At 38.2% G+C, this 72,089-nt stretch overlaps 3 protein-coding genes across 3 annotated transcripts; 2 read left to right on the top strand and 1 right to left on the bottom strand.

The window, feature by feature from the left end:
* The first annotated feature begins 18,101 nt into the window (after positions 1–18,101).
* Positions 18,102–27,944, top strand: LOC114313362 (uncharacterized). The gene is made up of 5 exons (XM_082921501.1): positions 18,102–20,111; positions 25,140–25,260; positions 25,474–25,580; positions 26,312–26,379; positions 27,391–27,944. The coding sequence occupies exon 1, from the start codon at positions 18,253–18,255 to the stop codon at positions 19,351–19,353; it is 1,101 nt and encodes a 366-aa protein (XP_082777627.1). The 5' UTR covers positions 18,102–18,252; the 3' UTR covers positions 19,354–20,111; positions 25,140–25,260; positions 25,474–25,580; positions 26,312–26,379; positions 27,391–27,944.
* A 3,846-nt stretch (positions 27,945–31,790) lies between these two features.
* Positions 31,791–33,537, top strand: LOC145822932 (uncharacterized). Its single transcript, XM_082921500.1, has 3 exons — positions 31,791–31,917; positions 32,001–32,659; positions 32,736–33,537. The coding sequence occupies exons 1-3, from the start codon at positions 31,905–31,907 to the stop codon at positions 33,459–33,461; spliced, it is 1,398 nt and encodes a 465-aa protein (XP_082777626.1). The 5' UTR covers positions 31,791–31,904; the 3' UTR covers positions 33,462–33,537.
* A 13,048-nt stretch (positions 33,538–46,585) lies between these two features.
* On the bottom strand, positions 46,586–47,696 carry LOC145822048 (uncharacterized). Its single transcript, XM_082918626.1, has 3 exons — positions 47,333–47,696; positions 46,855–47,060; positions 46,586–46,738 (listed from the first exon to the last, which is right to left on the bottom strand). Exons 1-3 carry the CDS (start codon positions 47,694–47,696, stop codon positions 46,586–46,588), a joined length of 723 nt encoding a protein of 240 aa, XP_082774752.1.
* Between the last annotated feature and the right edge of the window lie 24,393 nt (positions 47,697–72,089).

Genomic DNA, 72,089 nt, shown 5'->3' with positions numbered 1-72,089 from the left:
ATGCGAAGGTGGGAACCGAATTTCAAACCATCGGAAGCCTTTGAAACCATAACCGAAGTTTGGGTTCGGTTTTCGGAGCTTCCGATTGAGTATTACCAGGAGAAAGTCCTTTTTGCCATTACCAAATCATTAGGGAAACCTCTTAAGATTGATTGGACCACGACTATGGCGATGAGGGGGAAATTTGCAAGGATTATATTGAAATGGATCTCAGTTCCCTTCTAAAGCCCAAATTTATCTTGGAAGAGAGGTACTACAACATTGAATACGAATCTCTACTCTTCTTTTGCTTTCTTTGTGGCAGAGTTGATCATAGAAAAGAAGTCTGCAGGTTCAAATCTCCCACTATCCAACCGGCGGAGAATAATCTAGCCGTTACTGGTAAAGACGTCCCTGACAGTCCCATGCTAGAAGCTAACGGCAACTTGCAGATAGAGAAAGGGGAGGAAGATACATTTGGCCCATGGATGTTGGTCACTAAAAGGGGTAGAAGACCAATTCAGCCCAGAAGGGCCCAAACTTCATCTGGCCCAACAATTACAGATAAAAAATTTAAAGCTGTGGACGAGGGCCAAGCTGGTACTGATAGCAACAATAGAGGCAGGAAAACCAATAGATTAGGCCTTCAAAAAAGCCAAGGAGAGCCCACTATGGAAGTGAATCCAGTCCAATCAAAAGCCCTTAAGGGCAAAAGGGTAATCGGGTCAAACCCCTTCAACCCACAAACCTCTGATACACCTACTCAACATCAACCACTAGGGCCGAAAATGGCGGAGAGTACATCTTATCCACCCAACGGTTCTAGGGCGGATACATGAGTTTGTAACCAAGCTTTAGTCCCCTCCCACTTTGATAGCATACAGTCGACCTAGACCTCTTCTGACATGATTCCTCTGTCAGACACCCCACAAAGATCTTTTGACCTAACCATGGTTGAAGCTCCTACAATCTAAACTCCATCTGATACCTTATCTGCAGTCAACAATTCAGTCCATCAACATTCAGAGCCCCAATCGAAAGATAGCGACCCACCAGATCCAGGCGAAACCAACAATGGACCAGCAAACCACATAGAATCCAGCCGATCAGATGATAGAAGTAGAAGAACACCGAAATTAAAACAATACAGTGGCCCTGTTGTTAGGACCAAAGACAGAAGTATCTCACCTAGTCGTTTTCATCTGGTGGATAGAACAAATCCGCATGACAATTGAGCTAAAGTGGGAGGACAATAGTCGACATCTAACTCATTCCATTCAGATGGCCTCCATGAGATCAGAGGCGGATGATCGAAGGAGGATTCAGAACATTGTTAAGGACCTAGTAACTGACTTACTCCTTATCTACACCTCTATGGATTTATTAAAAATATTGTTTTGGACTTGCCGGGGAGCCGGCAATAAAACTTCAAACACCATATAACAGAACTTCTTAGAACCCATAAGCCTGATATTTTAATCCTTATGGAAACCAAAGTGCCTTTTAGCAAAATGGGTAATTTCTTCACTAGATTGGGCTTCACAGCCTCAACTATTGTTGACCTTGTTGGACGTATGTGAGGGATATGGATTGTTTGGGACACAAGCCAAGTTAATGTACAAGTGTAGACACCCCATTTTTGACCAGCCTTAAGACTCAGATTTCATCGATTGAGCGCTCGGTGATAGTGCCTGTTGTGCTTGTTTTGAGTTTCCGGAGTTAATGTACAAGTGTAGACACCCCATTTGTGCTTTTGCTCTCTATAAGAGGGAGGCTCCCCATCCCTTCTCCAGGTTCAGTTTTTTGGGTTAGAGAGTGATAGATACACCTTTATCTCTATATCTCTCTCTTTGCTTCAGTTTTGTGCCTCAGTCACTCCTCAGGCTATCCATGCTACAATGCATAAAGAAGACTATGAGAAGTGGGTCTTAGCTGTAGTTTATGCTAGCTCTAACCCTGTTATGAGAGAGTATCTGTGGGACAATCTGGAAAATGTAGCTGAGAATATGTCTAAGCTTTGGTTAGTGGCTGGGGATTTTAATGACTATGCTAGCCCGGGGGAAAGAAGAAGCTTCAATTCAAACCTCAATACTGTTCGCAATCAGAAGTTCTTGGATAGAATCAATAACTGCAACTTAATCGATTTGGGAAGCTCTGGACCTAAAATGACATGGACAAACAACAGACAAGGGCTTGCCAACACAATGGAAAGACTAGACAGGGCTTTGTGCAACACAGAATAGAGAACCATGTTCCCGGAAGCCACTGTCAGAGTCTTTCCCAGAACATATTCTGACCACTCCCCTCTTCTTGTCTACACTCAAGGTATGCATAATCTTAACCCCCTTAATAGGCCTTTTAGATTTGAAGTTGCTTGGATGACTCACCCTGACCTCATTAACATTATTAAGTCTTCTTGGTCTGTTATGAACCAGAACCTCATTGATTCTACTGTTGATTTCACTTGTAAAGTTAAGGAGTGTAACAGAGAGGTTTTTAGTAATATTTTTAAGAGAAAAAAGACGCCTTCTTGCTCGTATTGAAGGCATCCAAAGAACCTTAGCTACTAATTTCTCCTATAGCCTTCAGGTCCTTGAGAAGGACCTTTTTGCTCAATATAATGCTATTTTGTTTTAGGAAGAAATCTTGTGGTTCCAAAAATCTCGATCTAAACACATTCTTCTTGGTGATAGAAATACTAAGTATTTCCATGTTTCCACCCTTGCCAAGAGAAGGAAAATTAAAATTAATGTCCTTAAGGATAATTCTAGTAATTGGATCTTTGACTCTGTTGGTATTAAAGCCACTATTCTTGACTATTTTCAGACCCTCTTTAGTGGTAATTCTATAGCTCAATTAGACCATTGGAGACCTCTCTCTAACCCATTTCACTCTTGAAGATAATGATGGCCTAGCTAAGCCTATATCTAATTCTGAGATTTTGAGAGCTGTAAAAGATATTGGTGCCTTTAAGGCACCTGGTAGAGATGGCATTTAGGCCATATTATATCACAAATATTGGCATATTGTTGGCCACTCAAAGTGTGAATTTGTGAAAATTTGTTTTCAAACTAAAATGATTCTTGACAGTATCAATGAGACTCTTATTGTGGTGATTCCTAAGGTTGAGAACTCTGAAACCATTAGACAATTCAGGCCCATTAGCTTGTGTAATGTCTCTTATAAGATCATTACCAAGCTTATAGTGGGTAGAATCAGACCCCTCTTTGACAATCTAGTGAGCCCCAACCAAAGTAGCTTTATACCTGGTAAGTGCACTATTGACAATATTATCATCACTCAAGAAATTTTGCACTCCTTGAGAAACAAGAAAGGAAAACATAGTGGAATGATTTTCAAAATTGATTTAGAAAAAGCTTATGATAGATTGACTTGGGATTTCATTAAAGCTACTTTAATTGAATTCAAACTTAATGATCTCTGGATTAACTTAATCATGAGTTGTGTTTCTAACAAACACTCTTCTATCTTGTGGAATGGTGAAATTATTGAGGGTATTCATAATGAGAGAGGACTTAGACAAGGAGATCCTCTCTCACCCTACCTTTTTGTGCTTTATATGGAGAGACTTTCCAATATGATCAATTATAAAGTTAAAGAGGGTTATTGGAGGGGTATAAAGGCCTCTAGAAATAGCCCACCTTTATCCCACTTATTTTTTGCAGATGATCTCATCCTCTTTGCCCAAGCTGACCAACTGAATTGTGAAACCATCATAGAGGTCCTTAATGACTTTTGTGAGGTGTCTGGCCAGAAAATTAATCATGCCAAGTCTGAACTTTTTGTTTCCCCTAATATTCATAGAAACTTTGCTAAATCCCTTAGTTCCTTTAGTGGTATTCCCCTCACCTAGGATCTTGGCAAATATCTTGGCTCCCCTTTACTTCACCACAGAGTTACTAAGGGCACCTTCAATGAGATTCTTGAGAAGATGAAAACCAAACTTTTAGGATGGAAAGCCAAAACTCTCAATATGGTAGGTAGTGCAACCCTTATTCAATCTGTAACTTATGCTATCCCTGCCTATAACATGCAAATTATGGAGCTCCCTAGACACACCTGTGATGAGATTGATAGACTTAATAGGAATTTCCTTTGGGGTGACTCTAAAACCCATAAGAGAAGTTCATTTAGTCAACTGGGACAGTGTGTGTAAAAGCAAAGCTGAAGGAGGATTAGGAATTAGAAAGGTTAGGGACCATAATGCTGCCCTTCTTACTAAGCCTAGGTGGAAGTTTCTGAGTGAAAGAAATAAGCTTTAGTGTCAAATTCTCCATTCTAAGTATTTGAAACACAACAGCTTCTATTCTTGGTCTCAGCAAACACAGGCCTCCCACATATAGAGAAGCATTCGCAAAACTAGGGATATCCTCAAAAGAGAGGTTAAATGGATTGTTGGTAATGGTGAGGATGTCTCCCTTTGGAATGATTGGTGGTGTGGTACCCAGCCTTTAGCTCAAACCAACAACACTTACCAAGCCAATGACTTTGACAAGATTAGCTCAATAATTGATAAGGAGGGCAAGTGGGATATTGACAGACTTGCAACCCTTGTCACCCCACAGGACCTTACTGAAATTCTTAAAGTCTACAGACCCAGATATGTGACCTTCCCTGATACACCTGCTTGGATTGGATCCACCTATGGTAAATTCTCTACTGCTGCTACTTTTAATCTTATTGCTAACTTGGTTGTGGATGACAGGGATTGGCAGTGGATTTGGAAAATCAAAATCCCTCACAAATTAAAATATTTTCTCTGGCTTGTTTTGAAAGGCCAACTGCTAACCAACCGTTTGCGCCTTGTAAGAAGTATAACCTCATCAGATTTATGTCCTAGATATGGCCAATCTAGTGAAGACATGCTACACCTAATTAGGGATTGTGTCCATTCTAAGGAAATTTGGGTTCATATAAAAAACAACTCCTAGTGGGAGGAAGGAGTTATCCTATCTCTGTATGATTGGATGTCTTCTAACATGAAAATAAAAAGCATGCTGTCTGGTTTCAAATGGTCTTTGGTTTTTATCGTCACTCTTTGGCAGATCTGGAAGGATCGCAACAAAATGGTGTTTGAAAACACCATGAATCCAATCCAAACCAGCCTTAAGGCAATTAGAGACTATGTCCATGAGATAGATGAGACTTTCCAATCCCCTATCCACCCCCATTTCTCTGTTCCCAAACTAATTAAATGGAGTTTTCCCATTGCAGGCAAGCTTAAACTTAATACAAATGGTTGTTCAAAGGGAGATCCAGGCCAGACAGGTTATGGAGGCCTCTTGAGGGACAAGACTGGCACTTGGTTATGGGGATACTATGGCAAACTGGGCCATTGCACAAGTCTGGAAGCAAAAATTTGGGCAATATATCAGGGACTCACCATATTGTTTCAAAAAGGGGTTATCAATGTGGAAGTGGAAACTGATTCAAAACAAGCCCAGCATCAAGTTCTTCATGGTCTAACTCCAAACTCTCCCCTCAAGGCTCTCATAGAAGATGCTAAGTTTCTCCTCCAGAGGTGCCACCGCTCATTGATCCATACAATGAGAGAAGGCAACAAAGTAGCTGATAGGCTAGCTAACATGGGAGTAGCCCAGGAAGAACATGTTATGATCCTTGAGGATCCCCCTGCTGAAGTTGCAGCTCTGCTCATAGATGACATGGTTGGAGTTTCTGTAGTGAGGGACTAACCCTCTGGATGTTGTATTGAACTCTTATTCTCTTTATTTGCTTTAATTTCCTTTGAATAAAAAAAAAAAAAAACAAGTACAGTAAATTCTTCAACATGCCAAGTTGCGGGACTAACTGCCCAGATAAAGCCGCATTGGCAAGATCACTGGAAAAAGATAGACACAAAGGAGACATCATACAAAGTACTGTCATATTTTAGAAAGTTAAACTTAAGCATGTACTGAATATGGCAGGCTGCTTACACTCTTATAACACTATTATCATTGTTACATGTAACATGAAACCACATGCATGGGTTAACAAGTGTTGGATCCCAACTCTGTAGCACATTGTTAGGATCTATTAAGTTGGTTCTCAAGCTATGCAAAGCATCATCTGTTTATAGATATAAGCAAAAGCAATCAAATTCCACTTATAACAATAGTAAAGACATGTTACAACAAAAATTCCGACTAGGAAGATCAGAGTATTGCCTTCTCCAATTGACACTGACATACTCAAACGGAATAAAGATATGATATAGCATAATACTGGAATCAGTTTTATCTAGTACTTTTCAGAAAGAAGGCATATCCCAAGTTTATTTTTGGAGAAACAAAAGGGTGCAAAAATATATAGCATTTCTCATTCAACATTCAAGAATCTATTGCACTAAACAAAAATCAACAACCACAAAATCATTGACTTTACCATTTTCTAATAGTTCAACAATAGACATTAATCAATGGCAAAGAAAACAAACTTAATTACATATATCATTCTCTTACATTCCTCTGTATTCCAAACTAAAAATGCCCATTTTTTGCAAACAAGATAATCAAGATTACCATTTGCATAAATAATTTATTTATTTATTTTTTAAAAGTGTAAACTCATCTGCACACCTTCTATATTTGCACAAATGAAGCTCAGAGGATGAACCACTATGATCAACCACAGAAAACTTGATTTCAACACCATCTCTCTCTCCATCACTATCTTATATACCTAAATACAAATAACTAGTTACACACAGATACATATATATATATATATATATATATTTTTTTTCCAGTCAAACCCCAAAATGCCCAGAAAACCCTAGCTCAATTGCCCAAATATTCACTATTATTGCCTAACAAATACGACAGAACCAAAATCAATAGCCGATCTCATCACAGACCACCAAATAAGGTAATTTAAAAAAATAAAAATAAAAAAAAAAGAAAAAAGAAAATGCCTTAGTATTTATATTCTAACTCTCTCTCTCTCTCTCCCCTTTGCTTCACCTTTAATCACTCTGCAAGAAACCTGTTCAACTCTGTTCACTTTTTTTTTTCTCTATCTACAACTCTGTGTATGTCTCTCTCTCTACTCAGCTGTGTGTTAAGTAAGTTAAGTGTAGTATATCTATATCTATCTATCTTTTCTGGTGTGAGCAATGCTTGACAACTGCCCGAATGGGGGAGGGTGCTGGCCCAAATCCGGATCCTCTGCCGCGTTCTCTTGAGGCTGTTCCTGCGGTGCCCCAAAACGACGTCGTTTTGGGGCAAGTTTTCAAAAAAAAAAAAAAAAAATGAAGGTAAGAACTAGAACCAGAACCAAAGAAGAGAGAGGGGAAGAAGAAAGAAGAGAAGGCAGAGGAAGAAAGAAGGCAAGAAGTGATAACCTAGTTTTTACTTGAGATTCACACTCTGGAGGAAATTGGGAAGCTTTCGGCTGTGGTGGATCTGAACGCCACCGCCACAGCCGCCGTTGAATTGACCATCGCCTCCTCTGTCCATAGCGGCGTCTGTCATCTCTACCCTACTCTGATTTGACCTAGATTTGTATATATATAGAAGATGAGAGAGAGAGAGAGAGTGAGTGAGTTAAAAATTGAGTTTTTAATTTATTTGATTTGAAGAAATCGTTGAGAGTGAGGAATCAAAGCAGAGATGATCTAATCTAATTGTAGACACCCCATTTTTGATCGACCTTAAGACTAGACGTCATCGATTGAGCGCTCGGGGATGACGCATGTTGTGCTTGTTCTGAGGTTATAGAGTCTCGGCTGAGAGCCTTGCCTCCGGACCTCGGGACTCTTTTGTACTTTGCCTCGGTTTGCGAACCAGGTTCTGTTTTCTCTTTCCGAAGGGAGGGAAAGGTCTCGTAGACCATCTCTCAGTGGCCGTAGGCTACTTTTCGTGGTCGTAGACCACTGTTCCCATTTGGAGACCAGTTTCTAATTTTCGGAGCCGTCGGCCGTGCGCCTCGGTTCGGGACCGCTTAACTTTCTCCGTTTGACACGGTTTTTGGAGAGCTTGAATATTTTGAACCTTCGTTTTAGCTTCTTGAGGAAGCTTGAACCTTTTGAACCCTTGTTTTAGCTTCTTGAGAAAGCTTGAACCTTTTGAACCCTTGTTTTAGCTTCTTGAGGAAAAGCTTGAATCTTTTGAACCTTTGTTTTAGCTTCTTGAGGAAGCCTGAACCTTTTAAACCTTTTTTTAGTTTCTTAAGGAAGCTTGAACCTTTTGAACCCTTGTTTTAACTTCTTGAGGAAGTTTAAACCTCTTGAACCTTTGCTCTAGCTTCTCCAAGAAGCTTGAACCTTTTGCTCTAGCTTCTCCAAGAAGCTTGAACCCTCTTGTTTCTCTATAAGAGGGGGCCTCCCTCTCCTTTAGAGAGGTTGAAAAAAAAATTGTCTAAGGAAAAGCACATATATCTCTCTATATCTCTACATTTTAGGCTTAGAAAGGGTGTTTGTTCTTGGCCTTTAACACCACACCTCATAGCCACACACCTCCACCATTGATCTAAGATTCTTGGAGGGTCTTGAGAGGTCTCAAAGAGCTAGTTTTTGGTCCAAGAAGCTGCTGGTTTTGCTGAAGCTATAAGGGTAACACACTACTCCCTCTTTTAAGCTTTATTTTACTCCATCTTTTAGCCATACTTGCAAGCATATTTAAGCTTTGGTGTAAACTGAAAAAAGTCTTGTTTTGAGGTCCTTTTCATGTTCGTTTAAGGTGACTTTGTTGTTGGGGGTCATCTACCCCCTTGCATGCTTCATTTTGCCTTGTTTTGAGCCATGCATGAAGGCCTTTGTATTGATCTTTGTTTGGCCTTTTGACCACTAAAATCCAGCGGATTTTTAGTGGTTAATATGCTGTTTTGAGAGCCAAAATCAGAGAGGGGTGACCCACTCTCTCCTTGTCTTGTTTTCTAGCATATTTGGCCTAACAAAGGAGCCTATACTTGCATGCCTCCAAGTCTTGTTTCAGGCCTTTTTTGGTATTTTTTAGGACCTGCATAAGCTCTGTCCAGAGCTGATTTTGTCATATTGGATGTCCACCTTGCATGTGTAGAATAATCCTCTTCATAGCTTATCAAAGGAGCATGTCATTCTTGCATGCATTGACCATGTTTCAGTGGGTTTTTGGGCTTTATTTGGCATGTCATACCTCTGTCTTATGCTGGTTTAGTGGCCTCTTGAATGCTTCACGTGCTTGTAGTGTAAATCGTCTTCACTAGTTTGTAATGCATGTTGTTTTGGCCTTTGATTCTAGCATATTTTGGCCATGTTCTAAACTGATTTTGTGCATGTTTTGGACTGCCTCAGCTATGTTTTTAGGCCTTATGGTCGAATGATGTTTTCTATGCATGGTTGTAGTTCAATACCCTTGCCTAACTTTGAGTTTTGAAGCCTATTGCATGCTTATATTGAGGTGTTTGCATGTTTTGGGGTCATTGTGCATGGTATTTCAGAGCATGTAAGGTTGCCATGTTTCCATGTTTTCCACTCCTTATATGCATTTGAGGGTTGTGCTTGTATGCCTCATTTATGGACCATTGCATGAGCTTCATTTTCGTGCCTTTTGAGCCACCATTTTAGTCCATTTTCCTACTGTTTTGGGCCTACATAGGGACTATTTGGGGCTGGTTTGGTCATTTGTGCATTGCTTTGCATACCTCTAGTGTAATGCACTTCACTAATTTCGGTACTTGAGTCATCCAACATGCATCGGGTGAGTTGTTTACATGATTCGGGACCGCCTTGTATGCCATTTCAGTGCTGGAACTTGTGTCATTGTATGCCATATTTCATGCTTGCCATGCTTTGATAGAGTTGCACTTTGTGCCTTAGGTTTGGTCCCTTGCATTTGTGCATGTTTGCACGTATTTTTGTTGTCTCATTTTCGTCCTATTGGCCACTGATTTGGATGTGGCTGAGGCCCATCCATCTTGGTTTAAGTCTATCTTGCATTGCATATGCCATATAGTCCATGTTGTTACATGATTGACCATTGCATTGTGTATACCTTGATCATCTCATTGATAGTCTTCATATGTGCATTGAGAATGCCATGTAGCATCATGTGCATTGAGTATGCCATTCTTAGTTCATAGCATTGCGTATGCTAGTCGCACCCTTGCATGTCATCCCTTGCATGTTTGCATCATTTAGTCGTATTGCATTTAGGTTGCATGCTAGAGTTGCATTGGTGCGTGCATTGTGTGTTGCATCGTGTTTGGAATAGGAGTTAGTCTAAACACGGGAAACGAGGGACATTTCGTATTCAAAGTGACGTAACGTGCTTCAATTCCCAGTCGCCGACACTCTTGACTGCTCATGATGGAGTTTAGGCCTTATTGTGTTCATATGTGCATTCATTTCATATCGAGTCGTGCAATTCGACTCCTCGGCCATCATGCATCGAGATGCATGATTGGTGGCATGAGGATCAAGGACTACCCTCCCTAAAGCTTATGTAATGATGGGGAGAGTGGTCGTGCACACATATGTTGAAAATACTTTGCCATGTCCCTTTCTTGCTCTCTGTTGCAGCAAACCAGAAACCAGCAGCAAAAACTGGTCGGCAGTATCCCTACAGGTTCCCATGGTGGAGTTTCAGCCTTCTGGAGCTTTGTACAGTATTCTGGGACTAGTTGCAAACAGAAGCAAATCGGGGCATCGCGATGGATTTCCCGACGAGGCGACTCAAGCATGCATGCATCCCTTATCATTCAAAGCAGAGCTGAGGCGGTCCATCATATGTAGTTTGCATGCTAGTTCATTTGCTTATTTAGTTAATTTGTTAATTAGCTAATGTTGTGAAATAATTAGCTTGATTGGCTTAGATTAGCTAATTGGTTGTGTATTATTCATTTGAACCCTCTGAGGAGGGCAATGTTGTAATAAGTGTGCGTGTGTATGATGTATGTTTTCCAACCCTACGTCTTTCTCCCTTTTACTTACTTACTTTCGATGGTTAGTTTTAAGGCACGTTTCAATTAGCATCCTTATGCTCGCATGTTTGCATCCATTCATCTGTCTTGCATGCACCGGGCTCGGCGTATCATACTAACTGCATTGTATTTCAATTCCAAGTTGAATACATGTTATCTGTTGCATTTCATATGTCATGTTTAGAATAGCCGAGCCTATCTTAGTTGCATTTTGCATGTGTTGCATTAGCCATCTTAACATGAACTAGGATCATGCATTGATTACTAACTAGTTTCTGTTTTGCCTTGAAGTACTCGGTGAGTGTTTATGCTTTAGCATCCTTGCATGAGTGTGAGTGACTGCCATGATAGCATGCTTACCATGAGGCTATTTGCTTATGTGATATAACTGCCTGAATGCATGTGGGTGGAGGTTGGGTTATTTGAATTGGAACAATGCATTGAATGAGAGTTTTTAGCCCACTTGAGAGTGGTAAAATCATGTTTTCTAAGCCCACCTGAGGGTGGCAAAATCCACGTCTTAGCCTACTTACGAGTAGCACCTTCAAACCGTTTTTCAAAACGAACATGAGATGTTTTGTTCCAATTCAGGCGACCCAGTCTATGCTTGTATGCTGTGCGCATCACATAGTAATTCTAGGCTAATAACCGGAATAAGAGCACATATGTTTTCAAAACTCGATATCATGTTTAGTAGTGGCCGATCTTTGATCGGGCGAGCGGGGGTGCTCATAGCTGACCATTCCCAATCGTACCCAAGTTCCCGAGCCGAGGCAACTTTGGTGATGACGGACACGTGGCCTTAGGCAACGAGTCAGGGTTTCCTAAATTCCCCCAAAAATAAATATTTAGGTGGCGACTCTGTATCTGGCAAAGCAGTCCATGTTTGGTACTTCTTTCTAAAAATCAGTTTTTCAAAAACGATTTGCCGGATTTGGACTCTTTGATGATTCATCGGTCTTGCATTGCACTCTGTGAGATTAGATACAGGACCGTGACATTGAGTCCTGAACTGTAGTAAGCCCAAATGAACAAAACGGGATTTTTCCCGGGACGTTCGAGGACGTCTACACTAATAAATGACTGTTTCAATCATTTTCTTTTTCTTTTTTTTTTTTTTGGTTTGTAAAGTCTATAGTATAATAAGTGGTTGTGATTCTGACGAAAAGTAAGGAAAGTGCCATCAAACTATTGTAGTGTGAAATGTCAAGTTGTTTGTATTGAACAGACATGCCGGCGACAAAGAAAAGAGGAGAAAATATCGCGATAGTTGCTGGCCATGGAGATTGAGAGAGAGAGAGAGAGAGAGAGAGAGAGAGAGAGAGAAGGGGGCTCGTGGCGATGGTGGGTTACGGCGGCGATGGAAGGGAGATGGTGGCGCCATGGGTGAAAGGATGGAAAGCCTTCTTTCTTTCTCTGCCTTATTTTCTTTCTTCTTCCCCTCTCTCTTCTCTAGTTCTGGTTCTGGTTCTTGTCTTCAAAATTTTTTTTTTCTTGTTTTTTGAAAACTTGCCCCAAAACGATGTCGTTTTGGGGCACCGTAGGAACAGCCGCAGGAGAACGTAGCAGAGGATCTGGATTCGTGCTGGCCCGCCTGCCCCAACTCCCCAAACGGCTTCGCCCTGTACATACATATACATACATATAGGTGTAGAATACATTGAGCTCGTTGTAGAGGTTCGTTATTTTAGGGCTTGTTTGGGAATAATTTATTTTTAGTAATTTTTTGATTTTTTTTTTTTAAATATGTTGAAAAATAGAGAGAATGATGTGATGACTTATGGTGGCCTTTTAACTAAAATATGTAATCGTCAGACAAGGCTTTAGTTATCTTTTGATTATTTTAGTCTGATTAAAACATATATATTTAAAAAAATAATTGATTTTTTTTTTAAAGTTTATTTGAAGATTGTGAAAAAAATAAAATAATTATAATTTAAATGTAATATTTTATTTTATTAATTATTTTAATTATTTGCAATTTTTGACTATTTTAATCCAAAATCTTCTTCTCAAATTATGTGTTTTTGTATATATTATGAGACTGACTACACCGTCTAGACTCTTTTTTTATCAATTTTTAAAAATAATTATAAATATTAATAAGTTTTAAAAATTACCATTAAGTGGTTTTTTTTTTCATTTTTCATGCACAAAACACATATTATTAATTTTAAATCTATACTATAAAATTTAATTCGGAGTAAAATTTAGTGCACTTTTTTGTGGTTCAGCATTTCTATTTTATGAATCTATAGATTAATATTTAGGTTGAGTTTCTCAAAAAAAAAAAAAAAAAAAAAAAAAATTAGCCACTTTTTTTTATAATTATTTTATGTTCAATAAATTTTTTTTTTTGAAATTCACTATTAACCAAATCCTTTAATATTTAATGTGTAATTTTTTTTGTTTATATAATTTTAATGTGATTTGAAAATTATTTACAAGTAAAAGTACACGCTAGTTAAATTAAATAAGCCTCTGTTTGGGAAGTGGGTTGGCTTTTTGACTTTTTGACTTTTTTGGCTATTTTAGTCTGGGCTAAAAAGCTTAGTTTGGAAAGGGCTTTTTGACTTTTTGGCTTTTTTGTGAGAGAAGAGTGTAATGATTATGAGTCGGGTGTGATGTTTTGTTTGTTATGACTAAAATAGCCTATTTTATTTTTTGTGACTAAAATAGCCAAAAAAATCCAACCAACTTCTTCCCAAACGGTGCCTAAATATCTATACTATTATAAAGTAAACACATACTATTATAAAGTGAACACATAATATGGTGTCCTGAAGCTTGCTTTACTCTCCTCATGCCATGTGGCAGTCTTCTTTTTTATTTTTTTAAAAAAAAGTTAAACACCATGGGTTTAAGTATGAAGACTCATACCACTTAAGCTAAATACACATTATAATATTAATTTCATTATTATTTTCTTTTATTCCTCTTTATTTAATTTACACACACATCGTGTATGCCCAACCGCTAGTATATATAAAGTCATCACAAACTTATACTTATAGATAGGAAAGTGACAGTATTTAACCTTGTTTGGATCCAGTATACGAGCATTCTCACCAAACTCCGTAAAGTCATTCTCTAACTAAATTAGTGATATAAACTTAAAAAAATCAGGTTTATAAATCTTGCTGGAAGCGTATAAAAATTTGAAAGTATTATAGTATCTCACTATAACAAGTGAGATATTGTTCATTGCTACAACAAAAAGATTACGTGTTGTTGGAAGTCTAATTTTTTTTTTGTAGGTATTTTTTAAGAATTGTTTGGTTGATATGTCATCAATTTAATAATAATAAAAAAGAATGATAAATATAATAAGAAAATAATATTTTAATAAGATTGAGTTAGAATACAAAATTTAATGCAACGAGTACTAAAAAAATGATTAATTAGAATAGCAAAATAACTTTTTAAACTCTAATTTGTCTCAGAATTTGAAGAGATTTGTATTATGCCCTAATTTCCCAAAAAAATAAATATTGGACCCCACTATTTAGGTCAAATTTGGCATCTTCAATATAATCCATCTTTTTATTTTTTTATCTTTTTTTCATCACATCACCTCTCTATTTTTCTGCACATTTTTTCGTAAAAAGATAAAAAATACACTTAGGTTCCGTTTGGGAAGAAAAAAGCCAGGCTTTTTTGGCTAAAATAGTCACAAAAAACAAAATAAGCTATTTTAGCCACAAAAACAAAACATCAAATCCAACCTATAATCATTACAATCCTCTCTCACAAAAAAAATCAAAAAACCAAAAAGTCCTTTCCAAACCAGGCTAAAATAGTCAAAAAATCAAAAAACCAACCCACTTTTTAAACAGAGACTTATTTAGATCATCCCAAATATCCCTCAGTATAATAGGCCCCAAATCTTATACAATGTTCTCTTTCGAGTGAAGTATGGAACGGACCGGTCCATTCTAATGCACGCACGCACACAGTGTGTAAGAGAAGAGAGAGGGAGACAACTAATTAAAAACCACTTTTTGAGATTTTTTATTTATTTATTTTTTATTTTTAATAATAACGTTAGGAATCTTAAATGTTTTATTTTTTTCGTCTTAAACTAATAGTCTTTTTTGAAAAATTTAATTTTTTTTATAGTACAATTATTATATTTTAAAAATATTAATTTTTTAAAATTATCTTTTGATAGTATATTTTTTTTTGAAAATATCAATTGTTATAATTGTATTTTTTGTATTATTAAAAAATTTAAAAGAAGAGTAAAATTGTAAATTCATATTATTTTATTCCTTAATTTTTGAAAATGAATTAATATTTTGGAATAATAAAAAATAGAATAAAGAAATAATATTTTGAGACAGAGGGAGTATTAAAATTTTAATATTTGATATAGATGTAGGACCCACATGAAACCCACGTAGCATTGGTGTACCCCTATAAAAAAATTAATAGAAATTTTAATAAAATATTTGAAATACTTAATATATATATATATATATATATATTTTTCAAATTGGGTTTGTTTGGTTCCTCTTTAGTTGTTGTCTTTAATTTTTGATGACTTAAAACTCCACAACCCAATCCAACATCATTTTCAATTATGTTTGTTCAGGTTTTCCTTTATACTTTCTATTTTCATTCTTCTTTTGGCTCTCCTTTTATTCTCTTTCAATTTTTGATGGGGATAGCAAATCAATGGAACAGCAAAAAAATAATTACATTATACATATAAAAAAAATTGTGGGGTAATTCTAACACACATGAGACTTATACATGCACAGAAAAAATTTATGCTATGCACACAGAAAACTTACACCATCATAAAAATAAAAATATATTTTCACTGCATCATTGAAATGCAATTTTCTCATTTTTTTAATTCTCTTTTCAATTTTCTTTCTTATTTTGGAACTCTTTCTTTTGGATCATTGATTGGGAGTGGTAAGTTCTCATGGGCCAAGGTATAATCATTTTAAACTGGTTGTATTCCATTAATATATAGGCCTTAGACTTGGCCCAATTAAAATATGAAATCCATTTTTTGGTTGAATAAATCTGAAATCCTAATTTCAAGCCCACATTCTTTTCTCTTTTTTTATTTTTACCTATTATGGTTGTGTTTGGATTTAAGATTTGAAGAGGGATTGTGGAGGAAAAGAAGTTCCTTAGCTTTTATATGCAGTATAAAAAATTAAATTATTTAAGCTTAGTTCGATAGGTAAACAAATCAAATTTAAACACATTTTAAAATTTATTAAGCTTTCAAACCAAACTTAAATAACATATAATATTGTACTCGACTCAACTCAACAGCTTGTGAGCTTTGTGGTTTCCTTTATATCAGTGAAAATTGTAGAATTGACGGCCAATGGAGAAGCATCCATTCTGCTGGGCTGAGAAAATAGCCCCTTCTTTGGGCTTAGCCCAATAAGCAATATAAAAATATTGGAGTCTTGATATAAAAATTTAGAACAGACCATAATAAATAAAATTGTGAGGCTGATCCGGTACACTATTAAAGTTTGGAGATTGTAGAATAGAGGAAATTTTGTGAAAGGTCTATCTTATGTTGGGCCAATAAGACCATTAAATATTGGGCATGGTTGAGATTTGAATCACCCACTTTCTCAAAATGGAGTATAAAGGGAATAATTTCTCACCAATACATCATCGAACTGAAGAGATGGAGTTCAGTTTATTGCGGGCCCATAAAAGTTAGACCTCTGTAATTCGATTATGAATTGAAGATGGACTACTCATTTTTCAATTATATAATTATGATTATCCCATTAATTTAATTTTATATGAATACTATTAAAAAAATAAAAGCTAAATATGAATAATTTGAATTATTGAGATGGAGCTTTTGGAAATACCATGAAAATCTTACAACATTTTGTGAATGAGATTGGCCAACAACCTATCCAAATAGGGCCGAGTGTCCATTTAATGTAACGCGCATATATATATATATGATTAATATAAAAAATCACAAAATGTGGGAGAAAAACTTTCAATAAATACACTAGAAATAATATACATATAAGCAGGAGCGACTCTAGGTGTTATATTAGGTGTTCAATTAAACACCTTGCATGTGTTTTATTTATTATATATATATATATATATATGGGCTGTGATTGGGGCCTCGAATTTGAGGCTCGAAATTGCCTCAAATGCTATATATATATTTTTTTTTTTTTTTTGGGGCTTATACATTAAAAAAAAATAAATAAAAATAATAATAATAATAACAAGCAAAACATCAACCCAGCAAAAAAAAAAAAAAAAAAAAAAAAAAAAAAAAAAAAAAATAAAAATTCGAGCCAAATTTGAGCCAAAAATTTGAGGCCTCAATCTTTTTCCTATCGGAAGTGATTGAGGGCCCTAAATTTCGGGGCTCGAATGCCCCGAAATTCCACTTTAAGTAAAAAAAAAAAAAAAAAAAAGGAAAAAAGAAAGAAAAAAAGAAACAGTTTCCAAAAATAGAAATTAGGGGCATTAGGGGCAAATTTTTTAGGGCCACCAATCATTTTCCTTTTCCTATATATATATATATAACTTAACAATGTCTGATACCCTCTCCCAAGAAGCTCTCTCTCTCAACAACGGTAACAATGACCGATCCATCGAGGAGGAGGATCATCTGATGCACAGCACCAAAAAAGTAAAGAGCTCTACCATTGCGGAAGGAGATCAGTAGATGGAGGAGGTACTGACGCCACCTGAAGCAAAGCAAGTAAACCAAGAGATAGAAGTGAGTCTGACGACCTCTGAGCCGATTCAAAGGAAATCCTTTAAGCAAGCACTCAAAGCAACCAAGAACAATGAAAAAGCCTTTGACAATGATTTGGACCGGCTCTCCACTGATGACGAATTCCTCTTCGATGACGAGGAGATTGCGGCAATATTAGAGGATGAATACGAGCACGCTCTAGATTCCGGGATACCCAAGATCAAACTCCCCCCACGTCTAGTGAAATCGATCCGTAGGCCATGGAAGGACTGTCTCATAATCTGGCTACTAGGGAAAACGGTGGGATTCAAATTTCTGGTCAATAAATTGAAGAAAATTTGGGGATTACAAGGAGACTTTGAGGCCACAGATTTGGGTCTTGGATTTTTCTTAGTAAAGTTTGAAATGCTTGCTGACTGCAATAGAGTTTACACGGAAGGCCCTTGGATAATCATGGACCATACCTAACTGTTAGAAGATGAGAACATGACTTCAAGGCATCGGAAGCTAAAGAGGTTGCAACAGCCTTGTGGGTTAGATTCCCACAACTCCCAATTGAATACTACATTGAAAAGGTGCTATTCCATATCGCCAAAGTAATAGGTAGACCACTAAAAGTGGATCTCAACACAGCAATGTCTACAAGAGGTAGATATACTAGGGTGTGCGTTGAAGTTAATCTCACGAAGCTGTTTGTCTCTAGATTTGCCATAGGAAAATATACATATATAATAGAATATGAGCATCTACACTATTTTTGTTTTGCTTGTGGAAAGGTTGGCCACCGGAAAGAATATTGTAGTATCAAGCCAGTACAGCTATTGTCACCGACACCGGCACCGGCGTATCCAGGTGGAGAAAGGATCAGTACAACAGAGAGAGTTGAGCAGTCCATAACGGCTACTTCCTCTAGCCCAAAAATAGATCTTGCAATTGGAGATGAGTCTCAATTTGACCCATGGATGCTTGTTAATAGAAGAAATCGGAAGCCCATGATTGCTAACCGTCAGTCAGGGCCTACAATGCACAAAAAACCCAATAACAGATTTGGCCCCCTTACTAATAAGCACACCACAGATGGTACCACTGATGATACTATAGGCAAAGGGGTCCAAGTGTCTCAGCCCACGAATCCCTCAAAAGCAACATCCAGTGCCACACATCTACATAGCAACCTGGTGCTTGCAGTCCATACGTCAAAGGCTAATCCTATTGTTATTAGTCATCCCTCTTCCAGCTCCGATATGATAACTCAGGTGCAGGACCGTCAGGTGCAGTGTTCCACTACTTCAAAGATTAGACCCGAGATGATCTCGGCGATGGAGTCAGAGAATCTGAGGAATGAGCTGGCCCCCATTAACCCACCATTTTCTTACACTTCCCCCTTCTCATCACCACACTCGTCTGTACATCCAGTAGTTAACACTCTAGTCAAGCATCCTCCTGCTAACCCCAAGCTTCAAAAAAAGCCCCCTAACCTTAAACATGAGCGACAATATCACCAAAGCAGACATAGAGAGACTGGAAGTGCAGTTGTCCACGATGACACACAGTGCGGTGGGATCATACCTCAAACCTGCGAGCGAAGCAATTCACCAAGTAAGCATCGTCTGGTGGATAGACGAATTCAGGCTGAGTCTAGAGCCCAGATGGGGAAGCGCAACAGGAAAACCACTACAGGCAACGCAAATGGCAGCTCTGAGGTCAACTGTATTAAGCCAAAAACTAGTGCGTGACATGATTGGTTTGAGTCCCTTAGATCCACTACCAGACTTTCCTAACCGTCCATCAATGAATATCATGCTATGGAACTGCCGGGGAGCCGGCAACAAAATCTTTAGAAGAACTTTCAGACACATTACTATAACTCATAGGCCTGATGTAATGGCCCTCTTTGAAACCAAGGTCCTGTTCAGCTCTATGGGTCTGTTTTTTAATAACCTAGGCTATACTGCCTTTACTATTGTGGACACTGTGGGAAGGGTTGGTGGGATTTGGCTTCTTTGGAACCCTACACAAGTCTCAGTCAGGGCCTATGTTGCTAACCATCAGGTGATTCAAGCCACAGTTAAAAGGAGAGATCATAAGGACTAGGTTCTGGCCGCAGTCTATGCCAGCCCCAACATCAGGCTTCATCACGATCTATGGTATGATCTGGAGGACACAACCAACTCTATGACCAAGCCATGGCTCATTACTGGGGACTTTAACGATATAAGTGGGCACAATGAAAGACGGAGTTTCTCTCAGAGCTACCATCCGGGCCAGAGCCGCAGAGTCTTGGGCCAAATCAATCGCTGTGGACTCATGGATCTTGAATGCACGGGACCTAGATTCACTTGGACTAACAATAGGAAGGGACTAGCAAACACTATGGAGAGACTCGACCGTGCGCTGTGCAATACTAAATGGCGCACTCTCTTTCCTGAAAGCACTGTGCGCAATCTCCCTCGGACTTACTCTGGCCACTCTTCTCTCATTGTCAACACAGAAGGTATATCTAAACTCTCCTCCTATAATCGTCCTTTTCATTTTGAGGCTGCTTGGCTCTCCCATCCCCAGTACAAAGATGTTGTCTATTCCTCTTGGAATCATGAGCCATCTTTGAATAAGAACTTTCAACAGGTTGCTGATAAGTCCCTTACCTGGAATAAGGAAATCTTTGAAAATATTTTTGAAAGGAAAAGGTGTCTCCTTTCACGTATTGAGGGAATTCAAAGATCTCTTGCGAATCATTTCTCTCATAATCTGTTTTTACTTGAAAAGATCTGATTTGTCAATATAATAAAACTCTTTTGCAAGAGGAAATCCTTTGGTTTCAAAAATCTCGTGTCAATTGGGTCACTCAAGGTGAAAGAAACACTAGATATTTCCATGTGTCTACTATTTCCAAAAGAAAGCATTTGAAAATTGATTGTTTGCGTTCTGAAACTGGGGATTGGATCATGGAAGCCCAACCTGTCAAAACTCATATTCAAGATTACTTTACAAACATGTTCCAAGCTGAACCGGTGGCCAATCTTAGTCACTGGTGTAATATAGCTTCCCATACAATTTCTGTTGATGAGAATCGTAGGATCTCCCAGGGGATCACTAACCATGAGATTTGGGAAGCCATCAAAAGCATTAATGCTTTCAAAGCTTCTGGACGGGATGGTTTTTAGGTTATCTTTAACCATAAATTTTGGGACATCATTGGTGAGGATGTTTGTACCTTCATTAAGAATTGCTATACTGAGAAACTTGTCCCTTCGGAAATCAATAGAACTCTTATTGTCCTTATTCCCAAGATTGATAACCCGGAAAATATCAAATAGTTTCAGTCCATCAGCCTTTGCAATGTGTCCTATAAAATTATTACGAAAATCCTTGTTAACAGAATTAGACATCTTCTCCATAGCCTTATCAGTCCCACCCAAAGCAGCTTTATCCCCGGTCGTTCTACTCATGATAATATCATTATAACCCAGGAACTTATACACACCCTTCACCATAGGAAAGGCAGACATAGGGGTCTTTTATTAAATTAGACCTTGAAAAAGCCTACGATAAGATCTCTTGGTATTTCTTGAGAGATACCCTATATGAATTTAAGCTTAGCACCCACTAGATTGAACTTGTTATATCATGTGTCTCTTTTGTGAGTTTTTCTCTGTTATGGAATAGTGAAACCATGAATGATTTCACTCTTGGCAGAGGTTTGAGACAGGGAGACCCCCTATCTCCATACTTATTTGTGCTCTGCATGGAAAGACTATCCAATATGATCAGGTGCCAAGTTGAGAAAAAGCAGTGGAAGGGCCTCAAAGCTGCTAGAAAGGGTCCATCTATATCTTACATGTTCTTTGCGGATGATCTGCTCCTTTTTGCTTAAGCTGATCAACAAAACTGTGAGACCATCATGAGCACAATCAACAAATTCTGCCTCATCTCTGGCCAGCAAATCAGCCTCCAAAAATCTAAAATGTTAATCTCTCCTAATGTGGCTAGCAGAAAAGCAAAAGCATTGACTCAATTTTGTGGGATAACTCTTACTCACAACTTGGGCAAGTATCTTGGAGTGCCCCTCATTCACAGCAGAGTCCAGAGAGACATTTACAATAACATCTTGGAGAAAATTCAACAAAAGCTATCCTCCTGGAAAGCTAATACTCTCTCCCGAGTTGGTAGAACTACCATCATTCAGTCTGTAACTTCATCCATACCCTCTTACATCATGCAAACTAGCAAGTTGCCGCAGAATGTGTGCAAACATATCAACTAGATCAATAGAAATTTTCTATGGGGGGACCAACATAGCAAAAGGAAAGTTCATCTTGTTAATTGGAGACAAGTTTGTAAGAACAAACAAGAGGGAGGCCTTGGCCTCAAAAGAGCTGAAGACCAGAACTTAGCTCTCTTAACCAAGCTTGGATGGAAGCTTCTTAGTGATAAGACTTCCACTTGGATTGTTGTGCTTAAAGGAAAATACCTTCAAAAAGAACCTTTGATGGATTGGCCTACTAATCATCTGGTCTCTCACACCTGGAAGAGTATTATCAAAACCAGAGATATTCTTAGAAAAGGTGTAAAGTGGACTGTAGGTAATGGCCAGAACATCTCCTTCTGGAACAACTGGTGGTGTGGTGACAGCACCATTGTATCCCAATGCCGTGGTGAGCATACCTCAAATTGTTTGAAAGTAGCTGATGTAATCAATACTGAGGGGACTTGGCATCTTGAGGCAGTTTTAGAATTTCTTTCCCCATCCATTATGCAAAGCATGTCTTAAATCCACTTGCCTCATTTTGTGGAAATCCCATACAATCCCCACTGGAAAGGAGCACCAACTGGTAACTTCACAGTTAGTGCAGCCTATGATCTCTTAACAAATATGGACCATCAAAGTAACAAAGTCAGCTCTGGAAAAAAAAATCCCACAAAAACTAAAATGTTTCTGCTGGTTGCTATTCCATGAGCGTTTATTAACCAATCATCATAGAAGTCTTAGAGACTTGACCATGGATGACAAATGCCCCAGGTGAAACTCAGCTCGAGAAGACATAAGCCATATGTTTAGAGAATGCCCTAAAGCTAAAGCCATTTGGCTAGCCATAAGAAGCCACAAATGGCTTTAACTCAGTGAAAATCAATCTTGGGAGCAGTGGCTTCAGGTTAACCTACACAGCAAGGAGAATAAGATCTTCCATATTCTTTGGGGAATTGTGTTTGTATTCACTGTCTGGAAAAGATGGACAGATAGGAACAATTTTGTTTTCAAACAAGAGGAAGACAGTGTGCACCAAGCCATCAGATACATCCAGCAACAAACAGCTGCAACTTTTGAGGCATTCCAATTTGACCACTTTACTGGACTACTTCTGGAACAAAAAACTAACTGGGTTTTACCTTTTGCAAGTAGAATTAAACTCAATAATGATGGATGCTCCAAAGGAAATCTCGGACCGGCTGGTTATGGAGGGCCCTTCCGAGATGAGAGAGGAGCATGGGTGCATGGTTACCATGGGAGACTTGATGAAGCAACTAGTCTGGAAGCTGAGCTTTAGGGAATATATAGGGGCCTAACCATCATTTTGGAGAAATGAATGAGATATATACTAATTGAGACAGATTTTATTCATGTTGTTCAACTGATTCAGGAAGAATCTGGTCAAACTTTCAGTACAGGCCCCTTCTTGAGGACACCAAGTTCCTGATGCAAAGATGCAGTTGTACCATTCAACACATCCTCATAGAAGGCAACCAAAGTGTAGATGGTTTAGCAAATCTAGGGGTTAATCACCCAGAACCGTTTGTATTTCTTAATGACCCTCTTTTGCAGACATTCTAGGGTCATCTTCTATTTAAAAGGCTTTATGCCGTAGCTCTATGTTCTGCTATTTTCCTTTTAAATCGAATATATATATATATACATATAATTTGGCCTAAAATTTTATGTTGAACATCTTAGCTTACTTTTCTAAACACCCAATCCAGTTGAACACTAACTAACCACTTTCTTCGACACCCAACCCAACTTAGCCCATAACCCTTTAATTAATATATATTTAGGGCTACAAATGAATAGAGCCGTTCGTGAACAGGTTTGAACTTAGCTCAATAATGGCTCGTTTGAACTCGGTTTGTTATTTTTTTATTTTTTATTTTTTATCTTTTATTTTTTATTTATTTATTTATTTATTTTTTTGCATTTGAGTTCAAGCTCGTTAAAATCTTAATAAAAAAGTTCAAACATACTAAAGTTCGACAAGTTGGTTAGCTCATTTAACATTTAGTATTTATATATTAAATAATATAAAAATATATATAAAAAATAAGATAGTTATGTTATTTATATATTAAAAAATGTAAATATAAATAATAGCTAACTATAAATAGTACATTTATATAATACTGGTGGTAGATATTATTATTTTAATAAAATATTAATTTTTGTTTTGGTATATTTATATATACAATTGTATAATTAAAGTTTTAAGCGTAATTTTAGTCTCATATGTAAATGTGAATTTATAATTTTTTTGACTCGTTAAGGCTCGTGAATAGACTCGAGCTCAAGTCAAGCTTATAAGACAACTCGGTTCGAGCTCGGTTCGTTAAATTTTTATTGAGCTTGAGCTCTCGAACTCGAGCTTTTGTGCTCGAACTCTTTAAAATCTTAATAAACAAATCCAAACAAATTAAAACTTGGCTTGGTTCGGCTTAGCTCGTTTGCAGCCCTATACACTAGTGGATAGTACAGGCGATACGTGTGCAATTCAAATAAGTAAGAATAAAAACAAATACTAATAAAGAAGTAATTATTATAATATTTTTGTTTTCTAAGTGGTAAGAGTATTTTTTAATAAGCCAAGGACTTTCCAAACCTTGTGCATCACCTTTTTATATGAAAATTATGTAATTTTGCAATTGAGATCAACGATTTTATAGCTTATCCCAATTTGATTTAAAAGTGTTTTCTGCATTTTTTTTTTTTAAACATGCTAGTGATAGAAAACAATATATTCTATGTAATTTTTTTTATCTACATTTTATTTTTTGAAACAATGATATCAATATATTAAAATTTTATTTTATTTTATTTATTTGTGTGTGATTTGAAAAGTTACAAAAAAAAAATAAATTTTTGAATGTTTACCCGAAAAAAATTCCTAGAATCACTACTATATGAGGAGATTCAAACTATTAATCTCGTAGAAAGGTTGCTGAAGTTTTAGCTAATCAAATTGGCCCATTGAATTGCCATGATTGTATATATATATATATATATATATTTACCTGGAAGATAGTAGTCTGATTGGCAACTCGTATAACATCTCGCATTCTTACACAGATTTTATCAACATGGGAGTATGTTTTTAGTGTCCAATTTTCTCTAAACTTTGGAGTGTATACTTTTAATTATATGCTCATAATTACATATTACCTATAAATAAAAAAAAGATTCACGATTATAGAGATAGTGTTGCATTCATCACCATTGGATTGCCTTGTTCTGCGTAGAGTAATAAACTTTGTTTAGTAGTGTCCCAGGGGTGGATTTCCGTCTGCAGTAACTGTTTTGCACATATATAGAGCTCACAACGGCCATAATGTAGTTGTGGAAATCTCATGCAAATGTATAGCTTTGGATAAGCTTTGTGGTAATCTTCTTATCCTTAACTATATTTAACTAGTGTGGTTTTGGGAATTCCATTCATTCAAATGGTAGAGTTATTCTTAGGTGGTTCTTTGGTGGCAGTAGTTGTAAAAAAATCATATATATTAGCTTCTAATTATTTTTTTGGATAACAATTTTAAATCCGTCATACTATTTATCCCTCGGTGACCTAATAGTTTTTTCTTGTGTATTACAGTGGCGCTTGCCAGATGGATTTCCTATTTCAGTTTTGCGTAGACATATAGGAGCTGTTACTGCCATTGCATTTAGTCCTCGGCCTAGCTCTATGTACCAGCTGTTATCGTATGTTACATCCCATACTTCTAAATGCATGTTCTATTCCCTATAGTCCCTCAATTGATCTAATGGCTTTATTCTTAATATGTCATTTGATAGTTGGGCTTAATATGTCATTTGATAGTTGGGCTGTTCTTCTGCTAGCACCCAGAAATTTTATCATAAGCTAAGAAGCACATGTGAAGCACATGTTGCATCAATACAGATTTGTTGTTCCTCAATCTTATTTTGTTGTATTGTTTTATGCTCTGTCTAGCTAGGATGTCCTGGTTTTCACATCGATCTCTAAAGTTCATTTAAATGTTATTTTCCCAAGGAGGTGTTGTTCCAGTGTATAAGCGGAACATTCAAATGAGTTATGTTAGTGATGTCTGGAGTCTTTAGTTTCTAAGGTCAGGTCATAGCTTTTGATTGGTTAGATTTACAATGCTCTTTCATAATTCACACATAAATTGTATGGGTGTTGTCACTGCTTTCATTCCTTGTTATGCCATCTTTTCTTCCCTATTACCCGTTTCGATAAATTTGGTGCCTTTTGTCTGGCTTCTTGACATTGTTTTTATTTGTCTGCTTCCAATCCACTTCAGCTCTCCAAACATGGCACTTAAATGTGCCATTTACATAGTTGACTGGCTTGGATTTTGGGGGAATGCTTTTGTTTCTATTTACTGTGCATAGATTTTCTCCTGAAGCACCCTTTTGCTTACCTGTTTTCTTTTTCATTTTACTATTTTCAGGTACCTCCATTTTTAGTTCGCAAGTTCACACAAATATTTTCATTCATCAATGTTCAACTATTCAACAGGTAGTCTGCATGTTGTCTTTAGATGCTTTTTGAAGTTTTTATACTGCAAGTAAGTTTTTTCTTATGGCCTTGTGCACGCTTTTTGGGACCACAACCTTCTATTAAGGAGAGAATGTTGTTCATTCAGTAACGGTGAATATGTTAAAGCAGGACTCGCTGAACTCGAACATTGGTGTTATAATGCAACAGATGAGGTAACATCAGCATTGATTTATTACCACTTCACTTTGTGTTGTATAATTTCTATTTTAGTAAGCAAAAACATATTGCAGTATGCAGGTTCAGCTTGGGATGAGCTCAAGCAGGCTATAGGGTTTTTGGTATACCCTTCCTTTCATTGTTCATCTTGGACTCTTCTCTTTCACCATTAGTCGTTCTAAACTTTCCCACCTGAAAGGAAACACAATTCCATAAACCACAAACATGAGATATTAGCATCTCTATAAAGGATGGAGTGCTTTTCATTAACTCTTTTGATGACATGAAAACTAATAATTTTCTGCATCAATTGGCAATCTTCTTTTATACTTACTTGAACCTTGTTGAAATAGAAACAAATGTTAGCTATATACTTATATATATATATATATATATAGAGGGAGCACCCAATTTGGTGTTCATGAAGTTTTGTGGACTTTTATTTTCCAAAAGTAAAACCTGACTTTCCACTTACAAATAGTTACAACTACTTTATATATATATATATATATATATATATATATTATATTTTGTTAATTTGGCACACAGTGTGTGCCTCACCTTCTAGTACGATGAAATGTAATACTGCTACAGGTTGTTGAGATTTTAAGTTGAACACAAGTGATACTGGTATATTGAATGCAATTTGAGTAAACTAGTTTCAGAATTAAATTATTATTTTTTGCTTAAAATGCTTTGCAAGATAAACTCTTTGAGAGCAGAATTTTATTGTTGATTTACCATGATTGAACCTCCTAGTTTTACCATTAGTATAAGTTCATCCTCTCTCTCTCTCTCTCTCTCTCTGAGCAGGTTGGCTGTACAAAAGGTGATGATGCTGGTCTTTCAAATGCGCACATGATTATGGCAGAGATTCCAAATGCTTCAGAAGCGGTGGTATAGGTGCATGACTTGGGGTGAAAAAATAAATTTCTAGCAGTATGGTGGTTCTTGCTTTATGTAGGAAGGGTAATATTTGATGTGTATTATTAATACTCTGTTCAACTCTGGAAATTTGGAGACATTGATTAGAAAATCTGGACATGAATGCTTGATGCTTTGTGTCTAACCCAATGAATATGAAGGCATAATTATTTCTTGGCTAAACACTACTTTTAAGGTCGTAATCTGACCCAATGACAAATGTTATCTGTCCTAATTTATGGTATTGATTTGAGCAGTGGAAATCATTATAACTTCTTCCCAATCCTATTTACCTTAGGCACTATTACTTTTTATTATTCAACTGTTAATTTCACTTTTATCTTTAAATTATTCTCATTTTATTTTTTGGGATTGAACTTATTGGATTTTTTTCTTGAAGGATGTTGTATGGGGTACTATTATAGATGTGAGGGAATATTAATCACACATAAATATATGTCTATACAAAGTTTTATTCATTATTGCTATTTTACAGGTATATTTTTGAAGTTAAATCTCACAAAATTAGTAGTTCAAAAAAAAAAAAAAAAAAATCTATTGCGGCGTTTTTCAAAACGCCACTATAGTTATATTTTTAAAATAACAAAAAATCTATTACGACGTTTTTGAAGCGTCGCTAATGCTTATGTGATGTCATGTTACCGTTGACTGCCACATTTAGCGGCGTTTTTATAAACGCCGCCTATACTAATTTTACGACGCTTTTAAAGCGTCATAAACTTACAGCGACGACCGCGTTCTCGACGTTTGGTAGTAAGCGTCACTAAAGGAATTAACGGCGTTTTTCAGACATATAGCGCGTTTTTGAAACGCCGCTAAAAGCCATTTTCCCAGCAGTGATCTGATGAGAATCTTAGTTGGGTTGTAAATTAATACTACTACATAAGATAAGATAAGAGTAGTAGGTGCCATAAGACAAGGAAGAAAATGCCAGAATATAAATTAATTAATTAATTACCTGTAAATCTGACATATCCTTCTCCTATGCAGAGCTGGTGGTGTATCTATCATGAAGTTGTAATATTACTTACCCTTCAAATATATTCATAATTTATTTACTATTCAATGTTTTTTTTAAAATTACAAATCATCTTTGAAATTAATATATATATATATATATATATGGGGGAGATTTACGTATAGGTTTTAATAGGTAAACTTATTATCCAATAAGTCCTATGATAATTAATGATATTTTTCACTAAACACTATTAAAAAACGTCACTAATTGTTAATTTTCAGTGACAATTTAAAATTTTTATCACAAAAATATCACTAATTATAAGTTTTAGCAACAACTTAAAAAATTGTCACAAAAAAAAGGCAATAATATTCAACTTTCAGCCACAGTTTGAAAAATTCATTACAAAAAAGTATCACTAATTATAAATTTTAGCGACAATTTATTAAAACCGTGATAAAAAAAAATCACTAATTGTCAATTTTTAGCAACATGTAAAAAATTATTTTTATCGATAATTTACTAAGACTTATTTTCAATAGAATTTGATGAAAATTAAGTTCAACTATTAGGACCTATTGATAATTTGGCCTATATATAATCTATATAAATTTAATATAATTATACTGATTTTACTTTTAGAAAGGTTAAACTAATTGGAACTAACTGTGTAGACACATTAATAAACATTTTAATATAAAATAAATAATAATATTATTTTTTTCATTTATACGATTAAATATTAAGAACGTTTCATATAATTATATCAAATTTATAAAGAAATTAGTATAATTTACTTTAAAAAAAAAATAAATACAAAGATGAAAATGACCATATTAGCCTATGAGTGTTTTTGTGGATTGTACGGGGAGGAAATAATTCTCCTCGTATAATCCTGTTGACCAAGTCCACGCTCCTCCGTACGACGTCGCTTTGTCACCTGAAAACACAAACGTGAGCTAGCCGGCGGGTGTGTGCCGGAAACCTCTCCGATGCCTAAGTCAGAAAACTGGACAAATAGACAAAGCTCTAAGTTCTCAGAAAGATTGTCTTCAATTACCTCCTCCAAGGTGTTGCTTGTGAGCTTTTATAAGTTTCATATGGCACAATCCTAGTAGGACTTGTACTTCTCCATGCAGAGTCCTCCTAGGATTCATTCTCCTAAGGATAATGCTTATCCTTTTGCACCCTCCCCCACTGCTTAAACCAAGTGGGATGGTTTTTTATATGACCGAACTTCCACATGACCGAAGTAAAATTGGCTATACCGAGCCACAGAGGGCCGAACTATACTTAGCTCGGTCTGCTCCTCCAATTGATTACTTCGGCTGCCCTGTTTGACCTTGATGTGCTTAGTTCAAACTTCCAAGTAGCAAGTTCTGACCGTCCCAACCGCTGTATGTCACGACCGGACTAATTCTGAAACCGGTCTTCCCAGAACATACTGCGGCCGGACTAACTCTGAGACCGGCCTAACTCCGAGTTGTCTCCGGACCGGAGTGGCTTTACTCTTCCTTGGACCGGAGTAATCTCACCTCCTCGGGCCGAAGTAACTTTGTCTCCTTAAGGCCGGAGTAACCTTGCCCCTAGGCCGAAGTAGCCATTACGGCCTTTTTACTTAGCCCTTCGCGTTTTGGGCCTCGAAGCCAAACTCGGAGCTCGGCCCAATTTTTCCCAAAAATTACCCTCTCAATTGCCCCTTAATTCCATCTGTGCAACAAGATTGGGATTACCAGTCTACTGGCCGAGCTAGAGTTTCATTAGGCTTTTTCAGCCGATCTAAGAACCCTTTAGCCTCTCTAGCCGATCTAACTTTACCTCGGATATCACTATGTCCGGTCAAAAACGTCTCTTCAATCACAGCGACTGTAACGCTTCTCATTCCAATGACACGTGGCAGGCTCTGATTGGTTAAGGACGGCTGTCACGCCGTCTTCGTGCTTTGTGATCTTGAAACGGTTCCCGCCCAAATTTTGGGCTTTCTAACAAAAGTAATTCCTGAGGCTAGGGTCTCTACACTTTTGCTATTCCTTCGTCTTCTCTCTCTGTTCTCTTGCTGCTCGAGTTCTGAGCTTACTGTGTTCGTGCTTCTGTTGCTGCTACTGCTCCATCTTCAGCTTCTTCTTCTTCAATCTGGTAAGCAGGTCTACCCTTCTCGCTTTTGTTACTTGTTTTTCCATCTGTTTTTGCTTTGTATGCTTTTTGCAAACATTTTTCTTCATTTGTCTGCTTTGCTCTTCGTACTTTGATGAAGAAACCATAGAACCCAAGAGTATATGTCATATACCCTAGAGAAAACTCGATTTCGATCCAGAATCACATCCCAACCGAACCAGGATACTGTTTGTGTTGTGTATGTAGATAGATTTCAGAGAACAACCGGACTAGGACTCAAAGGAATAGCAGTAGTTTCTTCTCAACCACTGTAGCCAAGATAAACTCACCGGAAAAACGTGCACGTACCGAACTAGGTACTTCGGTCAATAACCGAGCTAAGGCTTTCGGGGCCCAGCCGGCTTTCTTAGTTCTTAAACCGAACTCAGAAAGCCGCCCCTAGGGGCTTCGACCGAAGTAATTTTCCTCAAACTGCAACCGATTTAGGCCTTGGGACTAAACCAGCTTTCTGAATTTTTTAGACCGAACTCAGAAAGCTGCCCCTAGACGTTAAAACCGGTCTAACCTGCTCAAAACCGAGTTAACAAACCTTCTGATGAACCGAGGTAGAACCAGCCCACTGAGCCGAAGTAGGATTTGTATATCTTGCTTATAATTTGTAGCGCGGTCCCACGATCTGTGCTTAACCCCTTTGTTTTCTACCTTGCAGACTTAGGTTGCCCAGGCACTCCTACGTGTGCTCAACCGGGCTACTGAGCCAAATTTTTGTACCGAAATAATTTATTCGTAACTTATTCAACAAATGGGTAAGTATAGATATTTAGTCGAAACCCCTGGTGGCATGGCCGAATTCAGGCAGGACTACCAGATTCCTGATGATGTCCAACTGGAGTTGGCCAAGAAAGATGCTACTCCCTGGGACAATGAAGGCTCCGTCCCTTTTACCCTTCAGTCAATCATTGAAACCGGACTACGGTTTCCTGTCCAACCGCTCATCTGCGAATTTCTTAGGCAGACTAGGTTATGTCCTACCCAACTGTCCACCAACACTTACCGTATTATAATGGGAATAGACGCATTAAACCACCAAACCGGACTAAATGTTGGTCTAGCCGAAATATTCCATCAGTATTCCATCGGCTCAAAGAATGCTGGGTGGGTCTACTACCTCAGAATTCGCCGCCGCCGAGAGAAGATAATTAAGCATACTCCGGACAAAGATCTTAACGATGATGATTTCCTTTGGGTCTCTGGGAATTTTGAGGATTTTCAAGCTCAAATTCCTGGCCGACCTATAAATTGGAAAATGGGAGAGCCTGGTAATTTTGCTTCGGTCTTCTGTCTTGTTTGTTATCTCGGTTGTTTAGTTTATTAGCCGAACTAACACTTCTCTTTATTGCAGATTTCGCCCATCTCCGTTCCCTGTACAGTTATCCCAACCTTGGGGTTCTGCGAGCCGCACTACGGGTTAAAGAAAGAAGTTGGTCAAAGCTTCTAAATTTTGAGCCGACCTACCGGTATAGCGGTCGCCGCAAAGCAAAGGTAACTGATTTTCTTCTCGAGGAAGCACCGGAGCCGGACCCAACTCTGCCCGAGATAAGACTTGTCCCTCTAACAGCAGAAGAAGAGATGGCGAAAAGGAGCAGAGTTAGGGCCCTTCTTACCGAAACGGCTAGGCCCGAAGTAACGCCTCCCAGTCAATCGCAGCCTGCCGTTGTCGCCCTCCCTTCCCAACAGCCATCCTCTTCCCGCCGGACCAAACGTCCCCGGACTGCCGAACCCGAACGAGTTTTGGTTGATGAAGAACCTGTCATTCAGCCGAGCTTACCACCAAGCCCTCGACCGGAGTCTTCCGACCGGACCATCAGTTGCTGGGCACCGAAGCTATCTTTCAACGACCGAGACATTCTGGAAACAGACTCGGTTGTTGCTGAGAAGGACCACCTGTTGGCCATCAATTTGGCCAAGAGTGTGTGTCTGCCTAAAGACATGGAACATCACCACAAACAGTTAACCACCGAGCTGAAGTCCATCCGGTCAGCCACGAAATCAATGATTCTGGTAAGTAACTTCGGTCGTATTTCTGTTTTTCTACTTTTCTTTTTCTTCGGCTAAATTGAAGTTGTTGCTTTGTCAGGCTATCCAGAAAAATCAAATCACCCATAGGAAGGTGCTGGAGCTGAGGAAAGTGACAAGGCAAGCTGCGGCAGAGGCGGAGGCGAAATCGGCCGAACTAGAGGAGGCCAGAAAGGAAATGGCCGAACTCCGAGGTGAGGTCGGTCGTCTGACCGGAATGGTTAGTTCGGCCGAGGCCGAAAAGCAAAAGACTGCCATCGTGCTGAAGGACAAGTACTTGCGCGAGTTGCTAAAACTTGAAAGAAAGAAGGATGCCGAAATAAAAGAGAAGGTGAAGGAAGCCGACAAACAAGGCTTCAAGAGGGCAGAGGATGCTTATGCCCAACAATGCAATGCGGCCAAGGATCTGTTCTTTAAGTGCGGCTGGAGGGGAGCCGTTGAGAAGCTCGGTCATGATCCTCAGACCGAGGTTTTCAACCCTCCAGCCTACTTTATACCGAACTCCCTGATGGATTATGCCACGGCCATGCAACAGCAGTTCCTTGAGGGCTCAGACGATGAAGTTTCTGATGAAGACTCTGCCCCTGAGGATACTTCGGTTGTGAATGCAGATCAGGTAGTGCGGTCGGAGCCCGTGGTGGAAGATCTAACTCTTGATCAACCAAGTGAAGCCGTGGCTCCAGCCGAACCCGTTCTTCCTTCTGAAAATGTTGTAGTGCCCGAAACCGGTCTTCAAGTTGACGCCGATGCTGCCTTCGACGCCGAAATAGATGAACTTTTTTCTTAATTTTGTAGTCTTTTCTTTGTAACCGAACTAAGCAGCCTTGTAATGACTTCTTTTTGAATGAAAATTTTACTTCTCTTATTCCGGTTATTGTGTATATGCTTGCATTTGTAATGTCTTCTATTACTCCAAGTGTTGTTTCGGTTTTTGGTTGGTTAAACTATACTTACCAGCCAACCACTCCTTAGCCGACATAATTGCTTCGGCTGGGGAGTACTAAGTGTTGGTTTAATCCAGCCAACCACTCTTCAGCCTTACACTTACTTCGGCTGAAGAGTAACAAGAGTTGGTTTATTCCAGCCAACCACTCCTTAGTCATGCACTTACTTCGGCTAAGGAGTACAAAGTGTTGGTTTAATCCCGCCAACCACTCTTCAGCCTTACACTTACTTCGGCTGAAGAGTAACAAGAGTTGGTTTATTCCAGCCAACCACTCCTTAGTCATGCACTTACTTCGGCTAAGGAGTACAAAGTGTTGGTTTAATCCAGCCAACCACTCTTCAGCCTTACACTTACTTCGGCTGAAGAGTAACAAGAGTTGGTTTATTCCAGCCAACCACTCCTTAGTCATGCACTTACTTCGGCTAAGGAGTACAAAGTGTTGGTTTAATCCCGCCAACCACTCTTCAGCCTTACACTTACTTCGGCTGAAGAGTAACAAGAGTTGGTTTATTCCAGCCAACCACTCCTTAGTCATGCGCTTACTTCGGCTAAGGAGTAACAGGTGTTGGTTTATTCCAGCCAACCATTGAAGTTTGTTTTTCCAGCTAACTTCTAGTATTTGGTTATTCCGACCAAATGTCCTGCAGCCTGGATCCTTATCCTGGGCTTAGGATGGGTGTTGGTTTAATCCAGCCAACCTTTAAGTTAGTTTTTCCAGCTAACTTAGAGTAACATGTTTGTAATATACGTAAGTCTTGAAAGCTAACTTTTACAAAGGGTAATTTGCGCCAAAAAGAATTTCTTATTTTATTGAAGGAAGAGAAAATTACATATGTTTGAAAAAGAAAAAGCTAAAAGTAAAATAACTTGAGATTGGCCGTGTTCCATGGCCTAGGGATTGCCTTGCCGTCCTTGTCTTCTAGGTGGTATGCCCCTTTGCCTGCTAATCCAACCACCTTATAAGGACCCTCCCAATTTGGGCCTAACTTGCCGTCTCCTGGGATTAGGGTGTTTCCCATTACTTTGCGTAGTACCCAATCCCCAATCTTGAATTGTCTTGGATGTACCTTTTTGCTGTATTTTCTGATTAACTCTCGTTGGTAGGCGGCAATGTGAACCATTGCTTTTTCTCTTCTTTCTTCTACAAGGTCGAGTTCTAAGGCTATGGCTTCTCCATTTAAGTCTGGATCAAAATTTTCGCTTCGAATTGTGGGGAGGCCAACTTCTAGTGGGATCACTGCTTCCATTCCATATGCTAAGGAGAATGGTGTTTCTCCTGTTGATCGCCGAGGTGTGGTGCGGTAGGCCCATAAAACATTAGGAAGTTCATCTGCCCACTTGCCTTTTGCCTTCTCTAGCCTTTTCTTTAGTCCATCCAAGACGACTTTATTTGATGCTTCTGCTTGCCCATTTGCTTGGGGATATGCCGGTGTGGAATTGTAGAACTCTATCTTGTACTCTTCACAAAAGCTTCTAAAGATCCTGCCGTCGAACTGAGTTCCATTGTCTGAGATCAGTGCTTTTGGTATGCCAAACCGAGTGATAATATTCTGCCAAACAAACTTCTTCACATCCTTCTCTTTGATTGACGCCAATGCTTCTGCTTCCACCCACTTTGTGAAGTAGTCTGTTGCTGCGAGAAAGAATTTTCTACCTCCGGGTGCTGTTGGAAGTGGTCCTACTATATCTAAGCCCCACATTGCGAAAGGCCATGGGCTAGTTAAAGGTAGGAGTTCTCTTGCTGGTTGATGTATTTGGTGCGCGAATTTCTGGCATTTTTCACACTTCTTCACATATTTTTCTGAGTCTGCTTGCATATATGGCCACCAGTATCCTTGCGAAATAGCCCTGTAGGCGAGCGACCTTCCCCCTTGATGACTTCCACATACCCCTTCATGTATTTCGAATAGGAAGGCTTCTACTTTGCTGGGATGAACGCACTTGAGGTAAGGCCCAGAGAATGACTTCTTGTATAATGCCAAAGATGGAGATAGCCAAAATCGCTGCGACTTTGCCCTTATTTTGTTGGCTTCTTTTTTCTCTGCTGGTAGGATGCCGTCTTTTAGGAACAGGATGATGGGATCCATCCATGAAGGGCCTAATTCAGTGCAATATACTTCTTCTGCTTCAGGGTCTTCTATACTTGGTCTTGGTAAGAAGTCGATGAGTAATGGATGAGGGATCGATGTATCTGCCATTGAGGCCAGGCCTGCTAGCTCGTCCGCTCGGCTGTTTTCCTCCCTGCCAATTTGTTCTATCCTTACCACATCAAACTTCTTGATCTCTGTTCTGACTAACTCTTGGTACTTGGCCATTCTGTCGTCCTTTGCTTCGTATTCGCCCGAAATTTGGTTTACCACCAGCAGAGAGTCACTGTATACCATTAGTTCGGCTGCTTTCATGAAGTGTGCTGACTTGAGTCCTGCGATAAGCGCCTCATACTCTGCTTCATTGTTGGATGCTGGGAAGCCAAGGTTGATTGCTTGCTCTATAACCAGGCCGTCTGGAGAGATGAGGACTATGCCAAGCCCTGCACCATGTCGGTTGGATGCTCCATCCACAAAGAGCTTCCACATCTCTCCAACAAATAGTTTCCAGCATATGGAAGGGTCAGACGATGCCGTGGGGTCAAGGATGGTGTTTTCTTCAAAGTCCATATTGGCTGTCTGCCCTTCGTCCTCTGTTTGAACTGCTGGTGAGCCTTTGTTCGTTTCTTCCTTGTGATCCTTAATGTAGTCTGCCTTTGTGCTTGATCGACTACCTTCTACTAGGGGTTGCGCTATTCCGGCGTCAACTTCTGTCCCTAGTTTGGTTGATGGACTACCTTCCCCTAGGGGTTGCGCTATTTCGGCGTCAACTTCCGTCCCTAGTTCGGTTGTTACAGTCAGGTCGACTGGGCAGATATGATGACTTCCAGGAGTGAATTCCGCGACGAAGTCCGCCAAAGATTGGGCTTTTATTGCTGTCTTTGGTTGGAACTTGATGTCGAATTGTCCCAACTCTACTGCCCATTTCAAAATTCGCCCACTGAAGTTCGCCCTTTCAAACAGAGCTTTTAGTGGAAAGGCTGTGAGAACGACTATGGTGTGGGCGTGAAAGTAATGTGCCAACTTTCTGGATGCCATCATTAATGCTAATGCTAGTTTCTCTAAGGGCAAGTACCTTGTTTCGGCTCCCAACAATGTCTTGCTTACATAAAAGATGGGCAGGTGTTGTATTCCTTCTGCACGAACCAACACTGCGCTAACTGCGTGCTGAGAAACTGCCAGGTATAAAAAGAGTTCTTCACCAGGAACTGGAGTTACAAGTAGTGGTGGGGAAGACATGTACTCCTTCAAGCTTTCCAGAGCTCGGTCGCATTCTTCATCCCACTCAAACTTGGTTTTTAAAGCTTGGAAGAATGGTCGTAGTCTGTCTGACGACCTGCTTATGAACCGGTTTAGCGCAGCCGCCATACCAGTGAGATGCTGCACTTCTTTGACTGAGTTTGGTCTCTCCAACTCCTGGATTGCTTTGATCTGAGAGGGGTCTGCTTCTATACCTCGGTTGGTCACCAGGAAGCCCAAGAATTTGCCAGATCCAACTCCGAATGCGCATTTGGATGCGTTGAGGCGCAACTTGTGTTTCTTCAGGATCTGGAACATCTCGCCTAGGTCTTTCAGATGGTCATTCTCATCCTTGCTTTTGACCACCATGTCGTCGATGTACGCCTCCATTGTTCTGCCTAACAATGGTTCAAACATCTTGGTGACCATCCTTTGGAATGTCGCCCCTGCGTTCTTTAGGCCAAAGGGCATGACCTTGTAGCAATATAGCCCCCTTGGTGTTGTGAAGGAAGTGACCTCCTGGTCTGGTTCATGCATGGCGATCTGGTGGTAGCCTCTGTATGCATCCAAAAAGCTAAGTCGGTTATGTCCTGCCGTTAAGTCCACCAGTTGATCTATCCTTGGTAGAGGGAAGCTATCTTTTGGGCACGCTTTGTTGACTGTTTTGTAGTCGACGCAGACACGCCATTTACCATTCTTTTTTGGCACTACGACGGTGTTGGAGATCCATTTTGGGTAGTGTACTTCCCTTATCGCTCCTGCCTCCAATAGGTTGCCTACCTCTTCTGCCACTATTTCGGCGTGGTGGAGTGCCGATCTGCGCGTGCGTTGAATGACTGGTCTGGCGGATGGGTGGACATTGAGTTGGTGACTGATGAAGTTTGGGTCAATGCCTGGCATGTCGTAAGGTGTCCAGGCAAACACTTCGATATTAGAGGTCAAGAATTCCAAGACCTCTAATCTCTCAGCGCTGGACAATGATGAGCCAAGCAAGAAGAACTTATCCGGGTTCTTCTCATCTATTTTTACCTCCACCAAGTCTTCCACCGCTTTCTGATCAGCCTCTTTGCCGACGTCCGCGAATAGTTCATTACTCTCTGGTTCTTCCACCGAATGAACGTATCCTTTGGCAGCTCGGCTTCCATTTGCTGTGGCGAAGCACTGTTTTGACATGATCTGATCGCCATAGACTTCTTCGATTATACCGGCGTCATTGGGGAACCGCATTACCTGATGGTATGATGACGCTACCGAACGCATAGCATGCAGCCATGTTCTGCCCAGGATGATGTTGTAGGTGGAAGGGACCTTCAATACCCAGAACTCCACCTGCTTTGATACACTTCCTGCTCTGACTGGAAGGATTATTTTGCCGACAGGCCACTCTGGCATGGAGTTGAATCCAATCAGGGGAGAAACTGCAGGCGCCAAGTCTTTGTCTTGCAGTTTTAGTTGTTTGAATGTGTCGTAATACATGATCTCACATGAACTACCCTGGTCAATCAGAATCCGCTTGACGTCAAAATCCTTGACTCGGAGAGTGACAACCAGGGCATCATTATGGGGGCAGTAAATTCGTTCCAAGTCTTTATCCGAAAAGGACATGACGTTTGTTGCCTCTGTCCTCCCCTTCTTGATGGCGGGTTGGGCACTTAATACTTCCCTAAAGTGTTCAGCCTTCTTGATTGAACCTCTAAGCTCGCATACGCGCTCAGGTTCAAAAACACCATGAATTACATTGATAGTGCCTTGAGGTGGTGCGTCGATTGGCATTCTGTTGGGATGGTCATTATGATCTTGGGGGGCCGGTTGTGCTCCTCCTTCAATGTATTCGTCCAGGTGGCCTGCTGCCACCAATTCTTCTAAATGCTGTCTTAGGGGCGTGCAATTCTCAGTTCGGTGCCCCTTTTCTTTGTGGAAGGTGCACCGTGATCTGTCGTCGTAATTCTTCTGAGCTTCTCCAAGCTTGGCTGGCCACTTGACAAAAGGCTCATCCTTGATTTCGCTCAGAATCCGATATATTGGTTTTTTGAACACCGTGGTTATGGCAGTGCGAATTCTTAGCCATCTTTTGTCTGGGTCTTCTCCGTTATCTCGTCTGCCACGTCCATTTTTGTTACTTCGGTCCACCGTATTAACCTTTGCTGAGGTTTTCTTTTCTGGTACCGTGGCCGCACTTGTTTTGGCTTTGGAACGTGCGCCATCTTCTTCTACCCTGATGTGCTGATGCACTCTCTCCATCAGGGCTTCCATGGTGAGGGGTGGCGTCATAGTAATTGAATCCCTTAGTCGGTTCCCTACTGGTAGGCCTCTTTTATATTGCGCAATGGCTAGATTGGTGGGGCAGTCTCCAATCTGGTTGAATGTCTCCCAGTAGCGACTGTTGTAAGATCTGAGAGTTTCTTTCTCACCCATGTCGATGGAGAGTAGCTGGTCTATCTCCACCGGTGTTTTAGTATTTGTCCGAAACCTTGTTACGAATGCTTCTGCCAATTGGGCCCAGGAGGCTATGCTACCTTCTGGGAGCTTTTCGAACCAAGTCAAGCCCAGGTCGCCCAGACTTGATGGGAAAAGTATGCACATTAAGGCCTCGTTTCGCCTGTACACGGCCATGACTTGGCGAAAGTGGCTCAAGTGTGAATACGGGTCCGTCTTCCCTTCATATGTATTGAACTTCGGCTGAAGGAAGCCTGATGGTAGGGGAGCGTTTTCGATCGCTGGGACAAACGGCGAAGTCTGTAGCCTTGCCAATGCTTTGTCCGCTGGTTCGTAGGCCGGTCGCGGTATTGGCATTCCAACCTCGACGCTTCCATGCGTTCGAGGAGCCAACCGTTGTAGGGCCGAAATTCGGTGTGGATCCCTTGCCCTGGCATCCTCCTTGCATCGTGCTTTTTCTTCTAGCACGGTTCGTAAGTCGGATGACCTGGGTAGCTCGGTTTGTCTGGATCTGGTTTGGTGTGAATGTGAAGGCCAATACGTACTTCCTTCAGTATATGATCTTTCGGATCTCGTCCTCTCAGACCTGGAGTGACGAGTTCTTGAAGATAAGGAGTGAGTGTCGCCTGTCCTGAGGCTTCTGCTCTCTCCTTGAGAGGGCGTAGTATTCCTACTACGATTCTCTGAGTGGCGAGGGGGCGTTTTATGCTTGCGCCCCTCTCCTGTCGCCACATCTTTGGTCTTTATCTGGCGTTTTAAAGTCTCCATGTCCGCCGCCATCCTTCGAATTAGTTCATCCTGTTCCTTTACGCGATCTTCCAGGGCTTGAGGATCAATCCTCCTCCTTTGCCTGTCGGGACTTTGAGAGTGACGAGGGCTGCCATTCCGCCTTCCCCTGCCGCTCCTCCTGGAATTATGTTGTTGGGGCTCCAAGTCCGCCATGGGAGGGACAGCAGGTAATCCCTCACGCCTTGCGCCCCCTTCTGGAGTTAGTCCGTCGACGGCGGACTGCGGCAAGTCTTCAATGTGTGCCATTGAATGAGAAAAGGAGAAGCTTAGTCAAGAGGTTTTTGTTCTTGTCTGTTCTTCCCACAGACGGCGCCAATTGTACGGGGAGGAAATAATTCTCCTCGTATAATCCTGTTGACCAAGTCCACGCTCCTCCGTACGACGTCGCTTTGTCACCTGAAAACACAAACGTGAGCTAGCCGGCGGGTGTGTGCCGGAAACCTCTCCGATGCCTAAGTCAGAAAACTGGACAAATAGACAAAGCTCTAAGTTCTCAGAAAGATTGTCTTCAATTACCTCCTCCAAGGTGTTGCTTGTGAGCTTTTATAAGTTTCATATGGCACAATCCTAGTAGGACTTGTACTTCTCCATGCAGAGTCCTCCTAGGATTCATTCTCCTAAGGATAATGCTTATCCTTTTGCACCCTCCCCCACTGCTTAAACCAAGTGGGATGGTTTTTTATATGACCGAACTTCCACATGACCGAAGTAAAATTGGCTATACCGAGCCACAGAGGGCCGAACTATACTTAGCTCGGTCTGCTCCTCCAATTGATTACTTCGGCTGCCCTGTTTGACCTTGATGTGCTTAGTTCAAACTTCCAAGTAGCAAGTTCTGACCGTCCCAACCGCTGTATGTCACGACCGGACTAATTCTGAAACCGGTCTTCCCAGAACATACTGCGGCCGGACTAACTCTGAGACCGGCCTAACTCCGAGTTGTCTCCGGACCGGAGTGGCTTTACTCTTCCTTGGACCGGAGTAATCTCACCTCCTCGGGCCGAAGTAACTTTGTCTCCTTAAGGCCGGAGTAACCTTGCCCCTAGGCCGAAGTAGCCATTACGGCCTTTTTACTTAGCCCTTCGCGTTTTGGGCCTCGAAGCCAAACTCGGAGCTCGGCCCAATTTTTCCCAAAAATTACCCTCTCATGGATAATGCCACCATTTGTTGAATTATAATATGGGTTTGGTTAATGATGTTTAAATTGATTATACATCACGGCCTATTTTGGCATTTAAGTGAAAAGTCAGCTTTTTAAATTTTTGACTTTTTTGAGTTATATCACCTCTCTATTTTTTTATATATTTTTTTTCAAAAAAAGCTAAAAAATAGACAAAAAATTGATTTTTAACCTACTTTCTAAAACAAGCTTACATGTTACATGCACTCCCATGCATTATGTACAAATATGTCAAGTTTCTTATCAAGTGCCCTAATAAGGACACTCATTAACAAAACTCCTATAATATTAGCAACATTAATCAACATGAACATATATATTAATTAATAAATATATCAACTAACTATAATGTTAGGTGAATTTCATGCCAAACTATGAGCGTTATACGCAAGTTTTGTTTTTAATTGAAAATTTTATTCAATAATATTAGAATAATCACATTTGTTTATTTTATTTTATTTATTATTTTATGTATTAAAATTGTAATAATTTAGCAAATCCTATTGTTCTATCTCCTACTAATACAGTAACAACACATACGATAATAAAAATAATATAATAAGTAAATGTAGTTATTATAACATTATTGACATTTGCTATGTATCTAAAATTCACATAAGATAATAAAAATAATACAAATAAGTAAATGTAATTATTATAACATTATTGACATTTGCTATGTATTTAAAATTTCTCACAGAGAAAAGCATGACAGAGAAAAAAAATAAAATAAGTAAAAACCTAAATTTTTATACAAATTATATTAGCTTTTGGTACGTGATCCATAAGAGCATGGCAAGCCATTGAAGCTATTATTGCCAAATTATGGCAACAGTTCATAGAAATCCACCTCCAATGGTAAGTTTTTGTAGCTGCTATCTTTGACAAATGTCAAAGTTGCCAAGTCACCAAAAGCAACCGTTTCCTCTCTCTCTTCCTTTCCTATCATCCTTCCCATCAAACAGTTCCAAAATAGTAGCAAAATTTACCCAAAAATTCACCAATAAATAAATAAATTCTGAAACATTTTTATTTTAGAATCAATAATAAATTAATCTAAAGCAAAAAAAAAAAAAATAATAATAATTTGAATTTCAGGAATTTCAAGCAATATGAATGAATCAATTTCAGTAATTTCAACAATTTCAAGCAATGAATGTCAAAAAATAATAATAATAATAATAATTTCAACAAGATTTCAGAATCATACCTGCAATTTGAAGAGGAATTTGGCTTCATCTGTTTCATCTTCGTGTTTGGATCATCTTCATTACAGTTTCGTTTGATCTTCTTCGTCTTCTTTGGATGGTCTTCATTAGGGTTTCGGGTTTGGATCATGAAAGAGAGAGAGAGGGATCATTGGAGAAGAGGTTTAGAATAGATCAAAGAGGGAGAGAGATAATCAACTTAGTTTGGGTTAGGGTTTTGATCGTTGGAGAAGAGGGCTTCGAATGGAGAAGGAGAGAGATCAAAAACAAAGAAGGTGAGAGATAAGGGGTTATGGTGGAGAAGAGAGTTGGAGAAGAGAGAAGGAAATTTGGGGTTTGAGGGTTGGAGATTGGCGATGGGTGTGGTGATGGTTCTGTTGGTTGTGGTGGTGGTGGTTTATGTGGTTGTGGTGGTGGTTGTAGTGATGAAGAAGGTGAGAGACAAAGAGAGAAGAGAGTTGGAGAAGAGAGAAGGAACTTTGGGGTATGAGGGTTTGAGATCGACAGTGGATGAGGTGGTGGTTCCGTTAGTTGTGGTGATAAAGAAAATGAGACACATAGGGAGAGAGTGAATGAAGAAGACAGAGAGATAAAAGAGAGAGAGAGAGAGAGAGAGCAGACTTGGGAGATAAACTGGAATGAAGAAAGACAGAGAGATAAGAGAGACAGAGAGATAATTGGTTCCTAACCGTTGGATTATAAATAATTCCAACGATGCTCTTCTGTCATTAGAATGCACAAATTGAGCAACGACTTTTTTTCTTCCTCCAATTCAGAAAAGTTTGAAATGGCTACTATACAAAATTAGTGGGTAGTCAGTGATTGTTTATTTTTTAATGTAGTTAATAATTTGTAGTGATACATTTTTTGGTGGGGTGAATTATATTTTAAAAAAAATTCAATTTTTAAAATTTTTAAAATTTGTCTAGTCGAGTATAATGTAAGTATATAATTTTTTTTTTTTTAAAAAAAACAATTGAAAAAAGGTCAAAAAAGATAAAAAAAAAAATAAAGAAAAAAAATACTAAAGAACTATATTCAAACAACACCTACAAACTTGGGTAGAAAGTTGATTGAGATTTGTCAAAATAGAATGTTATCATTGGAGCACCATTATTATAATTTGACAGTTTATTATTATTCATTATCAAATTATTTATTTATTTATTTTTTATCAGCAAAGAAAAATAGAAACTTTTATTGATGAAATGAGTAAGTACAAGCAACAAAAAACATCAATAAAAGAGGGAAAGTGCAAAAAAATATTATAGACATCACTCCACAATCCCAACTAGGTTGGCACCAAGGAGGAAGCACAATCATCTGCTAGCACTAAATCCACAAATTGGCGAGAGACCAATCCAAAACAGAGCAACTAAACAAGGTACGGAAAAAGTAGACCCCCCAGCCATACAACAAGGCCTGCCAAACCACCTATAGCAAACTTCACCGGTAAACTTTGCAGCAACATCAACTAATCAGCCATACACCAGCAACTTGGCAGCAGCATACACCAGCAAACTTGGCAGCAACATCAACTATAATAAGCCATACACCAGGAGACTTGGCAGCTTCATCAGCTATAATATACAGAGCTGAGCATCAGAGTAGAAACAAGCACCCAAAAAAACAAGACAACACCAATAGTACTAATCTGCAGCAGCCAACTTTAGAGGATCACTTTCCACACAGATCAATTGCAAACCATATTAGCCTAATCAGACCAGCAGCAAAGAATTACATCAACAACAAACAACTCAAATAATCATTGCCCATGTAGATCCACAGCACTCCATTACAACAGCTAAAAGAGAACAAAATCCAATAACATGAAAACAGCTTACCAACACCAGAACAGTATACAACATTGCATCCTCATATCATCTATAGACTCCACCAGACCTCCTATGCCAAACAGCCTCTCACCTACCATCCATTTGCAGAACATAGCAGCCATCTATACCCATACATCTCAAATGCATAGCAGCACCTGACTCAGATTCTCCACAATGTGATGCACTGAGTAATGGATAATAGGCAAAGAAGCTCTAACCCACAACGCCACCCTCACTTTTACTAACTTGCCAAGCTTCATCATATTCGGTTGATGACCATTAAACACAACCTCATTCCTAAGCCTCCACGTTGACCACAACATTGCCACTGGTACCATCACCCAGATTTTCTTTACTAATTTCTTGTGCTTACTTCTCAACCACCAAGAAAGCACTCCATCCACTGTAGCAAGAGATACCCAGCATAAATTCCACCACTGCAACAACCTTTCCCAAACCTTCCAAATTTCAGGACACTGCACAAGAAAATGATCTACAGATTCTTCCGCAGCTAAACAGAAGGGGCATGCAATATTCACACTACCACCTAACACCCCTAACCTCTGCAAAATAACTACTGACTTAACCCTACCTCTCCAAGCCAACCAACTCAATAATTGTGCTTTAGGTGGTGCCAGATTTTTCCATAACATCCTAGGAACCTGTAAAGTAGGACCAGACTTTTGCTGAAGCCAAGCTCTCACAGATGCCACTGTGAACACACTAGATGATGATGTTGTCCACTTTACAACATCACACAGATTATCATTCAGCCTGGGTACATCATTTGTCATCTCTTGTAGCTTCCTTACCTTCTCTACCTCCCAAGCAAACAAAGATCTTCTAAACTTTAGTCGCCAGTGACCATCACTGTCCCTCATCTACATAAAGTAACACGACTTTTCATCTTTCTCCACAGAAATCCTAAATAATCTGGGGAACTCCTCTTTCAACTGCAAACCCATGCACCACCTATCATGCTAAAATTGTATCCTATACCCATCCCCAACCATAATCTTAAGTTTTGAAACAAGAAAATGATACAGCTCAGAATTAAATTTAGCCACACTCAGAATATCACTCCACAAAATAGATTCCTTACATTCCCCATTCTTCATTGGTAACCACCTCCCCCCATCAGCCCCATACTTGCTCACAATAACCCTTTTCCACAATGACTCATCCTTCACTCCATACCTCCACCACCACTTTAGTAACATACAATCATTTGTACCCTTGGTCTTCCTTATACCTAGCCTTCCCTGCTCTTTACTCAGTGTTACATCCTTCCACTTTTCCATATGAATCTTTCTTCGTAACTCAGAGCTACCCCATAAGAAAATAGCCTTCAACTTATCAATTTCCTTAGCTAATCCATTGGGTAATTTGAAAATGGAAATATAATACCCAGGTAAACTATCCATAACTGATTTAACCAAGGTTAGCCTACCAGCAAATGACAAAAGCTTCCTTTTCCAAAGAGCTAATCTTGACTTAACCTTATCAACCACAGGTTTCCAAGTTTGTTTCCTTTTAGGATTTGTACTAAGTGGTAGACCTAAGTACTTGATAGGTAACTTCTGAGATGAACAATGCAATAATGAAGCAAATTCATGATCCTGATCATCACTTATTCCTACACCACACACCACACTTTTATAAAAATTGATCTTCAAACCTGACATCACCTCAAAGCATCTAAGAATTCTTTTGACATTAACAATCTCCTCCCACTCTGATGCACAAAACAGTATAGTATCATCTGCAAACTGAAGGTGAGATATTTTTAACCCTCCAAACCCAACAGCAGCTCCCTTAATTACACCCAAACTCTTAGCCCTTTCCAGCAGCAGATTCAACCCTTCTGCTACAATATTGAACGGAAAAGGTGACAAAGGATCACTCTGCCTCAACCTTTTTTGTGGGCAAAATTCATTAGTGGGAGATCCATTAACTAAGACAGATACTCTTGTTGTGGTAACACAAACTTTCATCCATCCAATCCATCTTTCTCCAAACCTAAGATTTGCTATCATGGAAAACAAATATTTAATATAACTCCCTTCCCTTTTGACTTCTTCCACTAATCCACAACCTTATTGGCAATCATTACTCCATCAAAGATATTTTTTCCACCAAAAAAAGCTGTCCTAACTTCACTGATAACTTCTGGTAGCACCTTCTTCAATCTTCATGACAGCACATTTGCAAATATTTTATAAGCAACCCCCATCAAACTAATAGGTCGATAATCTGACAAACCATTAGAACACTCTTTTTTTGGGACAAGGGTGATGAAGGAGCTGTTTAGTCCTCTAACTAGTTTACCATGATGATAAAATTCCTTCATAAAATCAAACAAGTCACTCTTCATAAACTTCCAACATTTCTGAATGCATGCCATGTTGAATGCGGCCCTAGCGCTTTATTCCTATCACACTCTTTCACTGCATCTCAGACTTCTTCTATTGTAAATTCAGGTTCAAGAACCTCCCTACATTTTGCAATACTAATTGATACAAAATTTCCTGACATCTTTGGTCTGGATGGCCACTCTTTAGCAAATGCCTTTGAGAAATGTCTAAGCACTTCAAGCCTCACAAGCTCAGGATCTTCAATACTAACCTCATCACTATCACTGAGTCCACCATATTTCTTCTTTGCCTCTTACTTGCAATAATGTGGAAATAACTCGTGTTCCTATCACCATGTTGAGCCCAATTTAATCTAGACTTTTGAAACCATATCCAGGCCTTCCTTTTTCTAAGCTTCCAAACCAGATGCTTTGCCTCCCTTCTAGATTCAATTTCATTGGATGCTAACTCCCTAGATTATTCTAATAATTCATATGTATGCAACTCCTCTTCTGTTTTTTTTAGTTGTTCCTCAACTAATCCAAACATTTCAATGTTTCATTTTTTCAGTTCAACTTTCATACCTCCTAACTTTCTTTGCACTCTATATCCAGCCCAGCCTTGAACCTGATGCTCCGACCAAGCTTTTTTAGCAACTGAAAGAAAACCTGGGTGCAGTGTCCATGCATTAAGGAACCTAAATGGCCTAGGCTCCCAATTCCTCTCATCTTCTATTAACAAAAGTGAACAATGGTCAGACACCAATCTGGGTAAACCCCATATCTGAAACCTAAACTTTTTCAACCATACTATGTCCAGTAAAAACCTATCAATCTTACTCCACCACTGCTGGTCAATGAAATTGTTAAACTCTATCATTCCTCTGTCACTTCTAGCACATCCTCTTCTATCCTCAATATTTCTAATTTCATTATAGTCCCTTCCCATACACCAAGGCTTTTGGAAACTTGCTCTAATATTAACAATAGTTTCCTACAACACTGCTCTTTTGGACACATCATTAGGACCACATACATTTATAAAAACACATTCAAATGAACCAAGAGCTATACCTGATATGAGTAAGAAATTTCTATGACAGCAGCATTCCAATAGCTGAAACACCTCTGGATTCAATATACTCAATATCCCTTTAGCACTACCTTCAGAATCAACAGCCATAAATTCCATCCTCTCCCACGGCCAGATTGATCGAACAAACATCTCATACATACTTCTTTTTTTCGTTTCTTGAAGAAGTAGAACATCCACTTTTTTATCCTGCATAACCTGTCTAACCGTTTATCTACTCTTCCCAACCCTCTAACATTCCAAGACATTACATTCATTGATCATTAGTTTATACTCCAAATAAACCCCAAGCTTTTGGTCAATTAGGTTTGACCCAGCACATCATATTTCCCATTTTTAAATTGTTCTTCATATTGTAGCTCTATCTGAATAATTCTTTGAATTACTTCAGTCTATTTGCCTTCACAGTTCATCCCCAAACGTTGACCAAGCTGCACGATTGCTCGTGCTTCCTCAACACTCTTCTTCCTCCTCCAACTCAGTTGACTGTCATTTGACAAAGAATGAGATAAAACAGCAGCTGCTGCCCTGAATACTGCTCATCTTTGAAACCTAGATAAGAATGAAGTTTGATTTCTTTGAACTCTCCGCCTCCCCCTTCCTCTAGTACCTCCATATCTTCTCAATCTCATTCGATTAATAGCATCTCTCACTACCTGTTCTGATTTATTAATTGTTAACTGCACATCCTCACTTCTTCTAACGTCTAACACCCTTGCTGGGTTCAAATTGGGTTGGGCCCCAACACCATATTCTTGGCCAGATCCCCTAATACTAACTTCTGCCTCAGGCCCACTTCGATCACCTCTTAACTGGGCCCCTTCTAACACTACCTGAATATTGATACTAGGCCCAATTTTCTCTGACCCACTAAGGCTTTTGACAAACCCAGGGGTCACAATTTCCTCTTCACCAACTATTTCCCCAACTACTTCCCCAAACTTATTCATTCTTCTTGGAATCTCCATCTGCAACTGCTCCTCCACCCAACATCTCACTCCACCATTTGGTTTCTCCATATTCCCCTTTGTACCAACCAAACATGTTTTTGACACCCGACTATCACTACCTACCACATTAATATCACCTCTAAGCTGCACAGCTTCAATTATTCCATCCGTTGGTATCATGTCAGCTCTACATTGGGCCATCTTATCACAACATTCCACCTCATCATCCCTGACCTTCCTCTTGTCATCTTTGTACTACCTCTCTGGTCTCCTTCAACATTTGAACAACTATCATTCTTCTCCTCACCCTCAGGATCGATTATCAGCTTCAATCTGTCAACAGAGAAGCAATTAGTACCCGCTGATATCTCCAAAGTCTCAGGACATTCACAAACCCTTACTGGGTACATTACTCCATTGCAACTCAATCTTACAGTCCTATTAATAAACTCCGTGGCTTTTGTTATAACTCAAATTTTTCCACAATAGAAGAATACATTGTTAATGGTGTCTTCATGCAACTGCACTACTTCTTACCAGACAACCCCTATACTTCTGAATGTGGCCACACTCCATAAATTAAATGGAACGCCATAATAACTAATCCAAACACACCGTTCTTGGATAACACTACATCCTGTATTCCACTCCTCCATTGAGCTACACTGTTCAAAAATCCATTCCTTTAGTTTTTCCTTCTACCTCTTCATCTCCATAACAGATGGGAACGTTAGGATTACAAGTCTATCTCCATCTGCTCTAATTTTTACCTCCTGAAGACCCGTCTTCTGACATTCCTCCTTAAAAACTGAAAAAGAGAAAAAGGTATGTAGCTTGATTATCAAGCTTTCATATAACCACCCATTACCCACTTCTAATACTTGAACCACAACTTCCTCTCTACCCTGTGTAACACCTTTTCCAACAGCCTCTACATAAGTTTTTAGCCCTCCACAATCTTGTCTTTTCTATATTCCTCCTCTGTGAGCATCATGGTTCCTATTCATTTTCGTACTTTGAATCCTCTGATTAAATCCCCTAGGCTGCCATGGTCTCCCCTTACAAACTCAGCCCCTTTAACCTTTAGAGCTTTGTCATCACACCACAACCCATCAGCCCTTTGAACTGCAATCTCAGCTGCAACCGAACAATCATACCTTACGAAGCCAAACCTCGAACCTGTGATCTTCCTCCTTTTATTTGGGATGAACACATCCTTTACAATGCCAAACTTTGTAAACAGCCCAAACAACTTTTTCGGATTCATTGATTCAGGAATGTTATCCACAAATACTGTAAATAGTTCACCCACCTCTGAATCCCTTGTAGTCTTGATCCGTCCTCTTCGACGAAATACCGGTTGCCAACCTCCACTATCGTTCCTCTCCATCTTTTCTTTTTCAGAACATGTTTTATGATTGCTCTCCCATGTGTCATTCATTACCAAAGTATAGTAATAACAATACAATACTATTATAACAAACACCATTAAAGATATTCTAATATATTCTTGATCCTACTCACCTTAATGTTTTTTTTTTTTGGTGATCCACTAATTTATATAAGAAGATTAGAAGAAAATAAAATTTAATGTTTTTTTTTTTTTGGTGATCCACTTATTTATATAAGAAGATTAGAAGAAAATAAAATTTCTAAATTTTTCATCACAAAAATATGCCATATGGTGGAGCACGTGCTTGTTAAATTTTTTCCATAGACAAGGCAGTAGACTAATCATTTCAATCATTTAACTTTTTTTTTTTTATCAGAAAAAAAGAAGCTTCATTGATGAAAATTAGTACAAAGTACAAAATACAATACACCAATAAAGAAAAGAGGAGTGCAGGAGCATCACAATGAGCTAAATGATCCCAACTAGGTTGGCACCAAAAAGCCTATCCTATCATTTGCTAGCACCCCCAAGTTGGTGAGGAACCAACGAGGAAGAAAGAAAATATGATAACCAAAAAACCAGCAGCTAGACAACCTCTGGTATACACCAGCTGCAACCATTCACAGAACAAGAACAAAAGCAAACCAGCAGAACAGCCCACTAACAGGACATACAAGTAACTAGCAAGCTCAACAAACAACAACACAAATGAGGATGAAGTCTTCTTCCTTGCTTTCAACAGCCATCCAGATGAGGATGTAGGCCAACCATCTCCACCATCAAACATTGCCTGCTGCTGCTAGTTGGCCAGAGGTAGAACAAATACACTTCAATAAGTAGCACCTGCAATATTAGACTCTTGGACGCTTCTATTCAACCTAGATCAACATCAGGCAGATTACAGCAGCAACATGATACACAATTTTATTTAGAAATACCTCTGCAGCCCCTCGAAAACCAAACATCCAAAAACCCCACTGTTGGAGCAATAGATCAGCTAGCGGAACAATCTTCCAAGGGACAGAGCACCAAAACACAGCAACAACTCATCACCAACAGCAGCAACTCTACACCAACATCACCACAGCAGCCTAAGCATAACAATGCAAAAGTAGCAGGATTAGCACTGCAGCGCCCTAAGCATAACAATGCAACCCTCACCATCCCTGATCAACAAGTCACCACCTATTGAGGCCCCCATCAGATAGGCTTCTTCTGATCACTTCATGCTTCTTTGCCTCTAGGCAACCCAGAACATCTGTTCGGGACCCTCAATAGGTGTTCAGCTAGTTAATTTAAAATAATTATGTTCCAACAACATTAATAGTGGATTAGTCAAAATTTTTATTTTTATTTTTATATTTCATCATTGCTTTTATATACTATACTATGCATTTGTACTTCTCTTTGCATTTTTATTTTTAAAAAAGAAATAATACTTACAGGGTGAAAAAAATGTCATTGGAGAGTATACATAACATTTAATCACCTAAAATAAAACAAAATTATAAAATGATATACAAATTCACTTTTTAGACATAATGATGTGTTAAGAAGATGATTGTTTGTTAATTAGAGAATATTTAATTATCAACCAATCATATTTTTGACATTATGTCAAAAAAGTGGTTGCAATTTTTAGACCTAAATAGCAATATTCAACAAAAATATTACCCCGTATCTTACTAATTTTAAATCTACACTATACGCTCCACTTTTAAAATAATTATATATTTTTCAACTAATCATTTTAACTAAGATTGTTGGAGATGTTCTCATGCACATAAAATTATTAATTTTAGTTTTGAAATATTATATAACATTAGTTAGGTAGTACAAATTAAAAAATTTAACACATTAGATGTGTGATTCTTTATTTATAAGCAAATAATTAGTCAATAGTCATAAAATATCATTTACTTTTAGCTATGATTGCACAACGAAAAATTTTATAAGTGATAGAGCAAACTCATCTTAACAAGTAATCGTTCATTTAAGACATTAATAAGACGGCCGCCAACCATTGCAAAGTCATCAGAGAAGTAGATATCATCAACCATTGATGAGGTGAGGAGGGTGATATCAGAAAAACCAAGAAATGGCTGCAGCAACAACAGTTGCAAATTTGTCTTCCAATCCAAGAAGTGGCTGTTCTTCTCTTTTTGAAACTCTGAAGTATTTTCTCAACTGTCTGTGTTTAGGGAGAGCTGCAGAACCTGAGGACACATCTGCAGTTCCTTCTTCAACACCAGACCCATTGGCAGCTCCTACTTTCACATTAGTTGTAAGTTAACACACTCTCTCTCTCTCTCTCTCTCATAGAATTATGTGTGTGTGTTTCGTGTGTATACTAATCTTATAAAAACTAACAAATCTTACGAACTTTTCTTACTCACTGATATCACCCTTAATGCATTACAAAATTATTTATTACATCACATAAGAATTAGTAAGTGACTGACTACAGTAAGCGAGGCCTCAAGCATCAAAAGCATTATTGAATAATCTCAGGCTAAGTCATCACAAATATGTTTATTTTATTTTATTTTTTTGATCAGCAAAGAAAAGGAACTTTATTGATGAAACAGATAACTATTATATCAAGAAAAGGAGGAGGAGGATAGGAGCAAAAAACATAAGCACGAGTTGGTGAGAAACCAACCGCAAACTCAAAAAACCACCCCACCCCAAAACAACCAAACAGATCACCATCTACAGTAGAAGATTTGAACCAGCAGCAGAAAGTGAAGCCCAGAAAAACCAGCAGCATTCCTCACTTGAAGGCCATAACTTCACCAAGGCTTGACCTGAATCTTCAACCTCCAATTCTGATACAAACTTCACAGCAACCAGATTAGCAGATTAGCAGACTGCAGAGCTTCAACCTCAGAGTATGCACAATTGCTGCCCAGCTATTCGTGCTCCCTTCACCTCAAACAATGCCTAACCTGATGAAGATTATGCACAATATCATGCACAGTGTAGTTCACACCTGGTATCCTACTCTTGGCCCAAAACGCTACCCTTGTCTTCACCAAATCCTCTGAGCATCATTAAACAAAACATCATTCCTCAACCTCCAAATCGAACACAACAAGACTAAAGGCACAATTTTCCACACTTCCACCTCTTTTTTCTTAATCGAAGCACCAACCCACCAATGCAACAAGTCCTCAATAGACCCAGGGATCACCCACCACATATCCCACCAGCTTATACATATCACAAATTTGTTTATTAATTGTGCTATGTAATAAATGAAAGAGTAAATTATACTTAGGATCCTCGTATTTTTACCAAAATTTCACTTTGATCCTTTTGCTTCTAATTATAACAATCAATATACATTTAAATCAAGTTCTAGTTTTATCTTTCCGTCCATCTATCATTAACAAAGCTAACAGAAAGTGAAGTGATTAAAGTGAGACTTTAGTAGAAGTGCGAGGATTAAAGTGAAATTTTAATAAAATGTAACAGTGTTAATGAGACAACAAAAATGCCACGTATGTTTGATTAACAGTAGATGAATAGAAGGGTAAAATTGCAACTTAACTTAAAGTATACATGATTGACTGTTATAATTGGAAGTGAAAAGATTAAAATGAAATTTTAGTAAAAGTGAGTGTAATTTATCCTAAATAAAATTAAAACATATCTGCCACTATCTTGTAACTAAAATGATTTTCTATTCTCAAATCTTCTTAGGCCATGTTGGTTTGAACGGACTAACACTACAAAAAATTAAAGTTTTAAAGACCAAAATTTAAGGACAATTATTTTTTATAGACTAAATATTTTTGTTGTGAAAAGTATAGTTATTATATTTTTAACAATGAAAATTAGATATTAGTGATGAATTATTATCCTTTTGAGACAAAATTTTGTCTCAAAAAATAAACTTTTTTGAGACCAAATTATATATTTTGTTCCTAAAAATGTATTTATTAGTGATATTTTCAAAAATTTGTCGCTAAAAGCCTTATTTTTTACTTTTCAGGACAATCTTTTAGCTAATATTCTCACAACGATAGCAATTGGTCCCTAAATGTCTTTTGCAACAAAATTTTTACTTTTAGAGAGTGAAAAATTTAGTCTCTAAAACTCTTATATGTTATAGTGTAAATAAAGGGGCTTGTGATGTAATGAACTGATATTTCTAGGATATATAGTTCCTATACTATTTGGCTAGATATGATGTGTATTTCATGTTTGTTTTCTCATCGTCTAGAAATGACTATTTTAATGATTCTTATGTTTAGTTTGAAAATTATAAAGTATATTGTTTGAAAATTATGAAATATATTGTTTGTTTGAAGTATATTTTATTTTATTTAAAATATGTTTTATTTCATTTTATTTTTATTTCAAATATATTTTATTTATTTTATAAGACCACTTTTAATTTTATTTAAATACGAAATTAGAAGTATATTTTCATTTATGATTTTGTTAATACAAAAAGAAAAAAAAAAGTAAGAGAAACCTTGATTAATTTATACTAGTTTAAAAATATTCAACATGTTTAAAAATAGATTAGAAAATGAAAGAAATTAATTTTATATATACTTTAGGAATAATTTTTTCATTTAACTAGTTAATCCTGAGGGTGGCTCAGTCCGCTAATTTCTATCCCACACCCCTCCATGAGACTAAGTTATCCCACATTTGGAGATTATTAGCCCAACCAACTACAAAAAATTAAGGTTTTGGGGACCAAAATTTAGGGACAAAGTTATTTTTTAGAGACCAAATATTTTTGTAGCGAAAAATGTCATTATTATATTTTTAGCAATGAAAATTAAACATTAGTAATGAATTATTATCTATTTGGGACCAAATTTTTTGTTTCAAAAAATAAATCATTTTGAGACCAAATTATTTTGTCTTTAAAAGTCTATTTATTAGTGACATTTTTAAAATTCTGTTGCTAAAAGTCTTATTTTTGACTTTTCGGGACGACCTTTTAGCAACTATCTTCACGATGATAGAAATTAATCTCTAAATGTCTTTTGCAACCAAATTTTTACTTTTGAAGACCAAAATTTGATCTCTAAAACTCTTATATGTTGTAGTGACCGGACTATTAGTCATTCGGTCTTCACTTTTCTAACCAAATATTAGACTATCTACTTTGTTAAACATGAAGTTCAATCCCGTGCTCTAATCCTACCAAACAAGCACCTTCTTATTTCTTTGTATCAAAATACTTACAATTGTTATTAGAAATTTTGAGATATGATAATCTTAAAATATAATCTAATATATAAATATATTTTTTAGAATCTCATGATTTTGTGCATGCAAGTATGTGACTTTGGTGTACTACATGTATGTATGTATATATATATATATATATATATAGGAAGCAGATGTTGCAAAAGGACAGAAATTGCCACCAGTCACTGTAACAACTCTCATCACTGATCACTGATTGACCATTGATTACTGATACTGTCACTGATTACTGCTAAACTGAGACTGACTGAATTCTGAAACTGATCGATCGACGGTATCTGTTTAATTGCATGTCTATCTGTTTGACTGTTGAACTATCTGTTCATGTTTTAATGTTTAAAGTGCGAATTGAAGGCCTTATCGGCGGCCGAACCAGAAACCGATTAGTGTTTCATGATCATCATAATTTATGTGATCTTATAGTGTAATTATCTGAAAACTGATTAAGTATGATTAAATTAGATTAAAATGAGTTAAATTACAATAGTTGCCTTATTTACCTTATTGCCATTGTTAGTGGGCCTTTTATTTATGACATGTTAGAGCCTTTGTATGCTTGAAACAAACATTTTGCTCAGCTCATTCCTTGCTCTTGCCGACTAGAGAGAGAGATAAGGGAGAGAGTTAGATTTCATCTCATTTTGCTTGGTCTTGCTTGGAAATTAAGGGGATTGAAGTATAGATTTCATATTTAAGCTTCTACACTTAATGTACAAGACTTAGGTAAGAATTTCATCTTTTCATTCTTGTATTCAAACTAGTTCTTGCATGCTCCATGTTAATTGAGGAGTTGAGTCAAGAATTGGCCTCTTAATGTTGAATTGAAGCTTAAGGCTTGCATGCATGTATGTATTTTGAAGTTTAGAGGTTGTAGTTCATAATTCCTCACATGCATGTTCATGTCTTGAGAGTAGATCATGAATTCATCATGTTTTTGGAAGTTTAGACTCATTTGAACTTACTTTGGAGCTTTGAAGTTGATTAAAGCCATGCATGTCACATTTGAGTTGTTGTTCTTGAACCTTGGTTTGAAATCATGTTTAATTGAACTACCTTTGGGCTTTGATTTCTCAAATTGATCTTTGAAACATGTTGTATTATGAGTTTTGAAGTGTTTTCCAGAAAATTAGCCCAAAAGGATCGAATTTGATGCATTGGAACTTGATTTGAGCATTGGAGTTCAAATCTGGATTTTCCAGATTTTGGTCTCCCGCTCGAGCGGGGAAAGTGGCGCTCGAGCGGGGAATTCGAGCTCCCAGCATCTTGCACTGTTTTACAGTCCGCTCGAGCGGAGTAATGTACGCTCGAGCGTAGACCTTTGTCAGCATTTCCGCTCGAGCGGAGAAACCCACGCTCGAGCGGGACTCTGATTTTCTGAAAATGTTTTCTGAGTACATCTTTGCATCCTCATCCCATTCTAGGCATTCTTAGGCCTAGTTTAAGACATCTTAATGAGGATATAGATGTAGAACACACCGAGGCATTAGGGGTTAAGTTATTATCTTTCCCAACTGTGTAGCTTAGTGTGTGTTCGATCTGTTGACTGTGTAGGGTTGACTTCCGAGGAGACGCTCTAGCTTACTATAGCCCAGAACTCTGTGAGTAACATTTGTGTAAAGATATGTTCAAAATGATTATCTTCTGAACAATTAAACTGAACTGTTTCTGAACTGTTATTGTTAACTGAATGAATGAATGTATGACCTATATTCTGAACTGTATTGTGGCATCCTTAGCAACTACTGCTTACTGTTACTGTTACAGAGATCTCTGTCGGTTCCCATGTTGGAACCACTACTGTTTACTGATATGATGGCCATCATTCACTGTTTGGTCTATTAAGACCTGGTCTATTAAGACCTACTGTACTGTTTAGCTACTGGATGTACCACATATGACTGTTATAATCTGTGAAACTTGGAGCAAAGTGCTGTACAGAACTAAGTGCTACAGAGTGAGTCACCTCTAGAGTCTGTGCGAGACACCTCTTGAATCCATAAGAACTGTACTGTTTTCTGAAATGCTACTGTACTGTTACTGTTACTGTACTGCTACTGTACTGTTACTGTTATTGTACTGCTACTGCACTGTTACTGTTACTGTACCGCTACTGTACTGTTACTGTTACTGTACTGCTACTGTACTGTTACTGTTATTGTACTGCTACTGCACTGTTACTGTTACTGTACCGCTACTGTACTGTTACTGTTACTGTACTGCTACTGTACTGACACTGCTACTAGTACTGCTAACGGATGTGCCACGTACGATTACTATGATTTCTAAATGACTGTTACGGCATCAATATGAGCCACAAACCGACTGACCGATATACTGAATCAATGAACTGTTTAAATATTGAAAAGACATTCATCCTAAACCTCTTTACGTATTATGTTATTCACTGGGCTTTAGCTCACTGCTCATATATATATGTAGGTGTTCAGGCACTGGACCGCTGCTAGGAGCGTCAGGCAAGCTTTTGTTTTATCAGCCAACCACTGTGCCTCACTGTGAGGTTCTAAGCCGTTCAAGCTTCGGCTTTGGGGTGTTCTAATATTCCCCGTCTGTCCCTGTAACTGTTTTGTTTACTGTATAGACTGTATAGACTATTACTGTACCGTTTATTAGGGATTAGATCCCTGTTCTGAATGATTGTACTTGTATGTGTAGACTGTCACAGCTCATTGGATATTGTTTATTTACTGTATTGGCTTCCGCCAGGCCCTGTACTCTGTTTTACTGTGTTACTGTTCTGCAGGCCTTTGGTAATCTCGGATTACTGGCCGGTTACGGTGCTAAACCCATAGGGCCGGGTTTGGGTCGTGACAGAGTGGTATCAGAGCGATACTTAACCACGAGTTATACTGCACACACGTGTCCAAATGAGCTATAAGATGTCCTAGGAAAGTAATTAGGGCATTGCATGAACATGAGAAGTAGGTGTGGCCATGATTTGAATAAATGTGTTAATGTGTTTAAGTATGCAACTGTCTATGCTTATGATTACCGTATTGTCTATGGTGAAATGAACGCAACCTATATGCATACTTAAAGAAGTTAAGTGGTATAACATGTAATGTGAATGTTAATACCGAATATGGAATCTATGTGATTATGGACGTGTGGTAGTAAAGGGTCATGTGACCGTACCTGAGTTGAATTGAAAGCATGCACACGTCTAATATGAAATAAAACGTGAAATCAGTAAGAACCTCTCCTGGATTGATAATCACCCTGTTGTGTATAAACAAGGGAAAGGGCGAGGATTGTGAACGGAACTGAATCTTCTGATCTGAGGATTAATAGGCTAGAATGAATGATTGAAGCCTTAATCGAAAATCTGAGATAATAAAGGCAAACATACATGCCTGAACCGACTGAATATGAACTGATGACACTGATACAGAAACCCAACAAACTGAAACCACCGAAATTTCTAGGAAGTACCGAACCACTGAAAACTGAGGCTTGGGTTCAGAAACTGAGAAAATAGGTGAAGTGTTCTTCGAAAAATACTTTCCCCAATGCGTCCAAGATAGGAAAGTATCCGAGTTTGAACAACTTGAGTAAGGTGATAAGATTGTGGTCGAATACGAGGTAAAATTTACCCCGCTACTTCGATAGGCATCCCTCATGTTAGATACTGTCTACCAAAGAATAGAAAAGAATTGAAGGTGGGCGTGACCTAGATGTGTTTGACTGACTTGACGTGCTAAAACCCAACAAAGCATGTAGATGTCCTGGATAGAGTATTAATGCCTGAGACAACGTAGCAGCATTGAAATATCCAAATCAACATCGTCAACCGAATCAGAAAGAATGAAACGGAAGTAACAGGAAGTGAAAATGACCACTGTGAATGGAAAACCTCGGGCAATAGCCCTGACCAATGATATACCTATCTGTACCGATTGTGGGAATTAACATTGGGGTGTTGCCACCGCCTGTCTGAAACTCGCTTTAGACGTGGACAGGGAGGACACTTGCCTAAATCTTGCCCACGAACTCAACCGAACGACATTGAGTCTAAATCTAGACCCTAGTTCCAGAGAATGCTCAGAACACTGAAATGACTGACGCGGGTATTACCTTAATTATGTGTAATTGCCTATACGAACATTTGTGTGGGAATCGTACATTCCTTAATCCGATAAAGACTGTGAACATACTGACTGAACCAACTGAATTACTGAAATTATGAACCCTATACTATGAGAATTGTCAGGACTTGTGACCAACGAGAGTTTACTGAGTTAGGTCCTTGTATCATATGGCAATAACTGAATGTGAACTATTAAGCATGACCTTTTGAACTGTGCTAGAACTGTTGAACGTGGGAACACCTTATGACTGACTGTAATTCGAGAAGTCTGTACAGCTATGATTCGGACTGAACTGTTATATATTGACGGACATCATTAAATGATCGGACCCTTGAACTCGAATTATATACGTGAACTGTTTGTGTGTGGGACTTCTGAAATTAAGAACCCATATTAGCTTGTAAAGATGAACTACTGCGTATGAATTTGCGAACGATTGCTCACATGCTAATTGATTTTAGACTCACACCTATACATATGTTCCCATGCTTGTGATACTATTAGGACTGTCAGGTATGGACTGTGGTTAATGAGTCTTTCGAGATCTACTAATTGATGCGGACTATGTACAACACCGTAACGCCTTATGTTAACAATTACCTATGCTATGAAAACTGTTTGGACTCATGTACATGTTCGCATACCTTTGCTTAAGAATGTTACTAGACTGGGTAGACTTATGACTGTACCTTTGCTCGAACTGATTGGTATATAATTTGTTGATAACTTAACCGTTGGGACCACGACTCCAAAATTGTGTGATTGCATAGACCCCGACTAATGAACTCTTGACTGTGAATCGTGATTGTGGAAAACTGACATGACTGTTTGAATAGACCTGCGAGCCTATGCTCTAGTGACTATATGACTGATTTGGAACCCTCGTAGGGCAACTCCCTATTATGTGTCCGAGAATCTCGCGTAATGTATTACTGTATGCCATATGCCTATAAGAAGGATTTATTTGGAAGTTGCTATACTGACTGTGATGTTTACCTCTCGATGTGACTAACTGCATTGCCTGTAAACTTAATGGGAGGAACACGTTGTATATGACTTGTACTGCTTCGATATGAATTATAATGATACCAGACCCTGATGTAAGTTTGACAATAAATGGACTCAGACTAATTGTGAAACTACTGACTGTGTACTGAAATGACTGGAGTATGAACTTCTGTACCTCATCTGGAGATGATAAGAATGAAGCTGCTACCCGATCTGATCTGATAGAACTGTGGGTTGATGAAACCCTTTGTGTAACTAATAGAACTTCTGTTTGATGCTTGTGCTTCGAACTCTTACTTATTATGATTGGACAGAACTTACATCTGAAATGACCTAGTCGAACTTTCATCGACTTGAGAAAACTCTTATTGAGAGCTATTACCTGATTTGTTTCCAATATGAGGAAAACTGGGTACATGCCATGTGATTAATCACCCGGTATTACCATATAACTATGAACTTGTTTGATTAGGGAATGATTGTTTTGGCGATTACCGTACTTCAGAACTGATGGTATTTGTTGACAGCAAACTAGTCTTGATTATAAACCCTCACTATCTGGAAGTATATGAAATCAGTATGACTGCTTCCGTATTGATACGTAGTATGATCGAATCTGTAAGAACTGAAACTGATGAATAGTATGTGAATGATTACTTCAGAACCCTGCCTACTGTAATGGGAGTAATGTACAAATTCGCCTTATGTTTCCACTAACTCCTGAATGAACTGGACTGACTGTGATGGATTACCGAATTGGGGACAAATTGAACAAAGACCAGATGAACGACTCAGAAGTGAATGAATTGAATCTCTGTAACTTAACTGGGGAAATTACTTATGAAATGAGGCCAGTGCAATCTATAACCCCAATAAGTACTTGATATAAGTAGTGTGATTACTACTACAGTAAAGTCGTGTGCAACTGTATCCATGTTCTGTGTCACGAAATAAGTTTTGTTTTCTGAAATGCTATATGATGTATACTGATTAAGTGTTCAACCTCTGATATGTACTCGTGACTCTTAATATTATGTGGTATATGCTAGCTGCCTGGTATTGGAGGTTCCTTATGGAACTTATATTTGTCTGCACTCTGTTACCCGTACCGGAGGCCTCGTCACAAGGGCTCAGCTTCTGTTCTGTATATGAATCTGTTCCTGACTCTAAAACCTGACCAGGTATAAGACTCCATTATAATTCGGACCCTAATCTCTGTATGCGATTTATGATTCCGTTTCTGTGCACTGCTAAGATTTAGATTGGGTCATGAAACTGTTACGAATATGATTATGCTAAAGAGTGAAAGCTACTGTTATGTTAGGCATTATCTCTGCTGCCGTATGTTAATTCGAGTTTGGAGGACCAAACTCTTTTTAAGGAGGGGAGAATGTAACAACTCTCATCACTGATCACTGATTGACCATTGATTACTGATACTGTCACTGATTACTGCTAAACTGAGACTGACTGAATTCTGAAACTGATCGATCGACGGTATCTGTTTAATTGCATGTCTATCTGTTTGACTGTTGAACTATCTGTTCATGTTTTAATGTTTAAAGTGCGAATTGAAGGCCTTATCGGCGGCCGAACCAGAAACCGATTAGTGTTTCATGATCATCATAATTTATGTGATCTTATAGTGTAATTATCTGAAAACTGATTAAGTATGATTAAATTAGATTAAAATGAGTTAAATTACAATAGTTGCCTTATTTACCTTATTGCCATTGTTAGTGGGCCTTTTATTTATGACATGTTAGAGCCTTTGTATGCTTGAAACAAACATTTTGCTCAGCTCATTCCTTGCTCTTGCCGACTAGAGAGAGAGATAAGGGAGAGAGTTGGATTTCATCTCATTTTGCTTGGTCTTGCTTGGAAATTAAGGGGATTGAAGTATAGATTTCATATTTAAGCTTCTACACTTAATGTACAAGACTTAGGTAAGAATTTCATCTTTTCATTCTTGTATTCAAACTAGTTCTTGCATGCTCTATGTTAATTGAGGAGTTGAGTCAAGAATTGGCCTCTTAATGTTGAATTGAAGCTTAAGGCTTGCATGCATGTATGTATTTTGAAGTTTAGAGGTTGTAGTTCATAATTCCTCACATGCATGTTCATGTCTTGAGAGTAGATCATGAATTCATCATGTTTTTGGAAGTTTAGACTCATTTGAACTTACTTTGGAGCTTTGAAGTTGATTAAAGCCATGCATGTCACATTTGAGTTGTTGTTCTTGAACCTTGGTTTGAAATCATGTTTAATTGAACTACCTTTGGGCTTTGATTTCTCAAATTGATCTTTGAAACATGTTGTATTATGAGTTTTGAAGTGTTTTCCAGAAAATTAGCCCAAAAGGATCGAATTTGATGCATTGGAACTTGATTTGAGCATTGGAGTTCAAATCTGGATTTTCCAGATTTTGGTCTCCCGCTCGAGCGGGGAAAGTGGCGCTCGAGCGGGGAATTCGAGCTCCCAGCATCTTGCACTGTTTTACAGTCCGCTCGAGCGGAGTAATGTACGCTCGAGCGTAGACCTTTGTCAGCATTTCCGCTCGAGCGGAGAAACCCACGCTCGAGCGGGACTCTGATTTTCTGAAAATGTTTTCTGAGTACATCTTTGCATCCTCATCCCATTCTAGGCATTCTTAGGCCTAGTTTAAGACATCTTAATGAGGATATAGATGTAGAACACACCGAGGCATTAGGGGTTAAGTTATTATCTTTCCCAACTGTGTAGCTTAGTGTGTGTTCGATCTGTTGACTGTGTAGGGTTGACTTCCGAGGAGACGCTCTAGCTTACTATAGCCCAGAACTCTGTGAGTAACATTTGTGTAAAGATATGTTCAAAATGATTATCTTCTGAACAATTAAACTGAACTGTTTCTGAACTGTTATTGTTAACTGAATGAATGAATGTATGACCTATATTCTGAACTGTATTGTGGCATCCTTAGCAACTACTGCTTACTGTTACTGTTACAGAGATCTCTGTCGGTTCCCATGTTGGAACCACTACTGTTTACTGATATGATGGCCATCATTCACTGTTTGGTCTATTAAGACCTGGTCTATTAAGACCTACTGTACTGTTTAGCTACTGGATGTACCACATATGACTGTTATAATCTGTGAAACTTGGAGCAAAGTGCTGTACAGAACTAAGTGCTACAGAGTGAGTCACCTCTAGAGTCTGTGCGAGACACCTCTTGAATCCATAAGAACTGTACTGTTTTCTGAAATGCTACTGTACTGTTACTGTTACTGTACTGCTACTGTACTGTTACTGTTATTGTACTGCTACTGCACTGTTACTGTTACTGTACCGCTACTGTACTGTTACTGTTACTGTACTGCTACTGTACTGTTACTGTTATTGTACTGCTACTGCACTGTTACTGTTACTGTACCGCTACTGTACTGTTACTGTTACTGTACTGCTACTGTACTGACACTGCTACTAGTACTGCTAACGGATGTGCCACGTACGATTACTATGATTTCTAAATGACTGTTACGGCATCAATATGAGCCACAAACCGACTGACCGATATACTGAATCAATGAACTGTTTAAATATTGAAAAGACATTCATCCTAAACCTCTTTACGTATTATGTTATTCACTGGGCTTTAGCTCACTGCTCATATATATATGTAGGTGTTCAGGCACTGGACCGCTGCTAGGAGCGTCAGGCAAGCTTTTGTTTTATCAGCCAACCACTGTGCCTCACTGTGAGGTTCTAAGCCGTTCAAGCTTCGGCTTTGGGGTGTTCTAATATTCCCCGTCTGTCCCTGTAACTGTTTTGTTTACTGTATAGACTGTATAGACTATTACTGTACCGTTTATTAGGGATTAGATCCCTGTTCTGAATGATTGTACTTGTATGTGTAGACTGTCACAGCTCATTGGATATTGTTTATTTACTGTATTGGCTTCCGCCAGGCCCTGTACTCTGTTTTACTGTGTTACTGTTCTGCAGGCCTTTGGTAATCTCAGATTACTGGCCGGTTACGGTGCTAAACCCATAGGGCCGGGTTTGGGTCGTGACAGTCACTGCATGAATTTTCAGAATTAGCAACGTTTAAAAAACACCACTATAAGTCTTCAAAACGCCGTTAAAGCACTACAACAAGTTGGGTCTTGAATGAAGAAATTTTTTTGTCACCAAAGAGCTAATTTCGTCACTATAGATATTTGTGAGGAAATATTTTCGTCACCGGCTTCGTCATTGAATGTTTGTCACTAAAAACCACCGTGACGAAAAATAATTTCGTCACCAATGAAATTACTTCAGTGACGAATTTTTTGTCACCAATAAAACAATATTTTGTCGCCAAAAATTCTCATTTTCGTCACCAAATAATTATTCAGTACCATATTTATAACTTTAGTTGACGAATTAATTTGTCACACATGTTAATCATTGATGAGGAAATAATTTCGTCACAGTACGATGTAAAGTTGACGAAATCTTTCGTCTCCAAAAGTCATATATGGGTGACGCAATATATTTCGTCGCAAATATATATATACGTGACGAAATTTTTGGTCACCAAACATCAAAATTAATGAAAACTTTCATATATAAGTTGCAATAAATTTTGTCACAAAAAATGTTTATTAGCGACGAATAATCACTTTGTCATAATAACAAATACAAATGACGAAACAAATTCGTCACTAAACTTGTTCCATATTTTATATTTCAATTTAAATTATTATTTCACAAATATCCTTCCTCATATCCCAATAGCCTTTTAATTGTACTAAAAAATCCACTAGCTATTATACACCTCTACAAAAAAATTCACTTAATAATTTATATTATAAATCAAAATATATCCATCAAACAACTTTAATAATAATCCATTAAGTATAACAAAAAAACCATCAAAGCAAATCCCAAAATGAACTAACGTGGAGTCCATAAAAAAAATCAACACTCAATCTTGATTTGCAACTACAACTAAGTATCAGTTCAGGAAAAAAAAATAATTTAACACTTGATCTTGATTTGCAAGTATGCTTCCAAACGTCATCAAAAACCAATCTGCAAAGAAAATAAACAAGAAAAACTTTAACATATTATCAATTACATTGTATAGACCTCTCTATCCATGTCAATACAAATTTTGTACACAATAAGTCTAGCTTAACAGCCAGAAGTTCCTTTGTACATGGCAAGCTCTTATTAATCACATCACTAACTTAGAGCAACTCCAACACTACCTAGCAAAAACACACAAAAAAATAAACACATGGTTTTGTCTCTACTTTGGTTAGTGTATATTTTAACAAGGGTCATACTAAGATGAACAAGCCATTTATGCAAGTTTCTAATTGATTTTGGGAGAAACAATTAGGAAATTAGCTCTTTACTTCTTTTTCTTTTTTTATTTTATTTATTGATAATGCATCACCATACTACCCGATGTTTGGAAGGGTAATAATATTTTTCAGTTTTCATCATGATGCTCAACTTGAGTCAATAGAATAAATGCTTGACAATTTAGCATTTCTGAAGTGAATGAGGATAACATCTAAGTATTCGTTGTCATCATTATCAAATGTGTTAACTACTCTTTCATGTCTCATAAAAGTTTTGAAAGATGAATCTAAATGTTTAGTAAAATATATTAAGGACGGTTAAATATCCACCAAAACCCAATATTTCAACCCATAAAAGGAAACAAAAGAAGTGAAATTAAAGTTTTTTCAAGTAAATAACTCCAACTTTTCAAATATTATGCACAAGCCTTGAACATTACAGAACGTAAAATGATGGCAGATATGGTAACTAACCATTGCCAATAATATCTCCTGAAAAAACCTACTCCCCTCCACCTTTGACATGGAAGCCATATCTCACACAAAGCTGTGACAATGTATCCAATGGATATCCTCTAGATTGAATGAAAAGATGCAGAAGTTCATTATTCCTAATAAAGAAAGCAGGCTTGCAATAGAGAAACCCTTCCCTCAACTATTATTTGTACCACACATTCACACTGGTAAATAGGTTTGTTATGCTTATGACCTGGGTGGTTATCACTATTTTGACAATATTGCCAAAGTTCAATGAAATTCCGAGCAATTTAGAAATATGACAGTCATATCAAAAATTGAACCGGTAAATTTAATAGCCTATGATTAAGGGATCTTATATTGAATTTGAAGGTGAATTTTGAATGTTTAACATGCTAAAAGATCCATTTTTGGTGAAACCCATGCATATTAACATGTATTGATTAACTCTAAATAATCCCTTTGTTTTCAAAGAGAATGAAGTGATCTCCATGAATCAATGTACAACTGGGTAGTCATTTGTCGAATGCACATAAAAAAATAGAGGTGGAGTTAGGGATTTTACTTTTTTGACAAGAGTTATCCTTGGCACTAAAAAAAAAAAGTGCACGTGTAAAAAGAATTTTCAAGACAAACAATAAAAAGAAAAAGCTGAAAGCTGAAAGCATGAAAGCATGAAAAAGACCTGCAAAATGCCCATCCAACGTATTCCTTCAATGTCAACACCATATGTCAAAGATGTTGTTCCATGCAGCTAACCACCTAAAACGAAAGAACACAAGTTCTTAAATTCTACAGCTATACCTGGAAATCATAAGGTCAAATTTATGTAACAGAAATGATATGAGATGACAACAACATAATATAGTTCAAACTGTAAGGCAACAACAAGACCACAGACCAAGAAAATGTGTTAAACCAACAAGGGAAATTGGCCGCACACTCTCATATCTTGTCCTTTATTTATTTTCAAAAGTGAAATTTGCAGCAATTATACTTCCATCATTCATGGTAAATGAATGTTCTACATAAAACATAATGTCAATTGATCCAGGAGAACACTGACCCGAAACAATTGCTTAGGGTTGAAGACACTAACAACATAGCTTAAGAAGAGGATGACTAGTAAGCTTGCAATTTTGTTGGGGCAATAGTAGTATCTTTAGCTTGAAAAATTTACTAACCTGGGTTACCATATTATTGTAGCATCCAACTGATAAGCCTCACACATTGCATAAGTAAGAGCATCATACAACACCACCTAGGAAGGTAACATAGTTACCAGTGAAATATGTCTCTTTGCTTCATTAAAAGCCCATTATCATATCTAAGTATAAAAAATAAGTAATTATAACCACAGAAAATAGTTTTAAGAGCCTAGTTTTAAGAAAGCAACACTTTGTGCTATGCTCCCAAATAGTAAATTGAAAGTCTAACATGCTTTTAGAAAGCAGAGAGGAATCTGGCACATTTTGCAGTTGTTCTTTCAATCGTCCTCTGTTGGTCAAATATAAAACTACTCTTCAGTATATCATTTAAAACAACTACAAGAAGATAAAAATAACTCTGTATTCGTATAAATTAATTGAGGTATTAATTAAATAAAAGAAAAGAGATGTACATTCTGCTAGCTGCGATTGCCGCTGATAAACATTGGAACAAAACTAATAATAAAGCGGAGCTCCTACAGCACTGACAACTATGGTAGAATTTGTGCAAAAAGTTGACCTTAAGTAAATTGAATTTCAAGTTTCATAAGCAGTACCTTGTGTGGAAGATTGGAGTAAAGTAAAACAAATGAGAAAATTGGAAGAATGTAGAAAAAAACCCTCCTATCAAGAAAAACCCCAATCTGCAACAAATATGTTACATCAAGTTAGAAAGGGGGAAATGTACTTTAACTCAAGTTGGACAATTTCAAAGAGATCCAAATTCTAAGCAACATGTATGCTATATAGAGTTTTAACCAGATGTCACTACATCAAAAGATCTGCAAATTATTATTACACTAAAACATGAATAGTTTAAGAAAAAGAAAAGCCTCGCTAGCTATTTATGCAAATAAAAACCAACTCAGAGAAGCATTTAACATTAAAGATTTTTAAATAAGTTCTTATGCTTATAAAACATGTAATATGATTAGCAGGCGAAATGACCATCAATACTTTACTGAGCTCAAAAGAAAAAACATTTCTCGGGGCCACTTTTCTAGTAAGATATAATACCCACTACACTGCACTCCAGAGTTGTTAACCATGACTGAAAAATCTAGAAATCCCCTAGATGTTGATTTGTGATTATCTATCAATTTTAAGCAGAATATAACAATCCAAATCAAACAATCAAGACAAAGAGATATAACGATTTTAACGTGAAAAAAACCACAATTGGACACCTCCAACCGTGATAAAAAAACCACGAGAAACAGCCACAAAACAATCCACTAAGAAGATTTAAAGGAATTACACAGGTATACTCTCAATTACCTAGCGAATCCACGCCTAATTGAACCAACCTCTATGTGCCTCTTCCAACCTGTCTTCACCTCGGAATTGTCTTTACGATGAGCCACCCCGGAATCCACCAAAGCTTCAGGCTCGAATTCTTCAGAATCGACCGAAGAACAACTCTCTCTTTTGTAGAACAAACAAACCTTTGATGTATACTCTTTAAAACATGAGTTGAATACTCAATCAAAACATCAAAGAAAACTCACAAAGTATCCCCAGATATAAACCCTAGAACCCAAAAAGAAGATCTGGAGAAGTTATCCTAAAATCTGACCCAACATGCGAATTTATAGAATCTGTCCCGCGATCTCCGCTCAAGCGCCCAACACCCCGCTCGAGCGTCTTCAGCAAAATATGCGCGTGATATAACAGAGGTCCGCTCGAGCGCTAGAGCGCCCGCTCGAGCGCTAGAGCGCCCGCTCGAGCGCAAAATCACACGTCTTAGTATTTTTACAGGCGACCAAAACTGCTGGAACCAGGTATTCTCCGCTCGAGCACGGGTATGTCCGCTCAAGCGGACAGGCAATTTTGAATGCATTTATGCATGTTGCTTCGGGGGCGCTGCCCCTTGACCCCGCCGTGGCGCTGCCCCCTCGACCCTCGCGAGCTGGCCGGGCAGCTCTATCCCCGTCATAATCAGCGAAGTGGCAACCTTGAAAGCATTAGCATCGCAAACTTCTCTGAAAAGCTTGATTCAGGTTGGATTTGCATCTAACAACTCATAGCCTCACTAAAATAAAAATGCGAATAAAGTTATAACTCAAAAGAGTTTTGTCAAACGGGATTGCCAAGAAATAAAACCTAACAATGACAATAGAGAAGAATATGAAAAATGTAGACATCCAATCTAAGAAGCAAGCATATCTCATCACACTGTGACTGAACAACTAGCACATACACAAGAATGAGATGCCTAGCAAGGCAAGAAACAGCTTTTTAAATCAATTTCTAGACTCACCAAAAAGAGAGGATATGAAGCAAGCAACGAGCGGGAAAGTGCTGAAGTGAAGTACCAATAAAATGGGATGTGTCTAGGGAGTAAATATTGAGGAACAAATAAAATATGAATTTCACAAGATACTCTAGTTATGTCAAGGGTGTATTTTGACTAGAGTTTTGAGGAATTTATGACATAAAAAGTATAATAAAAATCTGCACCATCAAGAATCAAAAGATCAAATAGATTAAGAAATAAAATATAGAGGTGCATATTACAACAAGATCAAACCCAAGCCAAACACCACAAATAAAAACAACCAATGGCTATCAGCAGCCACACCCAGAAACAGAGTATCACAGCCATCTACAATACTTGTGTTTACTCTTTGCTGTTGAAAATAAATAAATAAATAAACGATAATGACTAGTGCTGTTTACTCCATCTAATAGAATTATAATTTCGCCCATGTACTAATTAAAAGTAAAAACTAATTAATGCCTAAGATAAAAACTTGCTTATAGATGACATTTTATCTTTAAAAATCTTTATTGATGAGCATTTCATCTTTAAAAACAAATAAAGATTAGCATTTCATGCAAAGGTTTTGAAGGGTTGGGGTTTTTTTTGAGCAAGTTTGTTTCTGCCTAGAAAAATTATTTATAAAAAGAAAATTTAATAGCTCTATCAGCAAAATTGGTGAATATGGATGTTTTTTATGTTGAAATAATTTCCAGTGAAACCATCAAATCATCTTCACCAACACCTTTCCACCTAAAAACATTGGTTCTCCTATAGCTTCATCCGACTCCCAAAATAACTTTTTTTTAAATGTCAATTTGCAGTGCAAGATTTCTCCTTTATTTCGGTCCTTTGCTGCCTTAAATTCAGCTAGCAGATCCCCAATGTATTTGTTATCATCCAACCCAATATACTCCTCTATATGACATCAAAATGCATATTATTATGAAAACAAAAGCAAATATATATATATATATATATATTTTAGGAACTCAGGTAAAACAAATACCATTTCCAATTTCAGGTGATTTAGAACCAGCAACAACCTTCCGACACTCAAACAGACTGAAGCTAGAATATGCCGACAATTTAATAATCCCTGCAAGCTCCTAAAGTAGTAATGCTGTTGAACAATACTCATAAGCCACAAGAAAAAATCAATAAAGAACAAAAAGAAGATGCATACTGAAATGTTATAGAAGAGAACAAGAACACAGTAACTATCTACCATTTGAACCCAAAAAGTGTCAATTTTTATAAGTAAATCCATAACTGTTCAAAGCCAAGCACATATGGTTCAAATATCTCAAATGTCAAATCAAAATTTTAGAACACAGGGGGACCAATAACGACATGTATACAGTCAGTGGACTACCACATAACAAATATAGCAACCAAGGAGGCCATTAAAATTACAAAAGCATGTAATACAAACAATATGTATTTTAACAAGTCAAACTTATACAAAATAATCTAAAACTAACACTGTAAAAGGAAATAACTAATCAGGCATAATAAACTCAAATTATGTATGGCTAGAGGGAATATCTGAAATAACTTACTTCCTACTATCATTTAGATGACTACTAGATCAAATGCATCACATGCAGAGAATGCAGCAGCTGGTGGTGACGCCCTTCAGCTTCTTGAAACGAGTAATGATCTTGTCGAAATGTAGAGTCTCTTGACGCCCATCTCCTTTCACAACATACATCTTTAAAAAGCTCCCAAACTAGATAGATAGTAAAGAATTTTCAGAGAGGACTTTCGTCGAACAGGTTTGGTGCACAATGTGGCTGATACAACCAAATCAATCAACAATCAGATACCCAATTACACACATATACAGACTTCGAATTTCAATTTCCGCCTTTAGGGTTTGGAAATCGAACAATCAGATAGCTAATTACACACACACACACACATATAGAAATCACTGAAGCTTTATATATATATATAACTTTGAACATAGATCATGAACCAACAAAAATCGAACACAGATTTGGCCCCCATCGTTTATCTCGGTGGTTGTAGCAGCGGAGGAAGAGCCCTCACATCTCAGATCTACCATAAATCCAATAGATTTGAAGCCTTCATATCTCATATCGTCATCGTCCGAGAATGGCACGAAGATGGTGAAGACGATGGTGGTGGTGGTGGTGGTGGTGGTGGTGGTGGTGTGCGGTGGATGTGAGGGTGAAGATGGTGGCGGCCATGGAAGAGGAGTAAAGGGCAGGGAGACCGTCATCGATCTGGTGTTTGGAGTTTTCGATACCCAA

This window comes from Camellia sinensis, chromosome 3 (assembly GCF_055761805.1).
Source record: "Camellia sinensis isolate YWXY chromosome 3, ASM5576180v1, whole genome shotgun sequence".
Classification (NCBI taxonomy): Eukaryota; Viridiplantae; Streptophyta; class Magnoliopsida; order Ericales; family Theaceae; genus Camellia; species Camellia sinensis.
Note: the sequence above shows the minus strand (reverse complement) of the source record. Positions and strands in the feature narration are given on the sequence as shown.

Bases quoted from the DNA above. Each gene is read 5' to 3' on its own strand.
- LOC114313362 (XM_082921501.1), top strand. From the start codon at position 18,253: ATGTCTACAAGAGGTAGATATACTAGGGTGTGCGTTGAAGTTAATCTC.
- LOC145822048 (XM_082918626.1), bottom strand. From the start codon at position 47,696: ATGGGAAGGGACTATAATGAAATTAGAAATATTGAGGATAGAAGAGGA. The intron at 47,061-47,332 runs GTATGAAAGTTG...ATTGCAAGTAAG, and splicing joins AGTGCAAAGAAAGTTAGGAG to AGGCAAAGAAGAAATATGGT. The intron at 46,739-46,854 runs GTCTGAGATGCA...GATTTTATGAAG, and splicing joins CTGAATTTACAATAGAAGAA to GAATTTTATCATCATGGTAA.
- LOC145822932 (XM_082921500.1), top strand. The intron at 32,660-32,735 runs GTAAGTAACTTC...TTGCTTTGTCAG, and splicing joins CCACGAAATCAATGATTCTG to GCTATCCAGAAAAATCAAAT.